The 72089-nt window shown below is 44.6% G+C and overlaps 1 protein-coding gene and 1 pseudogene across 1 annotated transcript in view; one reads left to right on the forward strand and one right to left on the reverse strand.

Annotated features, from left to right (window-relative positions):
* Positions 1 to 7100: 7100 nt before the first annotated feature.
* On the forward strand, positions 7101 to 51717 carry LOC120041660 (annotated as a pseudogene).
* A 10644-nt stretch (positions 51718 to 62361) lies between these two features.
* LOC120041651 (stonustoxin subunit beta-like) overlaps positions 62362 to 72089 on the reverse strand; it is a 54250-nt gene continuing 44522 nt past the window's right edge. Inside the window, exon 3 of the mRNA XM_038986518.1 lies at positions 62362 to 63154. Within this exon, the coding sequence (XP_038842446.1) occupies positions 62601 to 63154 (554 nt within the window). The 3' untranslated portion in view covers positions 62362 to 62600. The remainder of the gene's footprint in view (positions 63155 to 72089) is intronic.

Consider the following 72089-nt stretch of genomic DNA (forward strand, 5'->3'; position numbering starts at 1 on the left):
CTCGTGTGTTACAGGTGGGACTGGATTAGGTGTGAGTAGTGCTGGACGTGGCCTCGTGTGTTACAGGTGGGGACTGGATTAGGTGTGAGCAGTGCAGGACGTGGCCTCGTGTGTTACAGGTGGGACTGGATTAGGTGTGAGTAGTGCTGGACGTGGCCTCGTGTGTTACAGGTGGGACTGGATTAGGTGTGAGTAGTGCAGGACGTGGCCTCGTGTGTTACAGGTGGGACTGGATTAGGTGTGAGTAGTGCAGGACGTGGCCTCGTGTGTTACAGGTGGGGACTGGATTAGGTGTGAGCAGTGCAGGACGTGGCCTCGTGTGTTACAGGTGGGACTGGATTAGGTGTGAGCAGTGCTGGACGTGGCCTCGTGTGTTACAGGTGGGACTGGATTAGGTGTGAGCAGTGCTGGACGTGGCCTCGTGTGTTACAGGTGGGGACTGGATTAGGTGTGAGTAGTGCTGGACGTGGCCTCGTGTGTTACAGGTGGGGACTGGATTAGGTGTGAGTAGTGCTGGACGTGGCCTCGTGTGTTACAGGTGGGGACTGGATTAGGTGTGAGTAGTGCTGGACGTGGCCTCGTGTGTTACAGGTGGGGACTGGATTAGGTGTGAGCAGTGCAGGACGTGGCCTCGTGTGTTACAGGTGGGACTGGATTAGGTGTGAGCAGTGCAGGACGTGGCCTCGTGTGTTACAGGTGGGGACTGGATTAGGTGTGAGTAGTGCTGGACGTGGCCTCGTGTGTTACAGGTGGGGACTGGATTAGGTGTGAGCAGTGCAGGACGTGGCCTCGTGTGTTACAGGTGGGACTGGATTAGGTGTGAGCAGTGCAGGACGTGGCCTCGTGTGTTACAGGTGGGACTGGATTAGGTGTGAGTAGTGCAGGACGTGGCCTCGTGTGTTACAGGTGGGGACTGGATTAGGTGTGAGCAGTGCAGGACGTGGCCTCGTGTGTTACAGGTGGGACTGGATTAGGTGTGAGCAGTGCTGGACGTGGCCTTGTGTGTTACAGGTGGGACTGGATTAGGTGTGAGCAGTGCAGGACGTGGCCTCGTGTGTTACAGGTGGGACTGGATTAGGTGTGAGCAGTGCTGGACGTGGCCTCGTGTGTTACAGGTGGGACTGGATTAGGTGTGAGCAGTGCAGGACGTGGCCTCGTGTGTTACAGGTGGGACTGGATTAGGTGTGAGCAGTGCTGGACGTGGTCTCATGTGTTGTGTTCACATTTTTCCTGGGGACAGCTTTATTTGTGACCAATGTACGAATTAGAATCGTCCAATAGCAGAGCATAAGAGAGCTGCCACATCAATGTCACACTGAGTTCATTAAGTTATTGTTATTAAATGTTATATTCCAATGTTATTTAATGTTATTAGTTATATTCCAATATTATATTCCAATTCATATTTTGTTTGTATGAATTTAAAAACAACTATTGAAAACCTTTTGCTCCTGAATGTCATTTTAAAGACTGTTGGGATTTAAAATCTTACATTATTCACTAATCATATTTAGTGTTATTGTACATAATGGACTGTCTGGGAAATGAGCAACACAGAAAGAACATAGTAAATGAATGTGGAGGTGAGTTAAAAAGAGGGACTTTACATCACATCTCCTCATAGTGTGGATATTAATGGTGAATATACAGGTGAGTTATAAAGAGGGACTTTACATCACATCTCCTCATAGTGTGGATATTAATGGTGAATATACAGGTGAGTTATAAAGAGGGACTTTACATCACATCTCCTCATAGTGTGGATATTAATGGTGAATATACAGGTGAGTTAAAAAGAGGGACTTTACATCACATCTCCTCATAGTGTGGATATTAATGGTGAATATACAGGTGAGTTATAAAGAGGGACTTTACATCACATCTCCTCATAGTGTGGATATTAATGGTGAATATACAGGTGAGTTATAAAGAGGGACTTTACATCACATCTCCTCATAGTGTGGATATTAATGGTGAATATACAGGTGAGTTAAAAAGAGGGACTTTACATCACATCTCCTCATAGTGTGGATATTAATGGTGAATATACAGGTGAGTTATAAAGAGGGACTTTACATCACATCTCCTCATAGTGTGGATATTAATGGTGAATATACAGGTGAGTTATAAAGAGGGACTTTACATCACATCTCCTCATAGTGTGGATATTAATGGTGAATATACAGGTGAGTTATAAAGAGGGACTTTACATCACATCTCCTCATAGTGTGGATATTAATGGTGAATATACAGGTGAGTTAAAAAGAGGGACTTTACATCACATCTCCTCATAGTGTGGATATTAATGGTGAATATACAGGTGAGTTATAAAGAGGGACTTTACATCACATCTCCTCATAGTGTGGATATTAATGGTGAATATACAGGTGAGTTATAAAGAGGGACTTTACATCACATCTCCTCATAGTGTGGATATTAATGGTGAATATACAGGTGAGTTATAAAGAGGGACTTTACATCACATCTCCTCATAGTGTGGATATTAATGGTGAATATACAGGTGAGTTATAAAGAGGGACTTTACATCACATCTCCTCATAGTGTGGATATTAATGGTGAATATACAGGTGAGTTATAAAGAGGGACTTTACATCACATCTCCTCATAGTGTGGATATTAATGGTGAATATACAGGTGAGTTATAAAGAGGGACTTTACATCACATCTCCTCATAGTGTGGATATTAATGGTGACATGTGCAACACCACCCCCCCCCCATCCCCCCTATTTGATTTAAATCATTAAAATAAGACAACTAGACTTAGCATTTAAGTATTACTTACTAAAGAATGTCTAAATAAAAGTGATTTAAATGTATTTTAGCACACTTGTGTGAACCGCTATGCCATGACCTTCTACATCTCTAATGTCAAGAGTGTTCCGAGCTGTCATCCAGGCAAAGGGTGGCTACTTTGAAGAATCTAAAATCTAAAATATATTTTCATTTGTTTAATAACACTTTCTTTTGGTTACTACATGATTCCATATGTGTTATTTCATAGTTTTCATGTCTTCACTATTATTCTACAATATAGAAAATAGTAACAATAAAGAAAAACCCTTGAATGAGTAGGTGTGTCCGAACTATTGACTGGTACTGTATGTACACACACACACACACACACACACACACACACACACACACACACACACACACACACACACACACACACACACACATATATATATCTGTGTATATACACACATACAGAGAACCAGGAATGTGTTTTCAGAAAAGCCCTGATTCAACAAGACCTGAGACATGTAATTACAACCACCGCCTCTACACACACACACACACACGTTTTGGGTATTTCTCATACTTTTGCTCCGAAGCGTTGCCGTGTGTGTCTGTGTGTGTGTGTGTGTGTGTGTGATCTATGCCATGCCCCAGGGTAAGGTTTTTCTCCAGTCTCAGCGTTTCTCTGGTCTTTCATGTCTCCCTCCTCTGTTCACTCCTCCGCTCTCTCCCTCTCTCTCCCTCTCTTTATCTGTGAGCTCAGATAAGGGTAGGAGAAGGGACACATACACACACACTCTCTTCTCCCTCTTCCCCCCGTCTCTCCTCTCCCTCCGCCTCTCCTCTCCCTATCCCCCCCGTCTCTCCTCTCCCTATCCCTCCATTTGACTCTCCTCTCCCTATCCCCCCACCCGCCTCTCCTCTCCCTATCCCCGTCTCTCCTCTCCCTATCCCCGTCTCTCCTCTCCCTATCCCCGTCTCTCCTCTCCCTATCCCCGTCTCTCCTCTCCCTATCCCCCCATCCGTCTCTCCTCCCCCTATCCCCGTCTCTCCTCTCCTCTCCCTATCCCTATCCCCGTCTCTCCTATCCCTATCCCCGTCTCTCCTCTCCCTATCCCCGTCTCTCCTCTCCCTATCCCCATATCCGTCTCTCCTCTCCCTATCCCCCCATTTGACTCTCCTCTCCCTATCCCCCCATTTGTCTCTCCTCTCCCTCTTCCCCCCATTTGTCTCTCCTCTCCCTCTTCCCCCCATTTGTCTCTCCTCTCCCTCTTCCCCCGTCTCTCCTCTCCATCTTCCCCCCGTCTCTCCTCTCCCTATCCCCATATCCGTTTCTCCTCTCCCTATCCCCATATCCGTCTCTCCTCTCCCTATCCCCCATTTGTCTCTCCTCTCCCTATCCCCCCATCCGTCTCTCCTCTCCTTATCCCCGTCTCTCCTCTCCCTATCCCCGTCTCTCCTCTCCCTCTCCCCCCATCCGTCTCTCCTCTCCCTATCCCCGTCTCTCCTCTCCATATCCCCGTCTCTTCTCTCCCTATCCCCCATCCGTCTCTCCTCTCCCTATCCCCCCATATCCGTCTCTCCTCTCCCTCTTCCCCCCGTCTCTCCTCTCCCTATCCCCATATCCGTCTCTCCTCTCCCTATCCCCCCATATCCGTCTCTCCTCTCCATCTTCCCCCCGTCTCTCCTCTCCCTATCCCCATATCCGTCTCTCCTCTCCCTATCCCCCCATATCCGTCTCTCCTCTCCCTCTTCCCCCCGTCTCTCCTCTCCCTATCCCCATATCCGTCTCTCCTCTCCCTATCCCCATATCCGTCTCTCCTCTCCCTATCCCCATATCCGTCTCTCCTCTCCCTATCCCCCATTTGCCTCTCCTCTCCCTATCCCCCATTTGCCTCTCCTCTCCCTATCCCCCATTTGTCTCTCCTCTCCCTATCCCCGTCTCTCCTCTCCCTATCCCCCCATCCGTCTCTCCTCTCCCTATCCCCGTCTCTCCTCTCCATATCCCCGTCTCTCCTCTCCATATCCCCGTCTCTCCTCTCCCTATCCCCATATCCGTCTCTCCTCTCCCTATCCCCCCATATCCGTCTCTCCTCTCCCTCTTCCCCCCGTCTCTCCTCTCCCTATCCCCATATCCGTCTCTCCTCTCCCTCTCCCCCCCGTCTCTCCTCTCCCTATCCCCATATCCGTCTCTCCTCTCCCTATCCCCCCATCCGTCTCTCCTCTCCCTATCCCCATATCCGTCTCTCCTCTCCCTATCCCCATATCCGTCTCTCCTCTCCCTATCCCCCTATCCGTCTCTCCTCTCCCTATCCCTCTCTCCTCTCCCTATCCCTCTCTCCTCTCCCTATCCCTCCCTATCCCTCTCTCCTCTCCCTATCCCTCTCTCCTCTCCCTATCCCCCCATCCCTCTCTCCTCTCCCTATCCCCCCGTCTCTCCTCTCCCTATCCCCATATCCGTCTCTCCTCTCCCTATCCCCATATCCGTCTCTCCTCTCCCTATCCCCATATCCGTCTCTCCTCTCCCTATCCCCATATCCGTCTCTCCTCTCCCTATCCCCCCATCCGTCTCTCCTCTCCCTATCCCCATATCCGTCTCTCCTCTACCTCTCCCCGTCTCTCCTCTCCCTATCCCCATATCCGTCTCTTCTCTCCCTATCCCCATATCCGTCTCTCCTCTCCCTATCCCCATATCCGTCTCTTCTCTCCCTATCCCCATATCCGTCTCTCCTCTCCCTATCCCCATATCCGTCTCTTCTCTCCCTATCCCCATATCCGTCTCTTCTCTCCCTATCCCCATATCCGTCTCTCCTCTCCCTATCCCCATATCCGTCTCTCCTCTCCCTATCCCCCTATCCGTCTCTCCTCTCCCTACCCCCCCATCCGTCTCTCCTCTCCCTATCCCCATATCCGTCTCTCCTCTCCCTCTACTAGGTTGCAGTACTACCTAAAAGTAAGATGACCAGAACTGTCTGAATGACTTGATGGATGATACAGACATAGGAATAGATATAATAGATAGGATCAATGCCATACAGTTATTATCTACAGTAAATTCTATTCACTTGATAGATGGTACAAACATAGAAATAGGTAAAATAGATAGGATAACTTCCATACAGTTGGTGTCATCTCGAGTAAATTATATTCTATTCACTTGATGGATGGTACAGACATAGAAGTATGTAGAATTGATAGGATCAATGCTATACAGTTGGTGTCATTATCTAGAGTATATTCTATTCTATTCTATTCACTTGATGCATGGTACAGACATAGAAATAGGTAGAATAGATAGGATCAATGCTATACAGTTGGTGTCATTATCTAGAGTATATTCACTCCTATCCACTTGCTGCATAGTAGGCCTACAGACATATAATAGGTAGACTGGAAATAATGTCCCCTGTCTCATGTCTACTCTACTCTATTGCATTCCCTTTCAAGCCTGTTATCAAAGTGTACATTATCTGTTGTCACAGACCCCAGGTCGATGCACATATAACATCTCCACACTGCTTCTATACCTGACACGAGATTCATCCCAAAATCACAATCCTAACAATGGCTAATTCCCCCCCAGTTCCCTTCCTTATCGCCAATAGTTTACATGCACAAAGTACTGTCTCCACTTGGACTCCTTGACCAAAGTACTGTCTCCACTTGGACTCCTTGACCAAAGTACTGTCTCCACTTGGACTCCTTGACCAAAGTACTGTCTCCACTTGGACTCCTTGACCAAAGTACTGTCTCCACTTGGACTCCTTGATTCTTTACGTAAAAACGAGACACTCCATTTAGTATGATATGTTATTTTTGGTATGGTTACATAAGACAGATGGTTACTTAAGACAAAAAATGAAAAGAGGGTGGTTGGTTGGGGTGGATGGGTGAACGTGAACGCGAATGTCTCATCTCATCATGGACAACGTTAGCATTTTAGCAATTTAGCTACTTTTCAACTACTTGCCATGTTAGCTAACCCTTCCCCTAAACCTAACCGTGACCCTTTTAACTAACCCTAACCTTAAACATTTAACCTAACCCTAGCCTAGCTAACGTTAGCGAGTCTACCTACAATTTCGTAACATATTGTACGTTTTTCAAATTCGTAACATATAATGCAAATTGTAATTCGTAAAATATCCTACTAAATGGGTGATGGACATCCACAAAATAATACATACAAAACATATGTCATACAAAAGAGAGTATCTCGGGTTTGCGTAAAGAATAATATGAAATGCTCTGAGACCAGGTTGAACAAAGAAACCACAGTCTTTTCTTTAACCGGGGAAAGACGTGTACAGCTACAGAAGACATCAGTAACGAAGTAACGGATGTACAAAAAGACTGGTGTCATTTTGTGTGTACCGATCTTATTGGTAGATACGTTTATTTCCTGCTCAGAGAAAGTGAGAGTGAGAGAGAGAGACGCAGGAGAAATAGTTTGATTTCTGCGCAAGAAAAGTTTTACAGAACAAGTGTCCGTTGCTAAAAAGGTAAGAAATCATTTATCATCTAATGCAACAGTATAATGTTGTGTGTGTTGTTTTGCTTGTAGGTTTGAGGAGTTTCCGGGGTAAATTGTCGGGTGATTGACGCAGTTGCAGAGAGATTTGCTCATTTGATGCGCGTTGATTGTCTATAGATGATTTTGCGCGCATTGATAAAGTTGAGGGAAAGCACCTGACATCAGAAAGCCTGCCGTAGTCCTATTTGTAAACAGTTTTTGTACTTTTGAAAGACATCAGATACAGAAAACGTTTCCCATTCGGGAAGGAGCTAGGCCTACAGTAGTCTAGTGTGTTCTCTACACAGTGGCCCCTTTTTAAATGTTGCTCTAAATTACAGCAAACGCTCTCCCCTACTTATTAAGTGTAGGCCTACACTCGTTTCTCTATTGAGGTCCGGTTTAGGTAGTGATTTAGTTGGAGGAACAAGTAGAGCCTGAACCAGAGAGCCTGTCAGCAGACCCTGCCTTGCTCTAATGGCTAGTGATGAGTCGTTCGCGAACGAACGGAAAGTGTTTCTGCAAATAAATTACAAACTGATTCTCTAAAGAGGGTGAATCCCCAGTGCAGGAACATTAAATAGCGTGGAGAGTTAATCAATCTGGTCCACGCTGATATTTTCAGTACAGGCCATCTAATAATTTGGCCAGCTAAAAATGTATTTCAACGCGCATTTCCCGATCTGACATAATGGTAGCCTACCTTTTAGGCTTTACATTGGATATATATATATTTTTTCATGGTTCTAGATCGATTATTAAGCTTTTTGAACGAAGAGTCGTTTGGGATCCATCCCTACACGTTTAAACAGCACCTTAGATTGGTCCCTTCACGTTTAACCAGCACCCTAGATGGGTCCCATCCCTACGTAGGTATTTAACCAGCACCCTAGATGGGTCCCATCCCTACGTAGGTGTTTAACCAGCACCCTAGATGGGTCCCATCCCTACGTAGGTATTTAACCAGCACCCTAGATGGGTCCTATCCCTACGTAGTTGTTTAACCAGCTCCCTAGTATGCCTAGAGGGCATTACACTGACATCAGCACTCTGCCTGCATCCTAAGGGTGCCAAAGTAGTGCACTATGTAGGGAATAGGGTGCCAAAGTAGTTCCCTATATAGTTCACTACTTTGGCACCCTATTCCCTATATAGTTCACTACTTTGGCACCCTATTCCCTATATAGTTCACTACTTTGGCACCCTATTCCCTATATAGTGCACTACTTTGGCACCCTGTTCCCTATATAGTGCACCACTAAGCTGATCCTAGATCTGTAGTTCAGGTTAGTGTTGGGGGGAGGGGAAGCTGATCCTAGATCTGTAGTTCAGGTTAGTATTGGGGGGAGGGGAAGCTGATCCTAGATCTGTAGTTCAGGTTAGTGTTGGGGGGAGGGGAAGCTGATCCTAGATCTGTAGTTCAGGTTAGTGTTGGGGGGAGGGGAGGCTGATCCTAGAGCTGTAGTTCAGGTTAGTATTGGGGGGAGGGGAAGCTGATCCTAGAGCTGTAGTTCAGGCTAGTCTTGGGGGGAGGGGAAGTTGATCCTAGAGCTTTAGTTCAGGTTAGTATTGGGGGGAGGGGAAGCTGATCCTAGATCTGTAGTTCAGGTTAGTATTGGGGGGAGGGGAAGTTGATCCTAGAGCTGTAGTTCAGGTTAGTATTGGGGGGAGGGGAAGTTGATCCTAGATCTGTAGTTCAGGTTAGTATTGGGGGGAGGGGAAGTTGATCCTAGAGCTGTAGTTCAGGTTAGTATTGGGGGGAGGGGAAGTTGATCCTAGAGCTTTAGTTCAGGTTAGTATTGGGGGGGAGGGGAAGCTGATCCTAGATCTGTAGTTCAGGTTAGTATTGGGGGGAGGGGAAGCTGACCCTAGATCTGTAGTTCAGGTTAGTATTGGGGGGGAGGGGAAGCTGATCCTAGATCTGTAGTTCAGGTTAGTATTGGGGGGAGGGGAGGCTGATCCTAGATCTGTAGTTCAGGTTAGTATTGGGGGGAGGGGAAGCTGATCCTAGATCTGTAGTTCAGGTTAGTATTGGGGGGAGGGGAGGCTGATCCTAGATCTGTAGTTCAGGTTAGTATTGGGGGGAGGGGAAGCTGATCCTAGATCTGTAGTTCAGGTTAGTATTGGGGGGAGGGGAGGCTGATCCTAGATCTGTCAGTCAGCTGATCCTAGAGCTGTCAGTCAGCTGATCCTAGATCTGTAGTTCAGCTGATCCTAGATCTGTAGTTCAGCTGATCCTAGAGCTGTCAGTCAGCTGATCCTAGAGCTGTCAGTCAGCTGATCCTAGAGCTGTCAGTCAGCTGATCCTAGAGCTGTCAGTCAGCTGATCCTAGAGCTGTCAGTCAGCTGATCCTAGAGCTGTCAGTCAGCTGATCCTAGAGTTGATAATAAATGATTATAAGGGATATTATATCTTACTATGATAAGTATATATATAATAACTAAGTTATTATAACCAGTAATAATGCATTAGTCTTTCTGTTGGTAGTTGGTGTGAAACTACAAGTTAATATTGTTGATCAACCCTTTGTTGAGAAATGTTGGTCTGTCTTCCTCTTTTGAGTCAGCATGTGTGTTTGTGCGTGCCTGCATGTGTGTGTGTGTGTGTGTGTGTGTGTGTGCTTGTGTGTGTGCCTGCGTGTGTGTGTGTGTGTGTGTGTGCGTGCCTGCCTGCGTGTGTGTGTGCCTGCGTGTGTGTGTGTGTGCCTGCGTGTGTGTGTGTGTGTGCCTGCGTGTGTGTGTGTGTGTGTGTGTGTGTGTGTGTTTGTGCCTGCGTGTATGTGTGCCTGCTTGTGTGTGTGTGTGTGTGTGCCTGCGTGTGTGTGTACCTGCATGTGTGTGTGCCTGTGTGCATGTGTGTGTGCCTGTGTGTGTGTGTGCCTGTGTGCATGTGTGTGTGCCTGTGTGTGTGTGTGCATGTGTGTGTGTGTGTGCGTGTGTGTGTGCCTGCGTGTGTGTGTGCCTGCGTGCATGTGTGTGTGCGTTTGTGAGAGAATACACCATATTATTTGTTAATTCTGTGTTTGAATCTGTGTGTGTCTTCCGCTCCTTTTGAGAATCTTTTTCTGTCATCTTCATTTCCTCCTGAACTGTAGCTAACAGAAGAACAAGTCAGACCAGCTTCTCACTCTCTCACCATCCTCACTGAACAGGCCTACAAACAGAATACAGTCCTGGAGAATTATTGTCCTCCATCCATTAGCTGTGTGTTTGTCTTAATATGACCCTCCTCACTCCCCTCTATACCAGCCCCTGAGACTCATTAACCCAGTTTATTAACCCCTCTATACCAGCCCCTGAGACTCCTTAACCCAGTTTATTAACCCCTCTATACCAGCCCCTGAGACTCATTAACCCAGTTTATTAACCCCTCTATACCAGCCCCTGAGACTCATTAACCCAGTTTATTAACCCCTCTATACCAGCCCCCTGAGACTCATTAACCCCTATCTGACCACCCCTCTATACCAGCCCCTGAGACTCATTAACCCAGGTTATTAACCCCTATCTGACCACCCCTCTATACCAGCCCCCTGAGACTCATTAACCCAGGTTATTAACCCCTCTATACCAGCCCCTGAGACTCATTAACCCAGTGTATTAACCCCTATCTGACCACCCCTCTATACCAGCCCCCTGAGACTCCTTAACCCAGTTTATTAACCCCTATCTGACCACCCCTCTATACCAGCCCCTGAGACTCATTAACCCAGTTTATTAACCCCTATCTGACCATCAGTACAGTGGCATGGTTATGGTTGGCAGTAAACCACATCATTAATCCCAATTATCTATATAAACATTATAGAGATGTATCTCCTACTACATGACTTGGTTTATTACATAGACATCCCATTACTCACTGGTGGACATTGGTATCCTAGCAACAGGACAAAAAAAATCTGCCTCCTTTGTCAGGAAAACTGAACATAGATTCTGGTGAGTGTCAACTGATCCTAGATCTGTGCCTGCTAGAGGAAACTTCCACCCAAATCAATGTTTTATTGGTTGCATAGACAGATTTGCAGATGTTATCGCAGGTGCAGCGAAATGCTTGTGTTTTCTAGCTCCAACAGTGTAGTAATATCTAGCAATACAAAACATTACACACATAATCCAGGAAATTAAGAAATATCAGAATGAGAAATGTCAGTATCAAAAAAATATATAAATATATTTATAATCCGGGTAGTTTTGGTTTGGGGATGCTGATTGGCTGAAACCCGTGGTATATCAGACAATATAACATGGGTATGAAACTAAACGACTTGTTTACTGGTCTAATTACATTGGTAACCTGTTAATAATGAGCAATAAGGCTCATCTGGGTTTTGTGGTATATGAGCAATATACCACGGCGAAGGGCTGTATCCAGGCTGTAGACTCTGTGATGCGTTGTGTCTGAGAACAGCCATATACCACACCTCCTCTGGCCTACATTGCTTAAATATACATTGATTGTACAAAACATCAGGAAAACCTGCTCGTTCCATGACATAGACTGACCAGGTGAAAGCTATGATCCCTTATTGATGTCACTCGTTAAATCCACTTCAATCAGTGTAGATGAAGGGGAGGAGACGGGTTAAAGAAGGATTTTAAAACCTTGAGACAATTGAGACATGGATTGTGTCTGTGTGCCCTTCAGAGGGTGAATGAGCAAGACAAAATATTTGTGCCTTTGAACGGGGTATTGTAAGTAGGTGCCAAGTGCACCAGTTTGTGTCAAGAACTGAAACTCTGCTGGGTTTCCCACGCACAACAGTTTCCTGTGTATATCAAGAATAGTCAAACACCGAAAGGACATCCAGCCAACTTGACACAACTGTGGGAACCATTGGCATCAACATGGGCCAGGATCCCTGTGGAACGCTTTCCAACTGAGGCAGTTCTGAAGGCAACTCAATGTTAGTTCTTGTTCATGTTTGTACACTCAGTGTATAGATGGTGTGTATAGATGGTGTGTATAGATGGTGTGTGTATAGATGGTGTGTATAGATGGTGTGTATAGATGGTGTGTATAGATGGTGTGTATAGATGGTGTGTATAGATGGTGTGTATAGATGGTGTGTATAATGGTGTGTGTATAGATGGGGTGTATAGATGGTGTGTATAATGGTGTGTATAGATGGTGTGTATAGATGGTGTGCATAATGGCGTGTATAGATGGTGTGTATATTGGTGTGTATAGACTGTGTGTATAGACTGTGTGTATAGACTGTGTGTATAGACTGTGTGTATAGACTGTGTGTATAGACTGTGTGTATAGACTGTGTGTATAGACTGTGTGTATAGACTGTGTGTATAGACTGTGTGTATAGATGGTGTGTATAATGGTATGTATAGATGGTGTGTATAGACGGTGTGTATAGATGGTTTGTATAGACTGTATGGACAGTATATGAATAGAAACGGTGTGTACAGCAGTAGTTATATAGGATGGTGTGTATAGACGGTGTGTATAATGGTATGTATAGACGGTGTGTATAGACGGTGTGTATAGATGGTGTGTATAGATGGTGTGTATAGATGGTGTGTATAGATGGTGTGTATAATGGTGTGTATAGATGGTATGTAGACAGTATGGACAGTATATGAATAGAAAAGGTGTGTACAGTAGTAGTTATATAGGATGAGCCTTGACTAGAATACAGTATATACATATGAAGTGGGTGAAACCGTATGTAAACATTATTAAAAGTGTTCAATGACTCTATGTACATAGGGCAGCAGTCTCTAAGGTGCAGGGTAGAGTACCTGGTGGTAGTCGGTTAGTGACAGTGGTATTGGGTTGAACAGGCCAGGTCTCGGGTGGCTGAGGTCCTTGAAAACTGGTTACCAACGTAATTAGAACAGTAAATAAGTAATTTTGTTCAATAAAAAAAATGACACTTCTAATTGTGTTGGTAACCAGTTTATAATAGCAACAAGTCACCTCTGGGAGCGGGGTGAACAGGTCCTTGATGATCTTCTTGGCCTTCCTGTGACATCGGGAGCTGTAGATGTCCTGGAGGGAAGGCAGTGTGCCCCCGGTGAAGCGTTGGGCAGACCGCACCACCCTCTGGAGAGCCCTGCGGTTGTGGGCGGTGCAGTTGCCTTACCAGGCGGTGATAGAATTGTGTATCTGTAAAAGTTTGTGAGGGTTTTAGGTGCCAAGTCGAATTTCTTCAGCCTCCTGAGGTTGAAGAGGCGCTGTTGTGCTTTCTTCACCACGCTGTCGGTGTGGGCTGGACCATTTCAGGTCCTCAGTGATGTGGACGCAGAGGAACTTGAGGATTCTCCACTGCGGCCCCGTCGATGTGGATGGGGCCGTGCGCTCTCTGCTGTCTCCTGTAGGGATTGGAACCTAAATTATTTATCCAATTGTTTCGTTCTGAAGAGAACCATTATATTTTTAGTTCTGTTCCAATGTTCCGACCAGCAAAATAAAGTTCTGAACTGGTTATAACCCCCCCCAAAAAAGTACTGGTTTATATCATTCCTTTTTAAACCTCTGAAAAAAAAAAAATACAATTTAGCTGGACATTAAATGACTTCAGGATAGAGCAGCTTGCTGTGGAGCAGGATGTACATGGACAGACAAGTGTAGGGTACGAGATGGCGCCGGGCATGTTGTTCTTATCTGAATTAGGCCGACAAAATGATACCTATGGAGGAACGGCTTCTATGAAGGCCTCTCGTACAAGACAGTACAGCGTAAAATAGAAAGTGCCATTTTCCTGAAGAATTGTGTGCTTGATTCAGCTGTCCAGAAGTATGTTATTCAGAGGTCAACAAACTGACATCATAAAGCAAACATTCCCAGAAGTTATTTTCCCACCATAATAGTAAAACTAGAATGGAAACAAAGAATAGCAATGCTAGTATGTATTCAAATAACAGTGTAATCTGATCCCAGGGCCGGGATTCAATCCGTATTTAAAGGGGATTTCTGATTGAATGGGGCATCTGCAGCGTTTACTGTGAACGTTGGGATTGATCCTAGATCTGTGGTTAGTGTTGTGTTAGGATTGATCCTAGATCTGTGGTTAGTGTTGTGCTAGGATTGATCCTAGATCTGTGGTTAGTGTTGTGTTAGGATTGATCCTAGATCTGTGGTTAGTGTTGTGTTAGGATTGATCCTAGATCTGTGGTTAGTGTTGTGCTAGGATTGATCCTAGATCTGTGGTTAGTGTTAGGATTGATCCTAGATCTGTGGTTAGTGTTATTCTAGGATTGATCCTAGATCTGTGGTTTGTGTTAGGATTGATCCTAGATCTGTGGTTAGTGTTGTGCTAGGATTGATCCTAGATCTGTGGTTAGTGTTGTGTTAGGATTGATCCTAGATCTGTGGTTAGTGTTGTGTTAGGATTGATCCTAGATCTGTGGTTAGTGTTGTGTTAGGATTGATCCTAGATCTGTGGTTAGTGTTGTGTTAGGATTGATCCTAGATCTGTGGTTAGTGTTGTGCTAGGATTGATCCTAGATCTGTGGTTAGTGTTGTGCTAGGATTGATCCTAGATCTGTGGTTAGTGTTGTGTTAGGATTGATCCTAGATCTGTGGTTAGTGTTGTGCTAGGATTGATCCTAGATCTGTGGTTAGTGTTATGCTAGGATTGATCCTAGATCTGTGGTTAGTGTTGTGTTAGGATTGATCCTAGATCTGTGGTTAGTGTTGTGCTAGGATTGATCCTAGATCTGTGGTTAGTGTTGTGCTAGGATTGATCCTAGATCAGGGTCCTGTTTCCAAAGCTCTCTACTACACAAGCTGCCAACATACCTCACTTCATTGGGCTCCCGAGTGGCGCAGCAGTCTAAGGCACTGCATCTCAGTGCTAGAGGCGTCACTACAGACCCTGGTTTGATTCCAGGCTGTATCACAACCGTCTGTGATTGGGAGTCCCACAGGGTGGCGCACATTTGGCCCAGCGTCGTCCGGGTTTGGCCGGGGTAGGCCGTCATTGTAAATAAGAATTTGTTCTGAACTGACTTGCGTAGTTAAATATAGGTTAAATAAAACAGTTATTACTCCCTTCTCCTTTCCAAAACTACTAAACAGTCCACCATACCTCCCTTCATTACTCCCTTCTCCTTTCCAAAACTACTAAACAGTCCAACATACCTCCCTTCATTACTCCCTTCTCCTTTCCAAAACTACTAAACAGTCCAACATATCTCACTTCATTACTCCCTTCTCCTTTCCAAAACTACTAAACAGTCCAACATATCTCACTTCATTACTCCCTTCTCCTTTCCAAAACTACTAAACAGTCCAACATATCTCACTTCATTACTCCCTTCTCCTTTCCAAAACTACTAAACAGTCCAACATATCTCACTTCTTTGTTGAAGTATAAAAATATGAGGTACCAAACCCCTTCACAGGGTTGGTTAACTGTTCAGGTACCTCTGAGAGAGATGCAAAAGAGAGAGAGGAAGAGGCTATTGACTGTGAGAGATACAGAAGAGAGAGGAAGAGGCTATTGACTGTGAGAGAGATGCAGAAGAGAGAGGAAGAGGCTATTGACTGTGAGAGAGATACAGAAGAGAGAGGAAGAGGCTATTGACTGTGAGAGAGATACAGAAGAGAGAGGAAGAAATAATGAATAAAGGTAGTGAGAGGGAGAACAGACATTTGATGAAAAAGTAATACATAGAGGAATAGAAAGGTATGCACAGAAATATCTGTTGATGAAAGAGAGAGAGAGAGGGAGGGAGGATAGTGATTAGAGAGAGAGAGTGGATGAGAGGGAGGGAGGGAGGAGAGTGGATGGAGGGAGGAGAGAGAGTGGATGGAGAGTGGATGGAGGGAGGAGAGAGTGGATGGAGGGAGGAGAAGGGTGGATGGAGGGAGGAGAAGGGTGGATGGAGAGGGAGGAGAGGGAGAGTGGATGGAGAGGGAGGAGAGGGAGAGTGGATGGAGAGGGAGGAGAGGGAGAGTGGATGGAGAGGGAGAAGAGGGAGAGTGGATGGAGAGGGAGGAGAGGGAGAGTGGATGGAGAGGGAGGAGAGGGAGAGTGGATGGAGAGGGAGGAGAGGGAGAGGGAGGAGAGGGAGAGTGGGAGGAGAGGGAGAGTGAATGGAGAGGGAGAGTGAATGGAGAGGGAGGAGAGGGAGAGTGGATGGAGAGGGAGGAGAGGGAGAGTGGCTTGTGTACTGAGGAAGCAAAGAAAGAGAGCGTGAGAGAGAGCAAGTGGGAGAAAGGGAGTGAGCGAAAGCAAGCAAGCCAGCGAGGGAGGGAGGGAAGGTGGGAAAGGGGGAAAGATGAGCTCATTGCAGTCTCTGGGCTGGTGACTGAAGGGGGAGGAGAGGATGGAGGGAGAGGAGGAGGAGGAGAGGAGGCAGAGGTTTAGCTACTTCTGTCTGAGAATCGATAGCTATCGTCTGCGTACTGGAATGGCAATACTGCAGACAGGGCTAGCATCTCTCTTAGCATCTCTAACTAAATACAAATTGGAATTAACATTTCTACTTTAGCATCTTAAGCTAACTGAATATGATTTTCAAAATTAGCCGTTAGCATTTCCAATATAAATCAATAGAGGACTTAGCATTTAGTCAATGACATCATCGGGTTACTCGATGCTACCGTGCTAGCTTACACATTTTGTAGAGAGACGGCACAGACACTCCTATCTTTCTCTCTCTCTCTCTCTCTCTCTCTCTCTCTCTCTCTCTCTCTCTCTCTCTCTCTCTCTCTCTTTCTCTTTCTCTCTCTCTTTCTCTCTCTCTCTCTCGCTCCCTCTGCTTCACACACGCTCCATCCCTCTCTCATCCCCACCCAAACCCAAGGATTCTCCCTCTCCTCTCTCTCTCTCTCTCTCTCTCTCTCTCTCTCTCTCTCCCGCTCTCTGACTCGCTCCCTCTGCTTCACACACGCTCCATCCCCACCCAAACCCAAGGATTCTCCCTCTCCTCTCTCTCTCTCTCGCTCTCTGACTCGCTCCCTCTGCTTCATACACGCTCCATCCCCACCCAAACCCAAGGATTCTCCCTCTCCTCTCTCTCTCTCTCTCCTCTCTCTCTCTCTCTCTGTCGATATCTGTCTTTTTAGGAGAAGAAGGGATGCTTGTTTCATTCCTCTGTTTGAAAGGACTCTTTTTGATGCTGTAGACTTGAACCCGTTTGTGTGCTGGTTACTTTGCCCTACCTGTGGAGGATCCCGGTAGTCAGCCAGCCTCTGGAGCGTGTGTAGCCCCAGCCGCAGCCACCATGCTGGGCTTGGATGTGTGTGAGTTTGGGGGTCAGGTTCTGGAGCTTCTCTGGCTAACCATGTGTTACCAAGGTAACAACACTGCCTTTTATGCTGTTTTACCTGTCTGTGTGTGTGTGTGTGTGTGTGAGCTGTGTCAGATGCCCGATCAGCTGTATAGATTAGTGTTATTGTAGTGTGTGTGTGTGTGTCTTTCTGTCAAGTCTGTACACTGTAGATTATTTTCTTGTGTGTGTGTGTGTGTGTGTGTGTGTGTGTGTGTGTGTGTGTGTGTGTGTGTGTGTGTGTGTGTGTGTGTGTGTGTGTGTGTATGATCAGTCTCTAGGTGGTTGGAGATGGTTTTATGTTTGATATGATAAGACAAGCCAAAGGTGGTCCATATTGTATTGATCCTGTGTCCTTTGTGGTGTGTGTGTGTGTGTTGTGGTGTCTGTTGTAATTACATGTCTCAGGTCTTGTTGTATCAGGGCTTTTCTGTTCACGCACTCCTGGTTGTCTGCCAATTGGGCGTATGTGTGTGTGTGTGTATGTGTGTCTGTTAGCTGAATGATGTCACCACATTTACCATACCCCACCCTCTGTCAAAAGTGATGGATGAGATTGTGTGTGAGTGGGGGGGGGGGTCCGACACATGTTACACTGAGTGAATCAATTTGACGGCATGTTCTCCCCAAGGTGTTGGTGTTTGTTCCTTCTGTGTTGGTGTTGATGTGTTGGTTCTGTGTGTGTGTAGATGCGTTGGTTCTGTGTGTTAGTGTGTGTGTGTGAGTGTATGTCTGTGTGTGTGTGAGTGTGTGTGTGTGTGTGTGTTAGTGTGTGTGTGTGAGTGTGTGTCTGTGTGTGTGTGTGTGTGTGTGTACTCCGCCCCGTTGCCTTCTGAGTGTATCCAGTAAAATGCACTGGCCCATGTAATGAAGGGAAATGAGAGACAGAGACTAATATCCTCCCTACGACATACAGTATTACAACCAACCTACTACTGTGTGTGTCAGTGTGTGTTTGTATGTGAGAGTGTCAGTGTGTGTTTGTGTGTCAGTGTGTGTTTGTATGTGAGAGTGTCAGTGTGTGTTTGTGTGTCAGTGTGTGTTTGTGTGTGAGAATGTCAGTGTGTGTTTGTATGTGAGTGTGTCAGTGTGTGTTTGTGTGTGAGAGTGTCAGTGTGTGTGTGAGAGTGTCAGTGTGTGTTCGTGTTTGTACCTGAGGGGACTCCTAGTAATAAAGGGGGGTTCCCCCCCCCCCCCCCTCCGTCATTGTAAATAAGAATTTGTTCTTCATCGACCCTTCGCTAAGCCCCGCCCCAGAACCAATCGCAACATTCCAATGGACAGCAACTGCCGTGGAGTCCGACAGTCCGCCACTTCGGACAAGGCAGTGAGGGTTATGACAAAACAAAGAGTTTTCTTTAGGAGATAATGGGTTTAAATGTGTAAATAGTTGAACAGTGCACCAGGGGTAACTGTGATTTCTGGTCTGTTGATTAACTATTATGTTTTAATACTGATGTTGCTCAGCTGGTTAGCTAGCTCACTTAAAAGAACGTGTTTTCTCAAAATGTACACTGAACAACAAAAAATTCACGCAAACATGTAAAGTGTTGGTCCCATGTTTCATGAGTTGAAATAAAAGATCCCAGAAATGTTCCATACGCACAATAACAGCACTTATTTAACCGGGGCAGCTCTAGCAGGGAATTTTTTTAAACTAAGTAACTTGTTGGAAAGGTGGCATCCTATGACGGTGCCACGTTGAAAGTCACTGAGCTTTTCAGTACAGGTCATTCTACTGCTAGTGTTTGTCTATGGAGATTGCATGGCTGTGTGCTTGATCTTATACACCTGTCAGCAACGGGTGTGGCTGAAATAACCAAATCCACCAATTTGAAGGGGTGTCCACATACTTTTGGTAATATATTGTATCTGTGACCAGATGCATTTCTGTATTCCCAGTTATATGAAAATCCATAGATTTGGGTCTAATTTATTTATTTCAATTGATTGTAATTGTTGCATGTTGTGTTTATATTTCTGTTCAGTACATGTTAGCTAGCTAAGTTAGCAATGGTATCAATGCCATCTGAACCTGTATTTAACTAGGCATCAGGATACGATTTAAGAGCGCTACTTAGCTCCGAATGTGGTTATAGCTCTGAATGCTGGCAGTGAACTCAGAGCCATATTACACATGTCATTTTACCAGGTTCCCTCCAAGCAGACCACCACAACATATTACACATGTCATTTTACCAGGTTCCCTCCAAGCAGACCACCACAACATATTACACATGTCATTTTACCAGGTTCCCTCCAAGCAGACCACCACAACATATTACACATGTCATTTTACCAGGTTCCCTCCATACAGACCACCACAACATATTACACATGTCATTTTACCAGGTTCCCTCCAAGCAGACCACCACAACATATTACACATGTCATTTTACCAGGTTCCCTCCAAGCAGACCACCACAACATATTACACATGTCATTTTACCAGGTTCCCTCCAAGCAGACCACCATAACATATTACACATGTCATTTTACCAGGTTCCCTCCAAGCAGACCACCACAACATATTACACATGTCATTTTACCAGGTTCCCTCCAAGCAGACCACCACAACATATTACACATGTCATTTTACCAGGTTCCCTCCAAGCAGGCCACCACAACATATTACACATGTCATTTTACCAGGTTCCCTCCAAGCAGGCCACCACAACATATTACACATGTCATTTTACCAGGTTCCCTCCATGCAGGCCACCACAACATATTACACATGTCATTTTACCAGGTTCCCTCCAAGCAGACCACCACAACATATTACACATGTCATTTTACCAGGTTCCCTCCAAGCAGACCACCACAACATATTACACATGTCATTTTACCAGGTTCCCTCCAAGCAGGCCACCACAACATATTACACATGTCATTTTACCAGGTTCCCTCCAAGCAGACCAGCACAACATATTACACATGTCATTTTACCAGGTTCCCTCCAAGCAGACCACCACAACATATTACACATGTCATTTTACCAGGTTCCCTCCAAGCAGACCACCACAACATATTACACATGTCATTTTACCAGGTTCCCTCCAAGCAGACCACCACAACATATTACACATGTCATTTTACCAGGTTCCCTCCAAGCAGACCACCATAACATATTACACATGTCATTTTACCAGGTTCCCTCCAAGCAGACCACCACAACATATTACACATGTCATTTTACCAGGTTCCCTCCAAGCAGACCACCACAACATATTACACATGTCATTTTACCAGGTTCCCTCCAAGCAGGCCACCACAACATATTACACATGTCATTTTACCAGGTTCCCTCCAAGCAGGCCACCACAACATATTACACATGTCATTTTACCAGGTTCCCTCCATGCAGGCCACCACAACATATTACACATGTCATTTTACCAGGTTCCCTCCAAGCAGACCACCACAACATATTACACATGTCATTTTACCAGGTTCCCTCCAAGCAGACCACCACAACATATTACACATGTCATTTTACCAGGTTCCCTCCAAGCAGGCCACCACAACATATTACACATGTCATTTTACCAGGTTCCCTCCAAGCAGACCACCACAACATATTACACATGTCATTTTACCAGGTTCCCTCCAAGCAGACCACCACAACATACCCAATGATTCAGAGGGGTTGGGTTAAATGCGGAAGACACATTTCAGTTGAAGGCATTCAGTTGTACAACTGACTAGGTATCCCCCCTTCCCCTTTCCCTTTCCAATAGCCTTCTGATTAGCAAGAGGTTGTCTGTGTTTCATTTCATTGTGTTTGAGAAACATTGTTTAAGATTTTCTCCAGTGGTTGAATGTGGAATTTGGCTTCCCGGGTAAATGTTGTCCGAGGTCTGAACAGCGAATGTGCAAATTAACTTGCCTGGTTAAATACAGGTTGAAAAATAAATAATCCCCAGCTGCAGGCTGTTAGTTTTACTGTAATTCAGTAGAGAGCCATGATTCCCAGTCCCGACTCAAATGTTTATGTTTATGCAAAGATCCAATGACGTCAATACTTGATTCCCACCACAGTGTGAATTTTGTGAGGATTTGCTCCAAGGCTGTGGTATCCAGTGTGTATCTGACGAAACTACTCTCCCCCCCCTCTGACCATTCATGGTATTACCCCAAAACTACTCTCCCCCCTCTGACCATACATGGTATTACCCCAAAACTACTCTCCCCCCTCTGACCATTCATGGTATTACCCCAAAACTACTCTCCCCCCTCTGACCATACATGGTATTACCCCAAAACTACTCTCCCCCTCTGACCATACATGGTATTACCCCAAAACTACTCTACCCCCTCTGACCATACATGGTATTACCCCAAAACTACTCTACCCCCTCTGACCATACATGGTATTACCCCAAAACTACTCTACCCCCTCTGTCCATACATGGTATTACCCCAAAACTACTCTACCCCCTCTGACCATGCATGGTATTACCCCAAAACTACTCTACCCCCTCTGTCCATACATGGTATTACCCCAAAACTACTCTCCCCCCTCTGACCATACATGGTATTACCCCAAAACTACTCTCCCCCCTCTGACCATACATGGTATTACCCCAAAACTACTCTCCCCCTCTGACCATACATGGTATTACCCCAAAACTACTCTCCCCCTCTGACCATACATGGTATTACCCCAAAACTACTCTCCCCCTCTGACCATACATGGTATTACCCCAAAACTACTCTACCCCCTCTGACCATACATGGTATTACCCCAAAACTACTCTCCCCCTCTGACCATACATGGTATTACCCCAAAACTACTCTACCCCCTCTGACCATACATGGTATTACCCCAAAACTACTCCCCCCCCTCTGACCATACATGGTATTACCCCAAAACTACTCTCCCCCCTCTGACCATACATGGTATTACCCCAAAACTACTCTACCCCCCCCTCTGACCATACATGGTATTACCCCAAAACTACTCTCCCCCCTCTGACCATACATGGTATTACCCCAAAACTACTCTACCCCCTCTGACCATACATGGTATTACCCCAAAACTACTCTCCCCCCCTCTGACCATACATGGTATTACCCCAAAACTACTCTCCCCCCTCTGACCATACATGGTATTACCCCAAAACTACTCTCCCCCCTCTGACCATACATGGTATTACCACAAAACTACTCTCCCCCCTCTGACCATACATGGTATTACCCCAAAACTACTCTCCCCCCTCTGACCATACATGGTATTACCCCAAAACTACTCTACCCCCCCCCTCTGACCATACATGGTATTACCCCAAAACTACTCTCCCCCCTCTGACCATACATGGTATTACCCCAAAACTACTCTACCCCCTCTGACCATACATGGTATTACCCCAAAACTACTCTACCCCCCCCTGACCATACATGGTATTACCCCAAAACTACTCTCCCCCCTCTGACCATTCATGGTATTACCCCAAAACTACTCTCCCCCTCTGACCATACATGGTATTACCACAAAACTACTCTCCCCCCTCTGACCATACATGGTATTACCCCAAAACTACTCTCCCCCCTCTGACCATACATGGTATTACCCCAAAGTGTTCTCAGTTGGACTCAGTTACAGTAGTGACTCAGTTATAGTGACTCAGCTGGACTCAGTCAGTTGGACTCAGTCAGTTGGACTCAGTTTAGGTCAGTTGGACTCAGTTTAGGTCAGTTGGACTCAGTCAGTTGGACTCAGTCAGTTGGACTCAGTCGGTTGGACTCAGTTTAGGTCAGTTGGACTCAGTCAGTTGGACTCAGTCTGTTAGATTCAGTCAGTTGGACTCAGTTTAGGTCAGTTGGACTCAGTTTAGGTCAGTTGGACTCAGTTTAGGTCAGTTGGACTCAGTTTAGGTCTGTTGGACTCAGTTTAGGTCAGTTGGACTCAGTTTAGGTCGGTTGGACTCAGTTTAGGTCGGTTGGACTCAGTTTAGGTCTGTTGGACTCAGTTTAGGTCAGTTGGACTCCGTTTAGGTCAGTTGGACTCCGTTTAGGTCAGTTGGACTCAGTTTAGGTCAGTTGGACTCAGTCAGTTGGACTCAGTTTAGGTCAGTTAGACTCAGTCAGTTGGACTCAGTTTAGGTCAGTTGGACTCAGTTTAGGTTGGTTGGACTCAGTCGGTGTGACTCAGTTTAGGTCAGTTGGACTCAGTCAGTTGGACTCAGTCAGTTGGACTCAGTTTAGGTCAGTTGGACTCAGTTTAGGTCAGTTGGACTCAGTTTAGGTCAGTTGAACTCAGTCAGTTGGACTCAGTCAGTTGGACTCAGTCAGTTGGACTCAGTTTAGGTCAGTTGGACTCAGTTTAGGTCGGTTGGACTCAGTTTAGGTTGGTTGGACTCAGTCAGTTGGACTCAGTCAGTTGGACTCAGTCAGTTGGACTCAGTTTAGGTCAGTTGGACTCAGTCAGTTGGACTCAGTCAGTTGGACTCAGTCAGTTGGACTCAGTTTAGGTCAGTTGGACTCAGTTTAGGTCGGTTGGACTCAGTTTAGGTCGGTTGGACTCAGTTTAGGTCGGTTGGACTCAGTTTAGGTCGGTTGGACTCAGTTTAGGTCAGTTGGACTCAGTTTAGGTCAGTTGGACTCAGTTTAGGTCTGTTGGACTCAGTTTAGGTCAGTTGGACTCAGTCATTTGGACTCAGTTTAGGTCAGTTGGACTCAGTCAGTTGGACTCAGTTTAGGTCAGTTGGACTCAGTTTAGGTCGGTTGGACTCAGTCGGTGTGACTCAGTTTAGGTCAGTTGGACTCAGTCGGTGTGACTCAGTTTAGGTCAGTTGGACTCAGTTTAGGTCGGTTGGACTCAGTTTAGGTCGGTTGGACTCAGTTTAGGTCTGTTGGACTCAGTTTAGGTCAGTTGGACTCAGTTTAGGTCAGTTGGACTCAGTCAGTTGGACTCAGTCAGTTGGACTCAGTCAGTTGGACTCAGTTTAGGTCAGTTGGACTCAGTCAGTTGGACTCAGTCAGTTGGACTCAGTTTAGGTCAGTTGGACTCAGTCAGTTGGACTCAGTCAGTTGGACTCAGTCAGTTGGACTCAGTTTAGGTCAGTTGGACTCAGTTTAGGTCAGTTGGACTCAGTTTAGGTCAGTTGGACTCAGTTTAGGTCAGTTGGACTCAGTCAGTTGGACTCAGTTTAGGTCAGTTGGACTCAGTCAGTTGGACTCAGTTTAGGTCAGTTGGACTCAGTTTAGGTCAGTTGGACTCAGTCAGTTGGACTCAGTCAGTTGGACTCAGTCAGTTGGACTCAGTCAGTTGGACTCAGTTTAGGTCAGTTGGACTCAGTTTAGGTCAGTTGGACTCAGTCAGTTGGACTCAGTCAGTTGGACTCAGTTTAGGTCAGTTGGACTCAGTCAGTTGGACTCAGTTTAGGTCAGTTGGACTCAGTTTAGGTCAGTTGGACTCAGTTTAGGTCAGTTGGACTCAGTCAGTTGGACTCAGTCAGTTGGACTCAGTTTAGGTCAGTTGGACTCAGTCAGTTGGACTCAGTCAGTTGGACTCAGTCAGTTGGACTCAGTTTAGGTCAGTTGATATAATAACATAACGTATGCTATGTATCCAAAGCGACTTACAGTGATGTGTGTATACATTTCTCATAGTGATGTGTGTATACATTTCTCATAGTGATGTGTGTATACATTTCTCATAGTGATGTGTGTATACATTTCTCTTAGTGATGTGTGTATACATTTCTAATACAGTGACCTCAGCAGAACTTGAACCCACAATATATATATATGTTTTAAATCCACGTTTTCTTTTGATAGAATATTTAAACATACAATCTACCTTCAGTGAAGCCGCTCAACATCTATATGACATCCAGTCTAACAGACTCCCATCCAGAGAGACACACAGGATCAACCCGGGTCAAGCACCCCGCCCAAGAGCACATGGACAGATCTCCCACCAAGTTGAATCGGGGATTGGAATTAGCGACCTCTCAGCCACAAGCTCCCAGCCGCCAGGCCACCAAACCATCCAAGGTCCCCCCACAGTTCCCCCCTGAGAGCTGCCCCTCAACCCACAGTCTTTAGTGTTGAAAGCTCCATGCTCTGCCAGCTGAGCCATACAGGACCACTGTTGGACTCCTGTTGGACTCAGTTTGAGTACGTTGTAGTTAGTTGGACTCAGGTGGAGTCATTTGGACTCAGTTGTAGTCATTTGGACTCAGTTGTAGTCAGTTGGACTCAGTTGGACTCAGTTGAAGTCAGTTGGACTCAGTCAGTAAGACTTGGTTGTAGTCAGTAGGACTCAGTTGTAGTCAGTAGGACTCAGTCAGTAAGACTTGGTTGTAGTCAGTAGGACTCAGTTGTAGTCAGTAGGACTCAGTCAGTAAGACTTGGTTGTAGTCAGTAGAACTCAGTTGTAGTCAGTAGGACTCAGTCAGTAAGACTTGGTTGTAGTCAGTAGGACTCAGTTGTAGTCAGTAGGACTCAGTCAGTAAGACTTGGTTGTAGTCAGTAGGACTCAGTTGTAGTCAGTAGGACTCAGTCAGTAAGACTTGGTTGTAGTCAGTAGGACTCAGTTGTAGTCAGTAGGACTCAGTCAGTAAGACTTGGTTGTAGTCAGTAGGACTCAGTTGTAGTCAGTAGGACTCAGTCAGTAAGACTTGGTTGTAGTCAGTAGGACTCAGTTGTAGTCAGTAGGACTCAGTCAGTAAGACTTGGTTGTAGTCAGTAGGACTCAGTTGTAGTCAGTTGGACTCAGTCAGTAAGACTTGGTTGTAGTCAGTAGGACTCAGTTGTAGTCAGTAGGACTCAGTCAGTAAGACTTGGTTGTAGTCAGTAGGACTCAGTTGTAGTCAGTAGGACTCAGTCAGTAAGACTTGGTTGTAGTCAGTAGGACTCAGTCAGTAAGACTTGGTTGTAGTCAGTAGGACTCAGTCAGTAAGACTTGGTTGTAGTCAGTAGGACTCAGTCAGTAAGACTTGGTTGTAGTCAGTAGGACTCAGTCAGTAAGACTTGGTTGTAGTCAGTAGGACTCAGTTGTAGTCAGTAGGACTCAGTCAGTAAGACTTGGTTGTAGTCAGTAGGACTCAGTTGTAGTCAGTAGGACTCAGTCAGTAAGACTTGGTTGTAGTCAGTAGAACTCAGTTGTAGTCAGTAGGACTCAGTCAGTAAGACTTGGTTGTAGTCAGTAGAACTCAGTTGTAGTCAGTTGGAGTCATTTGGACTCAGTTGTAGTCAGTTGGACTCAGTTGTAGTCAGTAGGACTCAGTCAGTAAGACTTGGTTGTAGTCAGTAGGACTCAGTTGTAGTCAGTAGGACTCAGTCAGTAAGACTTGGTTGTAGTCAGTAGGACTCAGTTGTAGTCAGTAGGACTCAGTCAGTAAGACTTGGTTGTAGTCAGTAGGACTCAGTTGTAGTCAGTAGGACTCAGTCAGTAGGACTCAGTTGTAGTCAGTTGGACTCAGTCAGTTGGACTCAGTCAGTTGGACTCAGTCAGTTGGACTCAGTCAGTAGGACTCAGTCAGTAGGACTCAGTTGTAGTCAGTTGGACTCAGTCAGTTGGACTCAGTCAGTAGGACTCAGTCAGTAAGACTTGGTTGTAGTCAGTAGGACTCAGTTGTAGTCAGTAGGACTCAGTCAGTAGGACTTGGTTGTAGTCAGTCAGCTGTAGGTTGTTTTAGTAATGTTCCACTGTTGATCCTCTTCTACTTCCTCATATTGTGTCATGAGGCTTGAGCCATGATGTTTATTGGACAGGATAGAGATACAGAAATAGGAAGTGGATCAGAGTTTGACCGCTCCAGCACCCCAGGCTGTTCTTTATTTAAAGGACTGGGCCATTTAACCACTTTCACTCATTCTGTGTACTGACTGAGTTAGTGGATACTTCCTCAAGTGAAACCATTGAAATCAGATACCAAGTGATTCATAGAGGTAAAAGAGTCATTTTTTAATCTTCATGGTATGGACATTATCAGTATAGTGATGTCATGTTATTTCATTATTTTTTAAGTGGTTGCCATGGAGACTGAGAGAGAAAGAGAGCAGCTTCTTCGACCCTGGTCGTCTAGGAGACGCTGTAAATAACAGACACTCAGGAGATAACACACACACACACACACACACACACACACACACACACACACACACACACACACACACACACACACACACACACACACACAAAACTATCTATCCTCCACAGGGAGTTGACCCCATCTAGACAGGTGGAGGCATTATGTCATCCTGTAGTGTGTTTGTCCGGGTGCACCTGTGTGTTTTCAGAGCTGCTCTGTTCTAGATAATTAACCATACAAACAACTCTGTATCCCACCACAAGCTGTTAAACAGCTAACCCCTTACAGTACTCTGTTCACTGTAATGAACCTGTAGTAACAACACTGTAATGAACCTGTAGTAACAACATGGAGATCAAATGAAGATCCTACATCTGTAACCTGTAGTAACAACAGGGAGATCAAATGAAGATCCTACATCTGTAGCCTGTAGCAACAACAGGGTGATCAAATGAAGATCCTACATCTGTAACCTGTAGCAACAACAGGGTGATCAAATGAAGATCCTACATCTGTAACCTGTAGCAACAACAGGGTGATCAAATGAAGATCCTACATCTGTAACCTGTAGCAACAACAGGGTGATGAAATGAAGATCCTACATCTGTAACCTGTAGCAACAATGTTGAGATCAAATGAAGATCCTACATCTGTAACCTGTAGTAACAACAGGGAGATAAAATTAAGATCCTACATCTGTAACCTGTAGCAACAACAGGGTGATCAAATGAAGATCCTACATCTGTAACCTGTAGCAACAACAGGGTGATCAAATGAAGATCCTACATCTGTAACCTGTAGCTACAACGTTGAGATCAAATGAAGATCCTACATCTGTAACCTGTAGCAACAACAGGGTGATCAAATGAAGATCCTACATCTGTAACCTGTAGCAACAACAGGGTGATCAAATGAAGATCCTACATCTGTAACCTGTAGCTACAACGTTGAGATCAAATGAAGATCCTACATCTGTAACCTGTAGCAACAACATGGTGATCAAATAAAGATCCTATCTGTAACCTGTAGCAACAACAGGGTGATGAAATGAAGATCCTACATCTGTAACCTGTAGTAACAACAGGGTGATCAAATAGAGATCCTACATCTGTAACCTGTAGCAACAACAGGGTGATAAAATGAAGATCCTACATCTGTAACCTGTAGCAACAACAGGGTGATAAAATGAAGATCCTACATCTGTAACCTGTAGCTACAACGTTGAGATCAAATGAAGATCCTACATCTGTAACCTGTAGCAACAACATGGTGATCAAATAAAGATCCTACATCTGTAACCTGTAGCAACAACAGGGTGATGAAATGAAGATCCTACATCTGTAACCTGTAGCAACAACAGGGTGATGAAATGAAGATCCTACATCTGTAACCTGTAGTAACAACAGGGTGATCAAATAGAGATCCTACATCTGTAACCTGTAGTAACAACAGGGTGATCAAATAGAGATCCTACATCTGTAACCTGTAGCAACAACAGGGTGATAAAATGAAGATCCTACATCTGTAACCTGTAGCAACAACAGGGTGATAAAATGAAGATCCTACATCTGTAACCTGTAGCAACAACAGGGTGATAAAATGAAGATCCTACATCTGTAACCTGTAGTAACAATGCTTTTTGCTTTTCTTCTCCGACAATACATCTGAGTCAAAGGGGGTGTGGCAGATATAGAAACTCTTCCTGGTAGGATACACTTGTGCTTCCTCGCCAAAAGGAGGCTGTTGAGGAGGGGAGACAGACTGTGTCTTCTGTTTGCCTACTAACAAACTGACACACTCCTCAACCACTTAGTGGTTTCTGGGTCATGTAGGAGAGAGGTCAGAGGAGAGAGGGTGGAGGACAGACTTTTGCCCAAATGAGAAAAGGCCAGAGAGTAAGACAGAGAGGGACAGAGAGAGAAAGACAGAGATGGAGAAAGAGAGTGCGAGGGAGAGAGAGAGAAAGACAGAGATGGACAGAGAGAGAAAGACAGAGGGAGAAAGAGAGTGAGAGAGAGAGAGAGAGAGAGAGAGAGAGAAAGACAGAGAGAGAGAAAGAGAATGTGAGAGAGAGAGAGATGCAGGGTCTCTGATTGTGTTGATACCCTGTGTTCCCATGCAGGTTTGATGGCGGATAAGGAGGAGAAGCCTGTGGGAGAGGAGGAGGACGAGACAGACCTGAACTACACTCCTCCAGCCCAGAAGAGCCTACAGGAGATACAGGAACTAGACAAGGATGATGAGAGTCTCAGGAAATACAAACAGACTCTACTAGGAGCTGGACCAGTGGTGGCAGGTCAGTGTGTTACTGTGTTACTGTGGTCAGTGTGTTACTGTGTTACTGTGTTACTGTGGTCAGTGTGTTACTGTGTTACTGTGGTCAGTGTGTTACTGTGTTACTGTGGTCAGTGTGTTACTGTGTTACTGTGTTACTGTGGTCAGTGTGTTACTGTGTTACTGTGGTCAGTGTGTTACTGTGTTACTGTGTTACTGTGGTCAGTGTGTTACTGTGTTACTGTGGTCAGTGTGTTACTGTGTTACTGTGGTCAGTGTGTTACTGTGTTACTGTGGTCAGTGTGTTACTGTGTTACTGTGCTACTGTGGTCAGTGTGTTACTGTGTTACTGTGCTACTGTGGTCAGTGTGTTACTGTGGTCAGTGTGTTACTGTGGTCAGTGTGTTACTGTGTTACTGTGCTACTGTGGTCAGTGTGTTACTGTGGTCAGTGTGTTACTGTGTTACTGTGTTACTGTGGTCAGTGTGTTACTGTGTTACTGTGGTCAGTATGTTACTGTGTTACTGTGTTACTGTGGTCAGTGTGTTACTGTGTTACTGTGTTACTGTGTTACTGTGGTCAGTGTGTCTTACTGTGTTACTGTCTTACTGTGTTACTGTGGTCAGTGTGTGTTACTGTGGTCAGTGTGTGTTACTGTGTTACTGTGTTACTGTGGTCAGTGTGTCTTACTGTGTTACTGTGGTTAGTGTGTGTTACTGTGTTACTGTGTTACTTTGGTTAGTGTGTGTTACTGTGGTTAGTGTGTGTTACTGTGGTCAGTGTGTGTTACTGTGTTACTGTGGTCAGTGTGTTACTGTGTTACTGTGGTCAGTGTGTTACTGTGTTACTGTGGTCAGTGTGTTACTGTGTTACTGTGGTCAGTGTGTTACTGTGTTACTGTGGTCAGTGTGTTACTGTGGTCAGTGTGTCTTACTGTGTTACTGTGGTCAGTGTGTTACTGTGTTACTGTGGTCAGTGTGTTACTGTGTTACTGTGGTCAGTGTCTTACTGTGTTACTGTGGTCAGTGTGTGTTACTGTGGTCAGTGTGTGTTACTGTGTGTGCTTTCTAGCAATTGACATGGAATCGCTTTTATTGCAAGACCACATCAAAGACCACAGTAATGTTAGTACTGGGCCCTGCATCAAAGACCACAGTAATGCTGGTACTGGGCCCTGCATCAAAGACCACAGTAATGTTAGTACTGGGCCCTGCATCAAAGACCACAGTAATGTTAGTACTGGGCCCTGCATCAAAGACCACAGTAATGCTGGTACTGGGCCCTGCATCAAAGACCACAGTAATGCTGGTACTGGGCCCTGCATCAAAGACCACAGTAATGTTAGTACTGGGCCCTGCATCAAAGACCACAGTAATGTTAGTACTGGGCCCTGCATCAAAGACCACAGTAATGTTAGTACTGGGCCCTGCATCAAAGACCACAGTAATGTTAGTACTGGGCCCTGCATCAAAGACCACAGTAATGTTAGTACTGGGCCCTGCATCAAAGACCACAGTAATGTTGGTACTAGAGTTGATTCATCCTGGTATCTAGTTGATTCATCCTGGTATCTAGTTGATTCATCCTGGTATCTAGTTGATTCATCCTGGTATCTAGTTGATTCATCCTGGTATCTAGTTGATTCATCCTGGTATCTGGTTGATTCATCCTGATATCTGGTTGATTCATCCTGGTATCTAGTTGATTCATCCTGGTATCTGGTGTTACTGCTGCTTTAATAATAGCTATAACTCAATATTAACAACAAGAACACACACACACACACACACACACACACACACACACACACACACACACACACACACACACACACACACACACACACACACACACACACCCTCTCTGATTTTTCAGACCCGACCATTCCCAATGTCCAGGTCACCAGACTGACCCTGATGTGTGACCAAGCACCTGGCCCCATCACCATGGACCTCTCAGGTAAATACCACTCCTTTATCCCTGGTCCCTGGTATCTCTCCATTCCTCTCCTTCCCTCACCATCTCTCCATCCCTCCATCCCTCTCCTGCCCTCACTATCTCTCCATCCCTCCATCCCTCTCCTGCCCTCACTATCTCTCCATTCCTCTCCTTCCCTCACTATCTCTCCATCCCTCTCCGGCCCTCACTATCTCTCCATCCCTCTCCTGCCCTCACTATCTCTCCATCCCTCCATCCCTCTCATGCCCTCACTATCTCTCCATCCCTCCATCCCTCTCCTTCCCTCACTATCTCTCCATCCCTCTACTGCCCTCACTATCTCTCCATCCCTCCATCCCTCTCATGCCCTCACTATCTCTCCATCTCTCCATCCCTATCCTGCACTCACTATCTCTCCATCCCTCTCCTGCACTCACTATCTCTCCATCTATGACATGTAACTCTCTGAATTTAGTGTAGTGGAATGTGGCTCCAATATGATGAATGAATTCAGTGGTGGGATGAGGCTCCAATATGAATGAATTCAGTGTAGTGGGATGAGGCTCCAATATGAGTGAATTCAGTGTAGTGGGATGAGGCTCCAATATGAGTGAATTCAGTGTAGTGGGATGAGGCTCCAATATGAGTGAATTCAGTGGTGGGATGAGGCTCCAATATGAATGAAGTCAGTGGTGGGATGAGGCTCCAATATGAATGAATTCAGTGGTGGGATGAGGCTCCAATATGAATGAATTCAGTGGTGGGATGAGGCTCCAATATGAATGAATTCAGTGGTGGGATGAGGCTCCAATATGAATGAAGTCAGTGGTGGGATGAGGCTCCAATATGAGTGAGATCAGTGTAGTGGGATGAGGCTCCAATATTAATGAATTCAGTGGTGGGATGAGGCTCCAATATGAGTGAGATCAGTGTAGTGGGATGAGGCTCCAATATGAATGAAGTCAGTGGTGGGATGAGGCTCCAATATGAGTGAGATCAGTGTAGTGGGATGAGGCTCCAATATTAATGAATTCAGTGGTGGAATGTGGCTCCAATATGAGTGAATTCAGTGGTGGGATGAGGCTCCAATATGAGTGAATTCAGTGTAGTGGGATGAGGCTCCAATATGAATGAATTCAGTGTAGTGGGATGAGGCTCCAATATGAATGAATTCAGTGGTGGGATGAGGCTCCAATATGAATGAATTCAGAGGTGGGATGAGGCTCCAATATGAGTGAATTCAGTGTAGTGGGATGAGGCTCCAATATGAATGAATTCAGTAGTGGGATGAGGCTCCAATATGAATGAATTCAGTGTAGTGGGATGAGGCTCCAATATGAGTGAATTCAGTGTAGTGGGATGAGGCTCCAATATGAATGAATTCAGTGGTGGGATGAGGCTCCAATATGAATGAATTCAGTGTAGTGGGATGAGGCTCCAATATTAATGAATTCAGTGGTGGAATGTGGCTCCAATATGAGTGAATTCAGTGGTGGGATGAGGCTCCAATATGAATGAATTCAGTGGTGGGATGAGGCTCCAATATGAATGAATTCAGTGTAGTGGGATGAGGCTCCAATATGAATGAATTCAGTGTAGTGGGATGAGGCTCCAATATGAATGAAGTCAGTGGTGGGATGAGGCTCCAATATGAATGAATTCAGTGTAGTGGGATGAGGCTCCAATATTAATGAATTCAGTGTAGTGGGATGAGGCTCCAATATGAATGAATTCAGTGTAGTGGGATGAGGCTCCAATATGAATGAAGTCAGTGGTGGGATGAGGCTCCAATATGAATGAATTCAGTGTAGTGGGATGAGGCTCCAATATGAATGAATTCAGTGTAGTGGGATGAGGCTCCAATATGAATGAATTCAGTGGTGGGATGAGGCTCCAATATGAGTGAATTCAGTGGTGGGATGAGGCTCCAATATGAATGAAGTCAGTGGTGGGATGAGGCTCCAATATGAATGAATTCAGTGTAGTGGGATGAGGCTCCAATATGAATGAATTCAGTGGTGGGATGAGGCTCCAATATGAGTGAATTCAGTGGTGGGATGAGGCTCCAATATGAATGAAGTCAGTGTGGTGGGATGAGGCTCCAATATGAATGAATTCAGTGGTGGGATGAGGCTCCAATATGAGTGAATTCAGTGGTGGGATGAGGCTCCAATATGAGTGAATTCAGTGGTGGGATGAGGCTCCAATATGAATGAATTCAGTGGTGGGATGAGGCTCCAATATGAATGAATTCAGTGTAGTGGGATGAGGCTCCAATATGAATGAATTCAGTGGTGGGATGAGGCTCCAATATGAGTGAATTCAGTGGTGGGATGAGGCTCCAATATGAATGAATTCAGTGGTGGGATGAGGCTCCAATATGAATGAATTCAGTGGTTGGATGAGGCTCCAATATGAGTGAATTCAGTGGTTGGATGAGGCTCCAATATGAATGAATTCAGTGGTTGGATGAGGCTCCAATATGAATGAATTCAGTGTAGTGGGATGAGGCTCCAATATGAATGAATTCAGTGGTGGGATGAGGCTCCAATATGAATGAATTCAGTGGTGGGATGAGGCTCCAATATGAGTGAATTCAGTGGTGGGATGAGGCTCCAATATGAATGAATTCAGTGTAGTGGGATGAGGCTCCAATATGAATGAATTCAGTGGTTGGATGAGGCTCCAATATGAATGAATTCAGTGGTGGGATGAGGCTCCAATATGATGAATGAATTCAGTGTAGTGGGATGAGGCTCCAATATGAATGAATTCAGTGTAGTGGGATGAGGCTCCAATATGAATGAAGTCAGTGGTGGGATGAGGCTCCAATATGAATGAATTCAGTGGTGGGATGAGGCTCCAATATGAGTGAATTCAGTGTAGTGGGATGAGGCTCCAATATGAATGAATTCAGTGTAGTGGGATGAGGCTCCAATATGAATGAATTCAGTGTAGTGGGATGAGGCTCCAATATGAATGAATTCAGTGGTGGGATGAGGCTCCAATATGAATGAATTCAGTGGTGGGATGAGGCTCCAATATGAATGAATTCAGTGGTGGGATGAGGCTCCAATATGATGAATGAATTCAGTGTAGTGGGATGAGGCTCCAATATGAATGAATTCAGTGTAGTGGGATGAGGCTCCAATATGAATGAATTCAGTGGTGGGATGAGGCTCCAATATGAGTGAAGTCAGTGGTGGGATGAGGCTCCAATATGATGAATGAATTCAGTGTAGTGGGATGAGGCTCCAATATGAATGAATTCAGTGTAGTGGGATGAGGCTCCAATATGAATGAAGTCAGTGGTGGGATGAGGCTCCAATATGAATGAATTCAGTGTAGTGGGATGAGGCTCCAATATGAATGAATTCAGTGGTGGGATGAGGCTCCAATATGAATGAATTCAGTGGTGGGATGAGGCTCCAATATGAATGAATTCAGTGGTGGGATGAGGCTCCAATATGAATAAATTCAGTGGTGGGATGAGGGTATGTATGGTTTTGTTCCACTGTTATTCTGGGATGGAGGAAGACCAGGTGCTGGATCCTGTTCTTGGGGACTGTGTATGCACTAGTGGGTGCATTTGTCTTTCTGTGTCTGTATGTGCATATATACAGTATATGTGTGTGTGTGTGTGTGTGTGGTGTGTGTGTGTGTGTGTGTGTGTGTGTGTGTGTGTGTGTGTGTGTGTGTGTGTCAGGGGACAGCTCAGCATAATAATGTGTCAACGCCCCATCCTGCAGAGCCATGATGATGTCATCCTCCCACAGAGCAGGAGACTGTGGAGGACCGTGTGTGTGGTGTCTGGTGTGTGTGGTGTCTGGTGTGTGTGGTGTCTGGTGTGTGTGGTGTGTCTGGTGTGTGTGGTGTCTGGTGTCTGGTGTGTGTGGTGTCTGGTGCGTGGTGTGTGTGGTGTCTTGTGTGTGTGGTGTTTCTGGTGTGTGTGGTGTGTGTGGTGTCTTGTGTGTGTGGTGTTTCTGGTGTGTGTGGTGTGTGTGGTGTCTTGTGTGTGTGGTGTGTGTGTGTGTGTCGGTGTGTGATAGTGTTTGTGTGTGTGTTCTCCTGTGGATGACTTGTGCGCTAGTGGGTGTGTCTGTGTGCATCAGTGTGTCTGTGTGTGTGGTGGGACTTTCTGTATTCTGGTAGATAAACTGTGGGTGGGCGGGTGGGTGGGTGATTGTGTGGGTGGGTGGGTGCGAAGGGGCTTCCCTCGAATGAGACGATATCCAAGTATACACCACTATCTTCTATTTCACAAAGGATAACCAACACACACATACATACATACACACACACACACACACACACACACACACACACACACACACACACACACACACACACACACACACACACACACACACACACACACATACACATACAAACAAAGTGAGACTGAGACAAATGGGAAAGGTCACCTGGTTGCTAGGCGATAGAACCATCCAAGAGAGAGAGAAACAGAGAGAGAGTTAGAGAGAGAGAGATGTAGCGAGAGCTGCAGAGAGAGAGAGACGTTTGTATATTATCTACTTCACTTGCTTTGGCAATGTTAACGTGTTTCCCATGCCAATAAAGCTCCTTGAATTGAATTGAATTGAATTGAGAGAGAGCGAGAGAGGTAGAGAGAGGTAGAGAGAGGTAGAGAGAGGTAGAGAGAGGTAGAGAGAGAGAGATGCAGAGTGAGAGAGAGAGAGAGAGATGCAGAGTGAGAGAGAGAGATGCAGAGTGAGAGAGAGAGAGAGAGATGCAGAGTGAGAGAGAGAGATGCAGAGTGAGAGAGAGAGAGAGAGATGCAGAGTGAGAGAGAGAGATGCAGAGTGAGAGAGAGAGAGAGAGATGCAGAGTGAGAGACCGATGCTGTAATGTAGATACTTCATAGAGTTGGCTTAACTAACGTTGGACCAGAGCTAGCCCTTCATCATGACATCATTACATTATACAGTACATAATGATGATGTCATGTAGATACCTCATAGAGTTGGCTTAACTAACGTTGGACCAGAGCTAGCCCTTCATCATGACATCATTACATTATACAGTACATAATGATGATGTCATGTAGATACCTCATAGAGTTGGCTTAACTAACGTTGGACCAGAGCTAGCCCTTCATCATTACATTATACAGTACATAATGATGATGTCATGTAGATACTTCATAGAGTTGGCTTAACTAACGTTGGACCAGAGCTAGCCCTTCATCATGACATCATTACATTATACAGTACATAATGCCGCCTAGGCAGAGGTCAGTAATCCAGAGGTGGGGCAAAGGTACAGGATGGAAGGCAGGCTCAGGGTCAGGGACAGGCAGAGGTGGGGCAGAGGTACAGGATGGTAGGCAGGCTCAGGGTCAGGGACAGGCAGAGGTCGGTAATCCAGAGGTGGGGCAAAGGTACAGGATGGAAGGCAGGCTCAGGTCAGGACAGGCAGAGGTCGGTAATCCAGAGGTGGGGCAAAGGTACAGGATGGAAGGCAGGCTCAGGTCAGGACAGGCAGAGGTCAGTAATCCAGAGGTGGGGCAAAGGTACAGGATGGTAGGCAGGCTCAGGGTCAGGACAGGCAGAGGTGGGGCAGAGGTACAGGATGGTAGGCAGGCTCAGGGTCAGGACAGGCAGAGGTGGGGCAGAGGTACAGGATGGTAGGCAGGCTCAGGGTCAGGACAGGCAGAGGTGGGGCAGAGGTACAGGATGGTAGGCAGGCTCAGGGTCAGGGGCAGGCAGAGTGGTTAGGCGGGCGGGTTCAGGGTCAGGACAGGCAAGGGTCAAAAACCAGGAGGACGAGAAAAGAGAGACCGGGGAAAAGCAGGAGCTGAGACAAAACGCTGGTTGACTTGACAAACAAGACGAACTGGCAACAGACAAACAGAGAACACAGGTATATGTACACAGGGGATAATGGGGAAGATGGGCGACACCTGGAGGGGGGTGGAGACAATCACAAAGGCAGGTGAAACAGATCAGGGTGTGACAATAGATAATAAACAGGAACGTTCACAATGTTATCATCAGCAAACCGCTCGCCCACACGACGCCATACACGTGGTCTGCAGTTGTGAGGCCGGTTGGACGTACGGCCAAATTTTTTAAAACGACATTGGAGGCGGCTTATGGAAGAGAAATGAACATTCAATTCTCTGGCAACAGCTCTGGTGGACATTCCTGCAGTCAGCATGACAATTACACGCACCCTCAAAACTTGAGACATCTATGGTATTGAGTTGTGTGACAAAACTGCACATTTTATAGTGGCCTGTTATTTTCCCCAGCACAAGGTGCACCTGTGTAATGATTATGCTGTTTTAATCAGCTTCTTGATATGCCACACCTGTCAGGTGGATGGATTATCTTGGCTAAGGAGAAATTCTCACTAACAGGGATGTAAACAAAATTGTGCACAGAATTTGAGAGAAATAAGCTCCTTTCCCTACGCTGCTCCCTCCTCCATTCTCACTACAACCTGTTCTATATAGAGTCAAAGGATTTTCTGATGGAAAGAGGAGACCGAAATGAGAGAGAGGGAAGCTAAGGGGTAGGGATGGAGAGGGAGGGAGGTTGAGAGAGAGAGAGAGGGAGGGAGGGTGAGAGAGAGAGAGAGGGAAGCTAAGGGGTAGGGATGGAGAGGGAGGGAGGTTGAGAGAGAGAGAGAGGGAGGGAGGGTGAGAGAGAGAGAGAGGGAAAAGAGATGCCTGATATACCTGCATGTGATCTGCTGGTTCTCTCTGTCTGCAGCTTGTGGGTTTTTACCACAGCAGATGGAGAGAGGGAGGGAGGGAGAGAGGGAGAGAGGGAGAGAGGGGGAGGGGGGGCGAGAGGGAGGGGGAGCGAGAGGGAGGGAGGGAGGGTAAGCGAGAGGGAGGGAGGGAGAGGTTATTCTATTGTTGACCCATTTTTTCAGTCTCAGTGAGAAACACTCTCCAGGGAACCAATGTCTGATCCTGTCTTCAGAGAGGGAGGGTGAGAGAGAGAGAGGAAGAGGCAGAGTGAGGGAGAGTGATAGGGAGAGGTGAGAGGGAGAAAGTGGGAGACTATAAAGGAGAGAGCTAAAGGGTTCTCCTATGAGGAAAGCCAAACCCTTTTTTCTGAGAGTGTAATGGTTGTCTGATGTGACTTTGATGTTAACTGGTAGTACCAGGAGTTACTGTTAAACTAGGTCTAGGGAGGGGCAGGTGTGTGTGTGTGTGTGTGTGTGTGTGTGTGTGTGTGTGTGTGTGTGTGTGTGTGTGTGTGTGTGTGTGTGTGTGTGTGTGTGTGTGTGTGTGTGTGTGTGTGTGTGTGTGTGTGTGTGTGTGTGTGTCTCCACCACAACACATCAGTGCTGTCCTTTCCCTTTATTCTCTACTGCTTCCTTCTTCCACTCTCCTCCTTCCCTCTCTTCCTTTCAACACCATCACCACTCTGTTCTCTGTTCATCTCTCTCCTTTTATTTCTCATCTTCTTCCCTCTCTTCCTTTCAACACCATCGCCACTCTGTTCTCTGTCCATCTCTCTCCTTTTATTTCTCATCTTCTTCCCTCTCTTCCTTTCAACACCATCACCACTCTGTTCTCTGTCCATCTCTCTCCTTTTATTTCTCATCTTCTTCCCTCTCTTCCTTTCAACACCATCACCACTCTGTTCTCTGTTCATCTCTCTCCTTTTATCTCTCCTTCCTTCTTCCCTCTCTTCCTTTCAACACCATCACCACTCTGTTCTCTGTCCATCTCTCTCCTTTTATTTCTCATCTTCTTCCTCCTTCCCCTGTCCTCCTCCTCCCCCTCCCCCTCATCATCCCCCTCCTCCCTTGTATCCCTCCACGATAAGGCTTTTACAGCAGGGTAAAGTGTAGAGTTTAAATGTATTAAACACCCATTACTGTGCTGTATCTGTGATCAGAGGGTTCTAGAGTGGGTTCTGGTCAAAAGTAGTGCACTATATAGGGAATAGGGTGCCATAGGGCCCTGGTCAAAGTAGTGCACTATATAGGGAATAGGGTGCCATAGGGCCCTGGTCAAAGTAGTGCACTATATAGGGAATAGGGTGCCAATTGGGACTTATATTTAATCTATAAACCCCAGACACAGAGGACAGTCAGAGACCAGACACAGAGACCAGACACAGAGACCAGACACAGAGACCAGACACAGAGACCAGACACAGAGACCAGACACAGAGACCAGACACAGAGACCAGACACAGAGACCAGACACAGAGACCAGACACAGAGACCAGACACAGAGACCAGACACAGAGACCAGTCACAGAGACCAGGCACAGAGACCAGGCACAGAGACCAGGCACAGAGACCAGATACAGAGACCAGATACAGAGACCAGACACAGAGACCAGACACAGAGACCAGACACAGAGACCAGACACAGAGACCAGACACAGAGACCCAGAGGACAGTCAGAGACCCAGAGGACAGTCAGAGACCAGACCCAGAGGACAGTCAGAGACCAGACCCAGAGGACAGTCAGAGACCAGACCCAGAGGACAGTCAGAGACCAGACCCAGAGGACAGTCAGAGACCAGACCCAGAGGACAGTCAGAGACCAGACCCAGAGGACAGTCAGAGACCAGACCCAGAGGACAGTCAGAGACCAGACCCAGAGGACAGTCAGAGACACAGAGGACAGTCAGAGACACAGAGGACAGTCAGAGACACAGAGGACAGTCAGAGACCAGACCCAGAGAACAGTCAGAGACCAGACACAGAGGACAGTCAGAGACCAGACACAGAGACCAGACACAGAGGACAGTCAGAGACCAGACACAGAGGACAGTCAGAGACCAGACACAGAGGACAGTCAGAGACCAGACACAGAGGACAGTCAGAGACCAGACACAGAGGACAGTCAGAGACCAGACACAGAGGACAGTCAGAGACACAGAGGACAGTCAGAGACCAGACACAGAGGACAGTGAGAGACACAGAGAACAGTCAGAGAACAGTCAGAGACACAGAGAACACAGAGAACAGTCAGAGACCAGACACAGAGAACAGTCAGAGACCAGACACAGAGAACAGTCAGAGACCAGACACAGAGGACAGTCAGAGACACAGAGAACAGTCAGAGACCAGACACAGAGAACAGTCAGAGACCAGACACAGAGGACAGTCAGAGACCAGACACAGAGGACAGTCAGAGACACAGACACAGAGGACAGTCAGAGACACAGAGAACACAGAGTACAGTCAGAGACCAGACACAGAGGACAGTCAGAGACCAGACACAGAGAACAGTCAGAGACCAGACACAGAGAACAGTCAGAGACCAGACACAGAGAACAGTCAGAGACCAGACACAGAGGACAGTCAGAGACACAGAGAACACAGAGAACAGTCAGAGACCAGACACAGAGGACAGTCAGAGACACAGAGAACACAGAGAACAGTCAGAGACCAGACACAGAGAACAGTCAGAGACCAGACACAGAGGACAGTCAGAGACACAGAGAACACAGAGAACAGTCAGAGACCAGACCCAGAGGACAGTCAGAGACCAGACACAGAGGACAGTCAGAGACCAGACACAGAGGACAGTCAGAGACACAGAGAACACAGAGAACAGTCAGAGACCAGACACAGAGAACAGTCAGAGACCAGACACAGAGGACAGTCAGAGACACAGAGGACAGTCAGAGACACAGAGAACAGTCAGAGACACAGAGAACAGTCAGAGACCAGACACAGAGGACAGTCAGAGACACAGAGAACACAGAGAACAGTCAGAGACACAGAGAACACAGAGAACAGTCAGAGACCAGACACAGAGAACAGTCAGAGACCAGACACAGAGGACAGTCAGAGACACAGAGAACACAGAGAACAGTCAGAGACCAGACACAGAGAACAGTCAGAGACCAGACCCAGAGGACAGTCAGAGACACAGAGGACAGTCAGAGAACAGACACAGAGAACTTCAGAACAATATGGATATCATCTGCAGTTTGGCTGTTGTGTTTGAATATTGAAGTGATAACCTCATCTGTTGACCTCATGTTGTCATGGTGTTGACCTGCAGGTGACCTGGAGGCTCTGAAGAAGAAGAGTTTCACCATGAAGGAAGGAGTGGACTACAGAGTGAAGATACACTTCAAGGTAAGAACCTTCTCCTCCTTTCTCCTGGACTACAGAATCAAGATACACTTTAAGGTGAGAACATCTCTATCACGACTCAGGATATGATGCAGATACAGGAGTCGGATGGTTCGGGTCTCCGAATATTTATTATAACAAAGGGACAGATTAAAGGGCAGGCAGAGGTTCGTAGTCCAAGGCAGAGTCAATCAGGGCCAGGACAGGCAGGCTCAGGGCCAGGACAGGCAGGCTCAGGGCCAGGACAGGCAGGCTCAGGGCCAGGACAGGCAGACAGGTTGGAACCGGGAAGAATAGAAAACAAACACTTGAGAAACAGGAAACACGCTGGTAAGACCTGACAAACAAGACAAACTTTTAACAGACAAATGGAAAACGCAGGTATAAATACACAGGGGATAATGGAGGAAAATAGGAGACACCTGGTGGGGGATGGAGACAAGCACAACACTGGTGAAACAGATCAGGGATCAATCTCCTCTTCACCGTTCTGTTCTGCTCTGTTCTGTTTGGTTCTGTTCTGTTCTGCTCTTCTCTGTTTGGTTCTGTTCTGTTCTGCTCTTCTCTGTTTGGTTCTGTTCTTCTCTTCTCTGTTTGGTTCTGTTCTGTTCTTCTCTGCTCTGTTTGGTTCTGTTCTGTTCTTCTCTGCTCTGTTTGGTTCTGTTCTGTTCTTCTCTGCTCTGTTTGGTTCTGGTTTGTTCTTCTCTGCTCTGTTTGGTTCTGGTCTGTTCTTCTCTGCTCTCTTCTCGTCTTCTCTTTTTTATTTATTTTAATTTTATTTCACCTTTATTTAACCAGGTAGGCCAGTTGAGAACAAGTTCTCATTTACAACTGCGACCTGGTCAAGATAAAGCAAAGCAGTGTGACAAAAACGAAGAGGCGAAATAATTACAATTTAGCAAATTAACACTGGAGTGACAGATGTGCAGATGATGATGTGCAAGTAGAGATACTGGGATGCAAAAGAGCAAGAAGATAAATAACACTATGGGGATGAGGTAGTTGGGTGTGCTATTTACAGATTGGCTGTGTGCAGGTACAGTGATCGGTAAGCTGCTCTGACAGCTTATGCTTAAAGTTAGAGAGGGAGATATAAGTCCCCAGCTTCAGTGATTTTTGCAATTCCTTCCAGTCATTGGCAACAGAGAACTGGAAGGAAAGGCGGCCAAAGTAAGTGTTGGCTTTGGGGATGACCAGTGGGGCTTTGGTGACAAAATGGATGGCACTGTGATAGACTACATCCAGTTTGCTGAGTAGGGTGTTGGAGGCTATTTTGTAAATGACATCGCCGAAGTCAAGGATCGGTAGGATAGTCGGTTTTACGAGGGTATGAGGAGACGCATACAAAGCTCTCCCTCGCCTTCCATTTGGCAAACCTGACCATAATTATATCCTCCTGATTCCTGCTTACATTGAAGCAGGAAGCAGCAGTGACTCGATCAATAAAAAAGTGGTCAGATGAAGCAGATGCTAAGCTACAGGACTGTTATGCTAGCACAGACTGGAATATGTTCTGAGATTCCTCCGATGGCATTGAGGAGTACACCACATCAGTCATTGGCTTCATCAATAAGTGCATCGATGACATCGTCCCCACAGTGACCGTATGTACATACCCCAACCAGAAGCCATGCAACAGGCAACATCTGCACTGAGTTAAAGGCTATAGCTGCCGCTTTCAAGGAGCGGGACTCTAACCCGGAAGCTTATAATAAATCCCGCAAAGCCCTCCGACGAACCATCAAACAGGAAAAGTGTCAATACAGGACTAAGATCGAATCGTAATACACCGGCTCTGACGCTCCTCGGATGTGGCAGGGCTTGCAAACCATTACAGACAAAGGGAAGCACAGCCGAGAGCTGCCCAGTGACACGAGCCTACCAGATAAGCTAAACTACTTCTATGCTCGCTTCGATGGCAAATAACACTGAAACATGCATGAGAGCCCCAGCTGTTCCGGACGACTGTGTGATCACACTCTCCTCAGCCGATGTGAGTAAGACCTTTAAACAGGTCAACATTCAGACGGATTACCAGGACGTGTACTGCGAGCATGTGCTGACCAACTGGCAAGTGTCTTCACTGACATTTTCAACCTCTCCCTGTCCGAGTCTGTAATACCAACATGTTTTAAGCAGACCACCATAGTCCCTGTGCCCAAGAACACTAAGGTAACCTGCCTAAATGACTACCGACCCGTAGCACTCATGTCTGTAGACATCCACATATTACGCAATCTCTATTGCACTCCACACTGCCCTTTCCCACCTGTACAAAAGGAACACCAATGTGAAAATGCTATTCATTGACTACAGCTCAGCGTTCAACACCATAGTGCCCTCAAAGCTCATCAATAAGCTAAGGACCCTGGGACTAAACACCTCCCTCTGCAACTGGATGCTGGACTTCCTGACGTGCCACCCCCAGGTGGTAAGGGTAGGTAACAACACATCTGCCACGCTGATCCTCAACACAGGGGCCCCTCAGGGGTGCGTGCTCAGTCCCCTTCTGTACTCCCTGTTCACTCATGACTGCACGGCCAGGCACGACTCCAACACCATCATCAAGTTTGCCGATGACAAAACAGTGGTAGGCCTGATCACAGACAACGATGAGACAGCCTATAGGGAGGAGGCCAGAGACCTGGCCGTGTGGTGCCAGGACAACAACCTCTCCCTCATTGTGATCAAGACAAAGGAGATGATTGTGGACTACAGGAAAAGGAGGACCGAGCACGCCCCCATTCTCATCGACGGGGCTGTAGTGGAGCAGGTTGAGAGCTTCAAGTTCCTTGGTGTCCACATCACCAACAAACTAACATGGTCCAAACACACCAAGACAGTCGTGAAGAGGGCATGACAAAACCTATTCCCCCTCAGGAGACTGAAAAGATTTGGCATGGGTCCTCAGATCCTCAAAAGGTTCTACAGCTGCAACATCGAGAGCATCCTGACTGGTCGCATCACAGCCTGGTATGACAACTTCTCGGCCTCCGACCGCAAGGCACTACAGAGGGTAGTGGGTAAAAGCCCAGTACATCACTGGGGCCAAGCTTCCTGCCATCCAGGACCTCTACAGCAGGCGGTGTCAGAGGAAGGCCCTAAAAATTGTCAAAGACTCCAGCCACCCTAGTCATAGACTGTTCTCTCTGCTACCGCACGGCGAGCGGTACCGGAGCGCCAAGTCTAGGTCCAAGAGGCCTTTAAACAGCTTCTACCCCCAAGCCATAAAATTCCTGAACATGTAATCAAATGGCTACCCAGACTATTTGCATTGCCCCCCCCCCCTCTCTTTTACACTGCTGCTACTCTCTGTTGTTATCATCTATGCATAGTCACTTTAATAACTCTACCTACGTGTACATATTACCTCAACTAACCAGTGCCCCCGCACATTGACTCTGTACCGGTACACCCCTGTATATAGTCTCGCTATTGTTATTTTACTGCTGCTCTTTAATTACTTTTTACTTTTAATTGTTATTCGTATATCTATTTTTTTTAACTGCATTGTTGTTTAGGGGCTCGTAAGTCAACATTTCACTGTAAGGTCAACACCTGGTGTATTCGACATTTCACTGTAAGGTCTACACCTGGTGTATTCAGCATTTCACTGTAAGGTCTACACCTGGTGTATTCGACATTTCACTGTAAGGTCTACACTTGGTGTATTCAGCATTTCACTGTAAGGCCAACACCTGGTGTATTCGACATTTCACTGTAAGGTCAACACCTGTTGTATTCAGCATTTCACTGTAAGGTCTACACCTGGTGTATTCGGCATTTCACTGTAAGGTCTACACCTGGTGTATTCGGCATTTCACTGTAAGGTCTACACCTGGTGTATTCGGCATTTCACTGTAAGGTCTACACCTGGTGTATTCAGCATTTCACTGTAAGGTCTACACCTGGTGTATTCGGCATTTCACTGTAAGGTCTACACCTGGTGTATTCGGCATTTCACTGTAAGGTCTACACCTGGTGTATTCGGCATTTCACTGTAAGGTCTACACCTGGTGTATTCAGCATTTCACTGTAAGGTCTACACCTGTTGTATTCAGCATTTCACTGTAAGGTCTACACCTGGTGTATTCAGCATTTCACTGTAAGGTCTACACCTGTTGTATTCAGCATTTCACTGTAAGGTCTACACCTGGTGTATTCAGCATTTCACTGTAAGGTCTACACCTGGTGTATTCAGCATTTCACTGTAAGGTCTACACCTGGTGTATTCAGCATTTCACTGTAAGGTCTACACCTGGTGTATTCAGCATTTCACTGTAAGGTCTACACCTGGTGTATTCAGCATTTCACTGCAAGGTCTACACCTGGTGTATTCAGCATTTCACTGTAAGGTCTACACCTGGTGTATTCAGCATTTCACTGTAAGGTCAACACCTGGTGTATTCAGCATTTCACTGTAAGGTCTACACCTGGTGTATTCAGCATTTCACTGTAAGGTCTACACCTGGTGTATTCGGCATTTCACTGTAAGGTCTACACCTGGTGTATTCGGCATTTCACTGTAAGGTCTACACCTGGTGTATTCGGCATTTCACTGTAAGGTCTACACCTGGTGTATTCGGCATTTCACTGTAAGGTCTACACCTGGTGTATTCGGCATTTCACTGTAAGGTCTACACCTGGTGTATTCGGCATTTCACTGTAAGGTCTACACCTGGTGTATTCGACATTTCACTGTAAGGTCTACACCTGGTGTATTCAGCATTTCACTGTAAGGTCTACACCTGGTGTATTCAGCATTTCACTGTAAGGTCTACACCTGGTGTATTCAGCATTTCACTGTAAGGTCTACACCTGGTGTATTCAGCATTTCACTGTAAGGTCTACACCTGGTGTATTCAGCATTTCACTGCGAGGTCTACACCTGGTGTATTCAGCATTTCACTGTAAGGTCTACACCTGGTGTATTCAGCATTTCACTGTAAGGTCTACACCTGGTGTATTCAGCATTTCACTGTAAGGTCTACACCTGGTGTATTCAGCATTTCACCGTAAGGTCTACACCTGGTGTATTCAGCATTTCACTGTAAGGTCTACACCTGGTGTATTCGGCATTTCACTGTAAGGTCTACACCTGGTGTATTCGGCGCATGTGACTAATAACATTTGATTCTATTTGAATTTTTATTAATTTATTTTTTTACCCAATTTGTTACCTAAATCCAATTACATGATGACATTTTGTGTTGATTTTAAATTAGTTGACAAATCAACCACATGTAAATAAAAACAAATAGACGTCTGTGTTCAGTCTGAAGAAGTTGTAGTTGGCGTTGAAAAGTAGTGAGAAAGAAGGGAGAGTGATCTATGTTGTTCAGGCCCATTCTAATGGATGGTGACAGTGGCATGACCAGTTCTACTTGGGAATGAAAGATCTAGTTGATATGACAGATTATGATGGAGTCAGATGAAACTCTGAGATACTCTGGTCTAGGCTGGGATTCAAACCTATTGCACATTGCCGACAAGGCACCTTTTAAAAGCCATGATCCCGTGGGGACAGAGACTGTATTCACCAAGCAGCCCTCTCTCCCTCTCTCCCCTCCCTTCACCTCCCTCAGCCCCCTCTCCCCCTCCCTTCACCTCCCTCAGCCCTCTCTCCCCCTCCCCTCTCTCTCCCTCAGCCCTCTCTCCCCCTCCCATCTCTCTCCCTCAGCCCCCTCTCCCCCCCCCCCTCCCCTCACCTCCCTCAGCCCCCTCTCCCCCTCCCCTCCCCTCACCTCCCTCAGCCCTCTCCCCCTCCCTTCCCTCAGCCCTCTCCCCCTCCCTTCCCTCAGCCCTCTCTCCCCCTCCCTCAGACACACCAAGCAGCCCTCTCTCCCCTCCCCTCCCTCAGCCCTCTCTCCCCCTCCCTCAGACACACCAAGCAGCCCTCTCCCCCCCCCCTTCCCTCAGCTCTCTCCCCCTCCCCTCCCTCAGCCCTCTCTCCCTCAGACTCACCAAGCAGCCCTCTCTCCCTCAGACTCACCAAGCAGCCCTCTCTCCCTCAGACTCACCAAGCAGCCCTCTCTCCCTCAGACTCACCAAGCAGCCCTCTCTCCCTCAGACTCACCAAGCAGCCCTCTCTCCCTCAGACTCTGCAGTGAGGACACCTGGAGGTAGAAGAGTGCAACTGCAGCTGGGGAACAGTGATGGCAGGAATAGTAGAGTAGGCCTTGGCTAAGGGCACTACTTCAGACCAGGGCCTATAGGGCTAAGGGCACTACTTTAGACCAGGGCCTATAGGGCTGTGCCCTGGTAAAACGTTGTGCACTGAATAGGGAGTAGGGTGTCATTTGGGACAAAGCTGTATAAAGTTGACTCTTGATGAGACTTTATATAAGAAAGCTCTCCTTTCCTCTCCTCTCCTTCCCTCCTCTCCCTTCCTCCACTTTCCACTCTACTTTCTCCCCTCCCCTCCTCTCATCTCCCCTCCCCTCCCCCTCTCCTCTCCTCCATATAAGTTACATTTAACATTACATTTAAGTCATTTAGCAGACGCTCTTATCCAGAGCGACTTACAAATTGGAAAGTTCATACATATTCATCCTGGTCCCCCCGTGGGAAATGAACCCACAACCCTGGCGTTGCAAGCGCCATGCTCTACCAACTGAGCCACACGGGACAAGTTCATACTGTGTTTAAATGCACTACAGATTTCCAGTCCCAATGAATTTACATTGTTTATTTATTGCTCCTGATAACTCTCCTCCCCTCCTCCTCTCCCCTTCCCTCCTCTCCTCCCCTCCTCCTCTCCCCTTCCCTCCTCTCCTCTCCAGGTTAACAGAGATATTGTGTCTGGGCTGAAGTACGTCCATCTGACCTACAGGAAAGGAATCAGAGGTAAGGAGGACCCCATTTTGTGCCAAGCTGTGGATACGCTGTGCTGTTTAGACCCATAGATCATGTCAGTTTCTGATACATACACCTAAACCCTGGCTAGCAAGGGTGCAACTGAGCTGCCATTTGGGTGTTGTCATCGACACAAGACATCACAGTTTCCACACATACACCTAATTCCGGGTTAACAGCGATGCAACTGAGCTGCCATTTTGTGTGTTTTCATCGACACAAGACGTCAGTTTCCCCCATATACACTTAAAACCTGATTACCAACTGTTCAACTGAGCCGCCATTTGGTGTCTTGTCACTGACACAAATTGTCACAGTTTCCCCCACATTCACCTAAAACCTGGCTAGCAAGTGTGCAACTGAGCGTCCATTTTGTGTCGTGCAGTGGACAAGGCGGTGTACATGGTGGGCAGCTACGGGCCGCGGGTGGAGGAGCATGAGTTCATGACCCCGGTGGAGGAGGCGCCCCATGATTGTCAGAGGCAGCTACCACATCAAGTCCCACTTCACCGATGACGACAAGACCGACCACCTCTCCTGGGAGTGGAACCTGGGGATCAAGAAGGACTGGGACGAATAGAGAGGAGCCTCATTCCTCTCCCTGTGTCTCCACCTCTCCCTTTCCCCTTCCTTCTTACTCCTTCTCTCCCCTGTCTCCCCCACTTTCATCCCTCCTTCCCTCCCTCCATCAAGAAGGACTGGGACGAATAGAGAGGAGCCTCATTCCTCTCTCCCTCCTTCCCTCTCCCTGTGTCTCCACCTCTCCCTTTCCCCTTCCTTCTTACTCCTTCTATCCCCTGTCTCCCCCACTTTCATCCCTCCTTCCCTCCCTCCATCAAGAAGGACTGGGATAGATAGAGACCTCATCCCTCTCTCCATGCTTCCCTCTCCCTGTTTCTCCCCTCTCCCTCCTTCTCTCCCTCTTCATTAAGAAGGACTGTCTCTCTCTCTTTCTTCCTCCCCCCTCCCCACCTGTATAATAGTAAAAGACAGAGACCGGTATGAAAGGTGTAAACAGGAAGTCAGGTTAGAGACGGTCTAGAACGAGACAGAGAGGATGTTGGTCATAAACCAAACCAGTATACATCATAGTAGACAACCGAACATCGTGGGCTACATCCCAAAATGCACCCCTATTCCCTATACAGTGCACTACCCACAGGGCTCTGGTTAAAAGTAGTGCACTATGTAGGGAATAGGGGCCATTTGGGAGGCAGGGGGTATGAGCTGTAGGTGGAGATCCACTTGTCTACCTGTGATGTAATCTGATGTTCTCCACTACAGTGTGTTAACTGAAGGGGATCAGATGAAGTTAAACACGTGGGACTCACTCATACAGTGAAGTTGGAGTATGGAGATGTATTTACACCCCATAGTGTGAGAGGTACATTCTAGAAGGTTATTCTAAAGTGTTCTATTCTGGAAATTGCCAGTTCAACAAGGTTTCAAGGAGCAGCCCTTTGTAATGTTAGTTATCAGTTAGAATGTTTGACAACAGCGTGTCTCATACTCCTCAACAAGTTACCATCTTCTAAGTTCTACATCTAGAATGACCATCTTCTAAGTTCTACATCTAGAATGACCATCTTCTAAGTTCTACATCTAGAATGACCATCTTCTAAGTTCTACATCTAGAATGACCATCTTCTAAGTTCTAGTTCTAGAATGACCATCTTCTAAGTTCTACATCTAGAATGACCATCTTCTAAGTTCTACATCTAGAATGACCATCTTCTAAGTTCTACATCTAGAATGACCATCTTCTAAGTTCTACATCTAGAATGACCATCTTCTAAGTTCTAGTTCTAGAATGACCATCTTCTAAGTTCTACATCTAGAATGACCATCTTCTAAGTTCTAGTTCTAGAATGACCATCTTCTAAGTTCTAGTTCTAGAATGACCATCTTCTAAGTTCTACATCTAGAATGACCATCTTCTAAGTTCTACATCTAGAATGACCATCTTCTAAGTTCTACATCTAGAATGACCATCTTCTAAGTTCTACATCTAGAATGACCATCTTCTAAGTTCTAGTTCTAGAATGACCATCTTCTAAGTTCTACATCTAGAATGACCATCTTCTAAGTTCTAGTTCTAGAATGACCATCTTCTAAGTTCTACATCTAGAATGACCATCTTCTAAGTTCTAGTTCTAGAATGACCATCTTCTAAGTTCTAGTTCTAGAATGACCATCTTCTAAGTTCTACATCTAGAATGACCATCTTCTAAGTTCTACATCTAGAATGACCATCTTCTAAGTTCTACATCTAGAATGACCATCTTCTAAGTTCTAGTTCTAGAATGACCATCTTCTAAGTTCTACATCTAGAATGACCATCTTCTAAGTTCTAGAATGACCATCTTCTAAGTTCTACATCTAGAATGACCATCTTCTAAGTTCTACATCTAGAATGACCATCTTCTAAGTTCTACATCTAGAATGACCATCTTCTAAGTTCTACATCTAGAATGACCATCTTCTAAGTTCTAGTTCTAGAATGACCATCTTCTAAGTTCTACATCTAGAATGACCATCTTCTAAGTTCTACATCTAGAATGACCATCTTCTAAGTTCTACATCTAGAATGACCATCTTCTAAGTTCTACATCTAGAATGACCATCTTCTATGTTCTAATTCAAGAGATGTATCTATCTCAGTTTGCTCTTTACATCTGCATTTCTGTTACTGTGTCTTTCAGTTGCCTTCTGTCTCTGTTATACTTGACACACCTGAGCTGTTATTGGATTAATGTAAAACAACATGGTTTCACACTGTCTGGAGGTGTTTTACAGGGAAGATGGGTTACCATGGTAACATATCAACAGACATCTGTTGTTTTCTCAGGTCTGTGCTTATATTTGCGCTATTTTTCAATGCTGCTTGAATGTCATTTTCCCCAATGTCTGCCTTTGCCTTTGCATATTGAGAGAGTTGCTCTTTAAAAGATACGCCATTCACCATGTATCAACCATCTTCCATTAAACATCATGTAAACATCATGAGGAAACCTGTTGTCTGGCTATGATGAAGAACATGTGATTGTGATGTGTACAATATGTTCTGTAGTAGTCGCTACAGGACAAAGTCCATTGGAAGTAGCCTACACAGTGTCTTTACCTCTCTGGCAGGTAGCTACAGGACAAAGTCTATTGGAAGTAGCCTACACAGTGTCTTTACCTCTCTGGCAGGTAGCGGCCCTGAGACATCTCTATACAGTAGAGGGTCAACTGGGTTTGAGGTTTAGTATCTTAATGGGCGCCATGTTAGCACCCGAAGTATCATGACATGATTATTCCAGTCAGAATGTAAATTAGAATGTAATGATGGTGATTGGTTAGCCTGGGTATCAGTATGTTTGTTGCATCATGTCACTCCTTGCCACTTCTTGGCATCCAAACATGACAATGAATGGAATGATGGCACACACTGATCTGGGAGCAGCAGGTTAGACACTGATCTGGGAGCAGCAGGTTAGACACTGATCTGGGAGCAGCATGTTAGACACTGATCTGGGAGCAGCAGGTTAGACACTGATCTGGGAGCAGCAGGTTAGACACTGATCTGGGAGCAGCAGGTTAGACACTGATCTGGGAGCAGCAGGTTAGACACTGATCTGGGAGCAGCAGGTTAGCGTTTGGTGCCAACACAGAGGTTAGTTTGCTGAAGTGTAGTGTATATCTGTTGCTCAGGGTCACGGTCCCCCTTTAACACCAAGCATGAGGCCTGAAGGCATCGACTGACTCGGGAAACACACTCATCAAACAAAAAAGAACCCTGTTCCATCTATAACGTGACCCCTCTGTCCTGTAACTCAGTGGATGAGGTCTTCAAGATTTGATCGATTCTGTCCTTTCCCCCAAAAACGTCCTTGTCACTATTGTGTAAAGTCTTCTGGTGTTGTAAGTGTTGATGATAATGATCATGATATTGATGATGCCGTTCAAAATGGTGGTGAACCCAGAAGTAACTGTAATGTGGGCTTGTTGAGTGTTGCATGGTCTCAGATCTCTTCTTTAAAGACTGTTTTACTGTCACGTTGTGATTTGAAAAGAAAACCAATATGCAGATTGAAATGGGTTGGCAAGGATACCGCAGATATTTACAGGGATTATGATCAAAAATAGCTTTGTTATTATTACTGTGGTTGTGTTCCAAATGGCCCCTTATTCCCTTTTATAGAGTGTTAACCTGGACCCATAGAGAGTCATTCTATTCCCTTTATAGAGTGTTAACCTGGACCCATAGAGAGTCATTCTATTCCCTTTATAGTGTGTTAACCTGAACCCATAGAGAGTCATTCTATTCCCTTTATAGAGTGTTAACCTAGACCCATAGAGAGTCATTCTATTCCCTTTATAGAGTGTTAACCTGAACCCATAGAGAGTCATTCTATTCCCTTTATAGAGTGTTAACCTGAACCCATAGAGAGTAATTCTATTCCCTTTATAGAGTGTTAACCTGAACCCATAGAGAGTCATTCTATTCCCTTTATAGAGTGTTAACCTGAACCCATAGAGAGTCATTCTATTCCCTTTATAGTGTGTTAACCTGAACCCATAGATAGTCATTCTATTCCCTTTATAGAGTGTTGACCTGAACTCATAGAGAGTCATTCACAGGGTGATTAACAGGACAAACACAATGTTAGATTCAGATGTATACAGGTGATTAGGTGTTGTCTGGTCTATACAGGGCTTTGGTTAAAAGTAGTGCACTATATAGGGAATAGGGCTTTGGTTAAAAGTAGTGCATTATATAGGGAATAGGGCTTTGGTTAAAAGTAGTGCACTATATAGGGAATAGGGCTCTGGTTATAGGAAGTGCACTATATAGTGAATAAGAGGCCATTTTGGACACAGCCTCTGTGAGTTTGGTTGGGCACAAGCCTGGGCCTGTGTGTAAAGTACTGCTGCATCCTAAAGTGTTGGTATTCCAGCATCTTGTATCTTTTAATAAAGGTGATTTAATCAGCCACTTCCTGTCTGTCTGAACCTGTGGACTTAACATCATTCCAACAAGCCACTCAAATAAGCGGACGATAGGTGAAGGGACACTCTATATATACAAAAGTATGTGGACACACTTTCAAATTAGTGGATTTAGCTATTTCAGCCACACCCGTTGCTGACGTGTATGAAATCGAGCACACAGCCATGAAATCTCCATAGACACTCGGCAGTACCGTTCTGTGAGCTTGTGTGGCCTACCACATCGCGGCTGAGTCGTTGTTGCTCCTAGACTTTCCCACTTCACAATAACAGCACTTACAATTGACCGGGGCAGCTCTAGCAGGGCAGAAGTTTGACGAACTGACTTGTTGGAAAGGTGGCATCCTATGACGGTGCCACATTGAAAGTCACTGAGCTCTTCAGTAAGGCCATTCTACTGCCAATGTTTGTCTATGGAGATTGCATGGCTGTCTGCTCGATTTTATACACCTGCCAGCAACAGGTGTGGCTGAAATAGCTAAAACCGCTAATTTGAAGGTGTGTCCACATACTGGTGTATATATAGTGTATTCCCCTGGTACATTACTCAGGTCTCACCAGTCCATTTATGCTGCTCTGGCGCCATCCTGTGGACTTCTGGGAACACAACTTCAACTCCATTCCATTCAATGTATCCCACAAAGAGCCACTGGGCTGGAGGACAACGCAGTCTGAATCAGGTACTTATATGAATAAAGACACTGACATGCCATATCACTGAATCTCAGTTTAAATCAGGGTTTAAACAGAACACAAGTCATTACAAGTCAAAACATTCCTCAATTAGGTTTTATTTATTCATCAAATAAAATAAGTGAAACACAGTACAGATATAAACTGGTATCAACAGTGTTCAGGTTGGAAGACAGTACAGATATAAACTGGTATCAACAGTGTTCAGGCTGGAAGACAGTACAGATATAAACTGGTATCAACAGTGTTCAGGCTGGAAGACAGTACAGATATAAACTGGTATCAACAGTGTTCAGGTTGGAAGACAGTACAGATATAAACTGGTATCAACAGTGTTCAGGTTGGAAGACAGTACAGATATAAACTGGTATCAACAGTGTTCAGGTTGGAAGACAGTACAGATATAAACTGGTATCAACAGTGTTCAGGCTGGAAGACAGTACAGATATAAACTGGTATCAACAGTGTTCAGGCTGGAAGACAGTACAGATATAAACTGGTATCAACAGTGTTCAGGTTGGAAGACAGTACAGATATAAACTGGTATCAACAGTGTTCAGGTTGGAAGACAGTACAGATATAAACTGGTATCAACAGTGTTCAGGCTGGAAGACAGTACAGATATAAACTGGTATCAACAGTGTTCAGGTTGGAAGACAGTACAGATATAAACTGGTATCAACAGTGTTCAGGTTGGAAGACAGTACAGATATAAACTGGTATCAACAGTGTTCAGGCTGGAAGACAGTACAGATATAAACTGGTATCAACAGTGTTCAGGCTGGAAGACAGTACAGATATAAACTGGTATCAACAGTGTTCAGGTTGGAAGACAGTACAGATATAAACTGGTATCAACAGTGTTCAGGCTGGAAGACAGTACAGATATAAACTGGTATCAACAGTGTTCAGGTTGAAAGACAGTACAGATATAAACTGGTATCAACAGTGTTCAGGTTGGAAGACAGTACAGATATAAACTGGTATCAACAGTGTTCAGGCTGGAAGACAGTACAGATATAAACTGGTATCAACAGTGTTCAGGTTGAAAGACAGTACAGATATAAACTGGTATCAACAGTGTTCAGGTTGGAAGACAGTACAGATATAAACTGGTATCAACAGTGTTCAGGTTGGAAGACAGTACAGATATAAACTGGTATCAACAGTGTTCAGGTTGGAAGACAGTACAGATATAAACTGGTATCAACAGTGTTCAGGCTGGAAGACAGTACAGATATAAACTGGTATCAACAGTGTTCAGGCTGGAAGACAGTACAGATATAAACTGGTATCAACAGTGTTCAGGCTGGAAGACAGAACATATATAAACTGGTATCAGCAGTGTTCAGGTTGGAAGACCAAAATGGCTGATATGGAAACCACACCACTAATAGAAGTACCAAAAAACAGATTGTTCATTCAGTTAAACAAAGGATATTAATTATAATTGTACATTATATACTCAGTATACAAGAAAAATCATGTGTGTATTTGTGAGTTAGTCTTCATGGAGGAGATTACTGGGTGGTTTGATTCATCAGGCTGAAATCCAGTCCTCATGGAGGAGATTACTGAGTAGTTTGGTTCACCAGGCTGACCCCCAGTCTTCATGGAGGAGATTACTGAGTAGTTTGGTTCATCAGGCTGACCCCCAGTCTTCATGGAGGAGATTACTGGGTAGTTTGGTTCATCAGGCTGACTGCCAGTCTTCATGGAGGAGATTACTGAGAAGATTGGTTCATCAAACTGACCCCCAGTCTTCATGGATGAGATTATTGGGTAGTTTGGTTCATCAGGCTGACCTCCAGTCTTCATGGAGGAGATTACTGAGTAGTTTGGTTCATCAGGCTGACCCCCAGTCTTCATGGAGGAGATTACTGAGTAGTTTGGTTCATCAGGCTGACCTCCAGTCTTCATGGAGGAGATTACTGAGTAGTTTGGTTCATCAGGCTGACCCCCAGTCTTCATGGAGGAGATTACTGAGTAGTTTGGTTCATCAGGCTGACCTCCAGTCTTCATGGAGGAGATTACTGAGTAGTTTGGTTCATTAGGCTGACCCCCAGTCTTCATGGAGGAGATTACTGAGTAGTTTGGTTCATCAGGCTGACCTCCAGTCTTCATGGAGGAGATTACTGAGTAGTTTGGTTCATCAGGCTGACCCCCAGTCTTCATGGAGGAGATTACTGAGTAGTTTGGTTCATCAGGCTGACCCCCAGTCATCGCTGGAAGACATTAAGGGATGATGAGGTTTTGGGAATGTGGAGATAAGAATTCCAGAGTATGGTACCTCTGTAGCTGATGGAGAATTGACTATGTAAAAGTGCTTTCCTCACCATCTTAAACAAGCATGCCCCATTACAAAAATGTAGAAATAATGTAGAACTAAGAACAGATATAGCTCTTGGTTCCCTCCAGACCTGACTGCCCTTGACCAGCACAAAAACATCCTGTGGCGTATTGCATCAGCATCGAATAGCCCCCGTGATATGCAACTTTTCAGGGAAGTTTGGAACCAATATACACAGGCAGTTAGAAGAGCAAAGGCTAGCTTTTCCAGACAGGAATTTGCATCCTGTAGCATAAACTCCAAAAAGTTCTGGGACACTGTAAAGTCCAAGGAGAATAAGAGCATCTCCTCCCAGCTGCCCACTGCACTGAGGATAGGAAACACTATCACCACCGATAAATCCACTATAATTGAGAATTTCAATAAGCATTTCTCTACGGCTGGCCATGCTTTCCACCTGGCTACCCCGGTCAACTGCCCGGCACCCCCCACAGCAACTTGCTCAAGCCTCCCCCATTTCTCCTTCACCCAAATCCAGATAGCTGATGTTCTGAAAGAGCTGCAAAATCTGGACCCCTACAAATCAGCTGGGCTAGACAATCTGGACCCTCTCTTTCTAAAATGATCCACCGCAATTGTCGCAACCCCTATAACTAGCCTGTTCAACCTCTCTTTCGTATCATCTGAGATCCCTAAAGATTGGAAAGCTGCCGCGGTCATCCCCCTCTTCAAAGGGGGAGACACTCTTGACCCAAACTGTTACAGACCTATATCTATCCTACCCTGCCTTTCCAAGGTCTTCGAAAGCCAAGTTAACAAACAGATTACCAACCATTTCGAATCCAACCGTACCTTCTCCGCTATGCAATCTGGCTTCCGAGCTGGTCATGGGTGCACCTCAGCCACGCTCAAGGTCCTAAACGATATCATAACCACCATCAATAAAAGACAATACTGTGCAGCCGTATTCATCAACCTGGCCAAGGCTTTCAACTCTGTCAATCACCACATTCTTATCGGCAGACTCAACAGCCTTGGTTTCTCAAATGACTGCCTCGCCTGGTTCACCAACTACTTCTCAGACAGTGTTCAGTGTGTCAAATCAGAGGGCCTGTTGTCCAGACCTCTGGCAGTCTCTATGGGGGTGCCACAGGGTTCAATTCTCGGGCCGTCTCTTTTCTATGTATACATCAATGATGTCGCTCTTGCTGCTGGTGATTCTCTGATCCACCTCTATGCAGACGACACCATTCTGTATACTTCTGGCCCTTCTTCGGACACTGTGTTAACAAACCTCCAGATGAGCTTCAATGCCATAAAACTCTCCTTCCAATTGCCTCCAATTGCTCTTAAATGCAAGTAAAACTAAATGCATGCTATTCAACCGATCACTGCCTGCACCTGCCTGCCCGTCCAGCATCACTACTCTGGACGGTTCTGACTTAGAATATGTGGACAACTACAAATACCTAGGTGTCTGGTTAGACTGTAAACTCTCCTTCCAGACTCACATCAAACATCTCCAATCCAAAATTAAATCTAGAATCAGCTTCCTATTTCGCAACAAAGCATCCTTCACTCATGCTGCTAAACTTACCCTCGTAAAACTGACTATCCTGCCGATCCTTGACTTTGGCGATGTCATTTACAAAATAGCCTCTAACACTCTACTCAGCAAATTGGATGCAGTCTATCAAAGTGCCATCCATTTTGTCACCAAAGCCCCATATTCTACCCACCACTGCGACATGTATTCTCTCGTTGGCTGGCTTCATATTCATCGCCAAACCCACTGGCTCCAGGTCACCTATAAGTCTTTGCTAGGTAAAGCCCCGCCTTATCTCAGCTCACTGGCCACCATAGCAGCACCCACCCGTAGCACGCGCTCCAGCAGGTATATTTCATTGGTCACACCCAAAGCCAACTCCCACTTTGGCCGCCTTTCCTTCAAGTTCTCAGCTGCCAATGACTGGAACGAGTTGCAAAAATCACTGAAGCTGGAGACTCATACCTCCCTCACTAACTTTAAGCATCAGCTGTCAGAGCAGCTTACAGATCATTGCACCTGTACATAGCCCATCTGTAAATAGCACACCCAACTACCTCATTCCCATATTGTTATTTCTTTTTTTGCTCCTTTGCACCCCAGTATCTCTACTTGCACATTCATCTTCTGCTCATCTATCACTCCAGTGTTTAATTGCTAAATTGTAATTATTTCGCCACTATGGCCTATTTATTGACTTACCTCCCTAATCTTACCTCATTTGCACACACTGTATATAAACTTTTCTATTGTGTTATTGACTGTACGTTTGTTTATACCATGTGTAACTCTGTGTTGTTTGTGTCGTACTGCTTTGCTTTATCTTGGTCAGGTCGAAGTTGTAAATGAGAACTTGTTCTCTACTGGCCTACCTGGTTCAATAAAGGTGAAATTGTCACGACCGGCGTATAAATAATTGGACCAAGGCGCAGCGTGAGTAGAGTTCCACATTTTAATAATCGTGAAACTTCCAAAACAACAAAGATATAACAATCGTGACGCACATAGGCACTCACACAACAAAACAATATCCCACATCGCAGGTGGGAAAAAGGACAACCTGAGTATGATCCCCAATTAGAGGTAACGATAATCAGCTTTCTCTAATTGGGAACCATACAACACACCAACATAGAAATATAATACCTAGAAACCCCCCTAGTCACGCCCTGACCTAAAACACCATGGAGAACCCCGAGGGCTCTCTAGGGTCAGGGTGTGACAGCACCCCCTAGTCACACCCTGACCTAAACACCATAGAGAACCGAGGGCTCTCTATGGTCAGGGCGTGACAGAAATAAAAAATAAAAATGTGAGGTGTGGCAGTGGGTAGGGTGAAGGTTATCACAGTTATCTGTTATATAGATGGATTTCAGAATGAACCTGGAAGAATCCATTGAAGGGTTTAGGTAAACTGTCTGGGAGGTATTTGTAGATGAAAATGCATAATTGGCCCACATTAATGTGGTAAATAGACCAGATATTGAGTTTTTTAAACAATGGAGACATAATTAGAGGAGGTGGCTAGTGTGGCACATTTCTTTTGTATGATGAGCAACATGTGTAAGTAGGAGGCATATGTTCTGGCCCAGACAATATTACAGGAAGTGAGATATGGGTAAATTAATCTCTAGTAAAGAGTTAGGAAGCTAAGGAACCAAACCACTCATCTGTCTGATGATGCCAACAGACTGCATCACTTTGCTGCAGACAAACTGAATATGATCTTTCCAGGATAACTCTTCATCAGTTAGAACTCTGAGGAATCTAGTGGATGTGACTTGTTCCATTTCACACACCAATTGAGATTCTGTCTATTTTTTACATGTTTTAATTAGATTTTTTTGACAATATTTCTTCATCTTCTAGGCCATTGAGTCTATCAATGGAATCTCCTCTCCAGCTGAGGTTCGGGACTCTCAAATTCATAGACAGAGCTATGGATGCAAGGATTGACCATCTGTGATATAAAAGTTATAGTTTTAACTATGATTTGAGGCTATATAGTGTTTGTTTACATTTTTCTTTGTTTACAAACATTGGAGTAATAGAAAACTTATATTTTGGGATCTGATTGGGTACAACAGTTGAACCAAGCTCATGAGTAATTTATGAGTTACATTCTTCGAGAATCAATTGGTACATATCATTAATGATGTATCAACTGCCGATTGCCACTTTTAAGTAGACCGGAACTGTGACAAATTGTTTCAATGATAACAGCCTGAGTGAGACATCTTCATTCATCCACCATCTCTGGTTGTACAGGCAGTGTTAGGAAAGCTAACGGTTGCGTTCCCCTGCTCAGACGTTGCATCAACCAATGGATCCGTGCCACATCATGGACTGTGCAGTCAGGCCCCAGATTGCGGTAACATATGATGTGGTAAGCTGATACGTAAAACGTCTATCCAGGTGTTGGAAGATCTGGCAGGAGCCACGTCTGAGCAGAGGAACTGGCCCAACCTGTTACTGATGCTCCGGTCATAACAAGTAGGAAGCTCAGATAATACCACGTGTAAACTGGGAGCAACGAGTTGTGTGCTTTCATGTGTTTTGAACTCGTTGAGAACACTGATTGGCTAATGGAAAACAAGCTCCATCAACCATTTCTATGTACTGAACACAACCGCTTATAACTGTCCTGACATATTGTGATCAATATTAAAACATTTCCACCTCTCTTCTTCCATCTATTACTGTACTGTCATATTGTGATCAATATTAAAACATTTCCACCTCTCTTCTTCCATCTATTACTGTACTGTCATATTGTGATCAATATTAAAACATTTCCACCTCTCTTCTTCCATCTATTACTGTCCTGCCATATTCTGATCAATATTAAAACATTTCCACCTCTCTTCTTCCATCTATTACTGTACTGTCATATTCTGATCAATATTAAAACATTTCCACCTCTCTTCTTCCATCTATTACTGTACTGTCATATTCTGATCAATATTAAAACATTTCCACCTCTCTTCTTCCATCTATTACTGTACTGCCACATTCTGATCAATATTAAAACATTTCCACCTCTCTTCTTCCATCTATTACTGTACTGTCATATTGTGATCAATATTAAAACATTTCCACCTCTCTTCTCCCATCTATTACTGTACTGTCATATTGTGATCAATATTAAAACATTTCCACCTCTCTTCTTCCATCTATTACTGTACTGTCATATTGTGATCAATATTAAAACATTTCCACCTCTCTTCTTCCATCTATTACTGTACTGTCATATTGTGATCAATATTAAAACATTTCCACCTCTCTTCTTCCATCTATTACTGTACTGTCATATTGTGATCAATATTAAAACATTTCCACCTCTCTTCTTCCATCTATTACTGTACTGTCATATTGTGATCAATATTAAAACATTTCCACCTCTCTTCTTCCATCTATTACTGTACTGTCATATTGTGATCAATATTAAAACATTTCCACCTCTCTTCTTCCATCTATTACTGTACTGTCATATTGTGATCAATATTAAAACATTTCCACCTCTCTTCTTCCATCTATTACTGTCCTGTCATATTGTGATCAATATTAAAACATTTCCACCTCTCTTCTTCCATCTGGTTGATTAACCTTTATTAGTCACATGTACATTTCATTCAGTTGAATTGAGTTTATACACAAACACGATTGTTGTGTCAAGAATTTGACAAACATTCCACAATATTTACAAACATCAAGAAGCCCAATAACAACAAGATCGGTGGCGCAGTGGTCTAAGGCACTGCATCGCAGTGCTAGCTGTGCCACCAGAGATTCCGCAGCCGGCCGCGACCGGGAGGTCCATGGGACGACGCACAATTGGCTCAGCGTCGTCCGGGTTAGGGAGGGTTTGGCCGGCAGGGATATCCTTGTCTCATTGCGCACTAGCGACTCCTGTGGCGGACCGGGCGCAGTGCACGCTGACCAGGTCGCCAGGTGTACAGTGTTTCCTCCGACACATTGGTGCGGCTGGCTTCCGGGTTGGATGTGCCTTGTGTCAAGAAGCAGTGCGGTTGGGTTGTGTTTCGGAGGACGCACGGCTCTCGACCTTCGCCTCTCCCGAGTCCGTACGGGAGTTGCAGCGACAAAACTGTAACGACTACCAATTGGATACCACGAAATTGTGGAGAAAAAGGGGTAAAAAACCAACGAGATCAATGATTTGTAAATGAAACCAGTTTTAACAACACAGTGTGGTGATTCATTCTATTAATGAATGACTCTAGATGACAATGTCTGTCAACTTCAATGGTGTTTATTCATGAATATTTACTATCATATGTTTACACACTAGAGAGATATTCTACATTGTTGCTCCAGTGTGTCTGACTGAACATGACCCTGATTAGAGTGAAACATCATGTTGTGTTTGACACAGAGACCACCTGACACAGGGACACTGAGGAGTCATACCAAACCCTAAACCCTGGATAGAGGGGCTCAGTGAATGTGGAGGTGAATGTGTACAGGTGGGTCAGTGTGTCAGAGGAGGCTCTATAGAAGGACAGAGTGCCGGCTGGCCAGTCCAGATACACTCCTACTCTGTGGGAGCTGGAGGAGGGGACGTCTATGGTAGTGGAACTATTATTGTGACAGGCAATGTAACTGTAGTCAGAGCAGTCCAGACTCCAGGACTTGTCATTGTATCCAAGACCACAGTCCTTAAGCTCTCCTCTCCTGCTGATTCCTTTATATGTCACTCCTATATCAGCCCTTCTCACACTCCACTGTACCTCCCAGTAACAGCGCCCAGTCAGACCCTCTCTACACAGCACCTGTCCACAGTCCTCAAATCTCTCTGGGTGATCAGGATACGGCTGCTTCTCTCTCCTACGTGTCACCTTTCTGTTCTCCTCAGACAGAGAGAGGAGTCTGTTTACTGTGTTGAGGTCCAGTGTGAGATCACAGACATCTGAAGGATGAAACAAGACACAATATTAGAAATCATCATCATTCACATTCGAATGTTAACTCACTTTACAATAATTAATTTATTGTAGATGTTTCTAGGTATCAAAAGGAGAAGTTAAGGTAACTTAAGACTTGTTGAATGATCATATGGTACACTGTAAAACACACTTATTCCCATTAATTAAACACACGTCTTATGTAACAAGAACGCGCCACACACAGACACACTAACATTGTCAAAGCAACTCTTTGTAAATTTTGATGTCCCCGATTTCTGCTTCTGTAGAACTACAGCTGATATTTAATATGACCAAGTAAGTAATGATGGTGGTCTTTGACTTTGACTTAACTTGAATTAAGACTTAGTAATACTTAGTAATATTCTTCAAAGAAGTCACTCACATTTTCTAAGCCCAGGTTTCATTCTGTTCTCTCCACCATGTTCCACACTGTAGCGGTAAGCAGAAGAACAGACAGTCATTGAGGGATACACCTGAACTCTCTCACACACACACACACACACACACACACACACACACACACACACACACACACACACACACACACACACACACACACACACACACACACACACACACACACACACACACACACACACACACACACACAACTTTGTCCAAGTGGTGGTAAGAATGTTTGTCTTAACTAGCCTGATAAGTCAAACATGTCTGATATGAACATTGTCATAAAACCTCTACATACTTAAGTTTTTTCAGTCTGCAGTGTGGATCCTCCAGTCCAGCAGAGAGCAGTCTGACTCCTGAGTCTCCTGGGTGATTGTAGCTCAGGTCCAGCTCTCTCAGGTGTGAGGGGTTTGACCTCAGAGCTGAGACCAGAGAAGCACAGCCTTCCTCTGTGACTAGACAGCCTGACAGCCTGCAAAGAGTCAAATCATATTAAAATCACACTGATATTCTTTGGTGGTGAAAATAGCTACAGTACATGTTTTTATTATTTGTAACTTATTTTGTACATAATGTTTCTGCCACTGTCTCTTATGACTAAAAAGAGCTTCTAGATGTCAGGACAGCGATTAGTCACCTCGTACTGGACCAAGATTTTTTCTTTAACGAGTCGGACGCAAAGGACGTACTTTCGACACCCAACAAGGCCCAAATCCCCGTGATTCACATGAGAAAGAGACAGGGATATCGGGGACGTAGGTCTGGGATCCGACGGTGAGTGGGTAATTTGCCTCTACCATCAGTTCTATTAGCCAACGTACAATCACTGGATAACAAAATAGACAAACTACGATCACGAATATTTTATGTTTCACCGAGTCGTGGCTGAACGACGACATGGATAAAATACGGCTGGTGGGTTTTACGTTGGCAAGATAGAACAGCCGCCTCCGGTAAGACAAGGAGTGGCGTAGACGGCGGACGTAAAGGTAACGTAAAGGTAATGGCGGACTGAACGAAGTTATGTAGAGCACCTCAAGATAAAACATAATATTCGAAATATCTGCTAAATTAGACTAAAATATTAGCACTAAATAATCTGGTGGGTGATAACCTTCAATCTGGATAATAACACAAAACAAATCCTAAGACTAGAGACATTTATCGACAAATATTACGAAAACAAGCAACACCCAAACATGACGGAGAATAAGACAGGGGAACCGAATCAAAAACGAAAACGTGACTCCTCAACCGACACGGATGATCTAATATTCTCACCACCGGCAATGGTAAAGGTCGAAACCGATCTGTTAAAATCAATAAATGACAAACTGGGTATACTTGAATTAGTTAGTAAAGATATAAAAGAGTTGAAGGCAAGCCTAGAGATGAGTGATGAAAAAGCTGCGGCTTTGGAGAAGGAAACACACGCGCTAAAAGGGACGGTCAATAAGATTGAAACCGAAATGAATGAATTTAAAAAGGAGAACAATGTTCTGAAGGAATGCTTACTGGACATACAAACTAGATCCATGAGAGAGAATTTGGTACTTACAGGTATCCAAGAGAAAGAAGGAGAGGTTCCTGAATCTGTAGTTAGAGAGTTCCTTTTTGCAGCGCTTCAGATACCGTGCGAAGTTATCGATAAGATCCAACTTGAACGTGTACATCGCCTCGGACAGAGAGGGCAGAGGTACGAACGCCCAATCGTTGCCAAATTTGCTTCATTTAAAGATAAAATAATGGTTGAAAGCCTAGGTAAAAGACTTGCTGGGACCAAAATTGGCATGAATGATCAGTTTCCGAAAGAAATTGCAGAACGGCGCAAAGTTCTGTATCCAATTTTCAAAGAAAATAGATTAAAAGCGAAACGAGTAGCTCTCGTCGTTGATAAACTATATATTGATAACCAGTTGTTCAGAGACACAAAGATTACTCCATGGTTATTTTAAAAATTACAAAGTTCTCATAGATGAGGAAAATAAACACAATTCAAGCCCGGTTACTGATTGTAACAATACAATACAAAATATAGCTTTTCTATAAATCTTCACATATAACTAATTGAACACAAGCACTATTTATATATAGTGAAGATAAAAACTAAGTAAACAGAAGGCACAGTATGTGTGGATGGTGTGGTGTGTGTTTATTTTTATTTGTTATGTTTGGAAAGTTGAGTGAGTGAGTAATGAAATAGTTGCATATCCCAGAGCCAGTGTATTGCTGTGGGCCGGGTATGAGAGGGCTTTCAATGTTGTTCAGATGATGGATATACTTTTATAATGAATTACACGTCTTATTTATTTATTGTCCTATCATGGGGAACTACATTTTTAAAATAAATTATATCTAATTATTTATTATCCTATTTTAATGGTACGGTCCATGGCCCTATACCCTAGACACCCACATGAATGGCCCAGATACTAAGGAGAAGTCCCTAACTGTTTTATGTGCATGCTGTATGCGGTCTGTATGCAGCCAAAATGAGGTCAGGGACCAAGAGCAGCACTGCCCCCTCAAGATTCTGAGCCTGCTTGGCAGGGTTGGTCCTGCAAAGCCAAAGCCCCCTAAAGGGAGAGCATAATAAACAAGGAAATTCTCAAAGCTGCTAATGAGAACCTTGATGACCTTGTACCTAGCCGGTGGGGATTCCGGTGGGGTGCCCCCACCCAGGCAGTGGCAGTGCTGGCAACACTAGCTGCAGTAACCCATGGGGAGGGGGTCACACTCGGACATTCAGAGAGGGGGTATATTATTGTGGCCCTGGTGGCACGAAACCAATCGGACTGCATGGAGATGCTTGGGAACATGGTCAAAATGGATGACCGTATTGTGGGTGTTTCAGGAAGAAGGTGTACATTTGACCTCCATCATCTAGGATGTGACAATGGTAAATTAATCTATACATTTATGCTCATTTTTTGGGCGGTCTTGCAGGCCTTCTCATGCAGCTGCAGCTGCAAGTACATTTGTAAATCATGACCCATCTTGAGTTGGGCTCTGGGATGGTGCAATTGTTGAGAGGGTGAGCTTATGGTTGTGTGGGGGTAAGGGCTGAATGTGTGTGGGTGTATGTGTGTATCCCACAACTGTTGCGAAGGAAGAAGTAAAAGATGTTAGGGACTATAGAGGATGATTCACAGCAATATGTAATAAAAATCGAGGTGAGGGCGATGGAAATGCATTTGGCAATGGATCTGCTTCGGTTCGGTGGATGGTGCTGTGTGCACTTTTCGAAGGATGGATCCCAGTCGGTCCGGGGCTGTGCGATGCGGGGGGTCGGGGGTGGTCTGCCGGGCATTGGGATGACAACCCAACTCGAGATGGGGGCTTTTGGCGGGTGGAATAGTGGGGACCAATTGGAGGTTTGCTTAGTGGAGATGCAAATGTCATGGTACAACTATATAGACACTCAATCATTATGTTACTTTTTAATAGGACGTTTACAAACATATATTTTGATAAAAATAATTGAAAGGTGTGTCTCATTATGGTAAGTGGTGAAATAAGTATAGCCAGTTACAATTGTAATGGCTTAGCAGATAATAAGAAAAGACGATCAGTATTTACCTGGCTAAAAGAGAAGGATTATAATATCTACTGTTTACAGGAAACCCATTCAACAGTTTTAGATGAAGTTTTGTGGAAAAAGAACTGGGGGGGCGAAATATATTTCTCCCATGGGCAAAGAAATTCAAAAGGGGTGATGGTTTTAATTAATAATAACTTTGATCCAAATGTGCAACTTGTCCAAACAGATCCTCAAGGTAGATGGATTATTTTAAATATGTTATTGGACAATAAACATATATGGCTTATTAACCTATACGGTCCGAATAATGATGATCCAAGCTTCTTTGACAATATATATAAGAATGTATCAACTCTACAAGCAACACTAGACTCTATTATTATAGTGGGAGATTTTAATACGGTCTTAAATACCTCTATGGACCGGAAAGGAAATCACACTACAAACTATCACCCTCAGGCACTTAAGGAAATCAGGAATGTCATGGATATATTGGAATTAGTGGATATATGGAGACTTAAATACCCTGACCTAGTGAGATATACATGGCGGAGGCTTAATCAAGCTAGTCGCCTTGACTACTTTCTTATATCATTCTCTCTGGCACCAAAAGTTAAAAAGTGTTTGATAGGGGACAGAATGCGGTCGGACCATCACATAATTGGCATATATATTACTCTTACAGAATTTCCACGTGGGCGAGGATATTGGAAATTTAATCAAAGCCTACTAGATGATAAATTGTTTAGAACTAGGACAGAAGAATTTATAACTGACTTTTTTAGACATAACATAGGTACAGCAGATCCCCATATTGTATGGGACACTTTTAAGTGTGCCTTTAGAGGCCATGCAATTCAGTACTCATCTATAAAACAAAAGCAATTTCGATCAAAAGAGTCCATATTAACAAAGGAAATTGAAGGACTAACAGTACAGTTAGATAACAATAAAAACGGTACCATAGAGGCACAGAATAAGTTAGAGGAAAAACAAAAAGAAATGGAGGAACTTATTCAAGAAAGATCCAGTGTAATATATTACAAAAATAAAGCGAACTGGATGGAATATGGGGAAAAATGCACCAAATTCTTTTTCAATCTTCAATATAGAAATGCTACCAAAAAAAACGTATTAAAACTTGTTACAAATGATGGAGTCACGCATGATTCACCAAATGATATTTTGAAAGAGGAAGTAAAGTACTTTAAGAATATATTTTCGTTTCAGGCTCCTCCATCTCCACTAACTGAAACTAATTGTATGGATTTTTTCCCTAATAATAATGTAAAATTAACATCTGTACAGAAAGACTCATGTGAAGGCCTAATTACAGAGGAGGAACTACTTGATGCAATTGGGGCCTTTAAGGATGGGAAAACTCCAGGACTGGATGGCAGACTGGATGGAAGTATACAAACATTTTTTTGATATACTCAAAGGACCATTATTAGCTTGTTTTAACCACTCCTATATAAATGATAGATTATCAGACACGCAACAAGAAGGTGTGATATCATTATTACTGAAACAGGACCCAAGTGGTATATATAAAGATCCAGTCCATTTAAAAAATTGGAGACCTCTTACACTTCAGTGTTGTGATGCAAAAATCCTAGCAAAATGCTTGGCGCATAGAATAAAAAAAGTTTTGTCAGATATTATTCATCCTAATCAGACAGGTTTTTTACATGGACGATACATTGGAGATAATATAAGGCAAGTACTGGAAACAATAGAACACTATGAAATATCGGGGACACCAGGCCTGGTTTTCATAGCTGATTTTGAAAAGGCTTTTGATAAAGTACGACTGGAGTTTATATATAAATGCCTAGAATATTTCAATTTTGGGGAATCTCTTATAAAATGGGTAAAAATTATGTATAGTAACCCTAGGTGTAAAATAGTAAATAATGGCTACATCTCAGAAAGTTTTAAACTATCTAGAGGAGTAAAACAAGGTTGTCCACTATCGGCATATCTATTTATTATTGCCATCGAAATGTTAGCTGTTAAAATTAGATCAAACATTAATATTAAGGGATTAGAAATCCAGGGCCTAAAAACTAAGGTGTCATTGTACGCTGATGATTCATGTTTTCTTTTAAAACCACAACTAGAATCTCTCCACGGCCTCTTAGAGGATCTAGATACATTTGCTATCCTCTCTGGATTAAAACCAAATTATGATAAATGTACCATATTACGTATTGGATCACTAAAAAATACACATTTTACATTGCCATGTAGTTTACCAATTAAATGGTCTGACGGTGATGTGGACATACTCGGTATACAAATCCCAAAAGAAAGAAATGATCTCACTCCAATAAATTTTTATAGAAAGTTAGCAAAAATAGATAAGATCTTGCTACCATGGAAAGGAAAATACCTGTCTATTTGTGGGAAAATCACCCTGATTAACTCTTTAATCATATCACAGTTTACCTATTTGCTTATGGTTTTGCCTACACCTAGTGACCTGCTTTTTAAATGATATGAACAAAAAATATTCAATTTTATTTGGAACGGCAAGCCAGATAAAATTAAAAGGGCCTATTTATATAACGAATATGAATTCGGAGGGCAGAAATTATTAAATATTAAAGCATTAGACCTCTCACTAAAGGCATCAGTCATACAAAAGTTATACTTAAATCCAAACTGGTTCTCTAGTAGATTGGTACGAATGTCTCATCCTATGTTCAAGAAGGGCCTTTTTCCCTTTATTCAGATTACACCTGCTCACTTTCGGTTGCTTGAAAAGGAAATAATCTCCAAAATATCTTTATTTTTTAAACAAGCCTTAGAAAGTTGGTTGCAATTTCAGTTTAATCCACCTGAAAGGACGGAACAAATAGTACAACAAATCTTGTGGTTAAATTCAAATATAGTAATTGATAAAAAAACTGTATTTATCGAAGAAATGTTTAAAAAAGGTATAATTTTTGTGAATGATATCATAAATAGGACTGGTGGAGTAATGTCACACATGCAGCTAACACAGACATATGGAAATGTCTGCTCTACCCAAAATTACAACCAATTAATTGCAGCATTACCACAAAAATGGAAGAGGCAGGTGGAAGGGGATAAAAGTAAGGAACTTGTATGTCGGCCTTATATTAAAGAACATAAATGGTTAAAGAAAAGTGTGATAAATAAAAACATATACCAATTTCATTTAAGGACCAAAAAACTTACAGCTGTGCCATATAAATTGCAAAATAGTTGGGAAGAGATTTTCGATGTACCCATTCCATGGCACATGGTTTATGAATTGATACGCAAAACAACGCCGGATTCAAAACTTCGAATTTTTCAATTTAAATTATTGTACAAAATTCTTGCAACTAATAGAATGTTATATATATGGGGGATACAATCTTCTCAGCTCTGTAGATTCTGCTGTGAGGAGGCAGAGTCATTAGACCATTTATTTTGGTATTGTCCGCATGTAGCTCGTTTTTGGTCACAGGTCCAGGAATGGTTGAAGAATTGCAACATTTGCGTAGAACTAACGCTACAGATAGCAATACTGGGGGATTTGAAAAGCCATAGTCAATCAATCAATAATATAATAATTATTTTAGCAAAAATGTTTATTTTTAATTTACAATCCGTGGAAGCTATGAGAATAGGAAGTTTCAAATCTTTTGTGAAGCATCACAGCACAGTTGAAAAATATATGGCAAATAAAAATCCGAAAGGGATGATGTTGGAAGATAGATGGGAAAGGTTGAGTGGAGCTGAAGGGTGGGACTAATAACAAGATAAACAATGTAGGGCATACGGGATCTGTGAAATGTGTATAGGTGCGGAGCTATTGTGAAATAGCACAGTTACAAGTGGAAATCAAACTGGATGGACAACAGAAATAGAGGAAGGACTAAGAACAAACAAGAGAGAACTATTATAAAGTAGACTGTGTCTGTAAAATGTGTATAAGATGTATAAATTGAAGGTAAAAACAGAAATGTTTATCAGTTTACTCCAATTGGGGGATCGGTGGTAGGGTTTGCAGGGAATAATAATAAAGGTATACTCTTTAAAAAAAGTATGTATGTCTATGTAGGTATGTGTATGTATATATGTGTATATGTATGCATACGTGAATGGATATATATATTTACCCCAAAAAATATGGGGGATTGGAAATGATGCAGACAATTACATTGGAAGCAACATTCTTTCCGCAATATTAAGCTGATCCACCCCCCCAAAAAAAAAAAAAATAAAAAAAAATAAAAAAAAAGACAAGGAGTGGCGGTCTGTGTATATTTGTAAACAACAGCTGGTGCACGAAATCTAATTGTAAGGAAGTCTCAAGGTTTTTCTCGCCTGAGGTAGAGTATCTCATGATAAGCTATAGACCACACTATTTACCAAGAGAATTTTCATTTATATTCTTCGTAGCTGCCTATTTACCACCAAAACCCGATGCTGGCATTAAGACCGCACTCAATGAGCTGTATACGGCCATAAGCAAACAGGAAAACGCTCATCCAGATGAAAAAAAAACATTGGACCACCTTTACTCCACACACAGAGACGCGTACAAAGCTCTCCCTCGCCCTCCATTTGGCAAATCTGACCATAATTCTATCCTCCTGATTCCTGATTACAAGCAAAAACTAAAGCAGGAAGCAGCAGTGACTCGATCAATAAAGAAGTGGTCAGACGACGCTACAGGACTGGTTTGCTAGAACAGACTGGAATATGTTCCAGGATTCCTCCGATGGCAATGAGGAATACACCACATCATCACTGGCTTCATCAATAGGTTAATCGATGACGTTGACACCACAGTGACTGTACGTGGATACCCCAACCAGAAGCCATGGATTACTGGCAACATCTGCACTGAGCTAAAGGGTAGAGCTGCCACTTTCAAAGAGCGGGACTCTAACCCAGAAGCTTATAAGAAATCCTGCTATGCCCTCCGACGAACCATCAAACATGCAAAG

Source organism: Salvelinus namaycush, unplaced genomic scaffold (assembly GCF_016432855.1).
Source record: "Salvelinus namaycush isolate Seneca unplaced genomic scaffold, SaNama_1.0 Scaffold5, whole genome shotgun sequence".
Classification (NCBI taxonomy): Eukaryota; Metazoa; Chordata; class Actinopteri; order Salmoniformes; family Salmonidae; genus Salvelinus; species Salvelinus namaycush.